Below are 63,050 nucleotides of genomic sequence, written 5' to 3'. Positions count from 1 at the left end.
GCCGATCCGTGCGACGACACATTGGGCGGGTTTCGTCAACAATCAGCCGTTCATTCTGACCACGACGACTGGAGCGGCTCGGTCCGGCGCCAGCGGTTCTGGGCCCACTACGCGTGTGCCAAGTACTCCACCCGAAGTGCTAGTCTCCAAGGACAACAAAATGGTATAATGTCGCTGTGGCACTGCGGCGTGCGCGCACGATCAAATGCGCTGGATGCAAGCAGCGGGGCGTCGATCGGTGCTTCTACGAGCGCTGCCAGCGGTCCTACCATGTGGCGTGTACCGACAAGCCACTGGAGCACTTTGAAAATGGCCGGCTGTTCTGGTGCCGCAAGCACGCCAATGGCGAGCGGGCTCGATACAACAAGACCGGACGACCATCCAAAGACCGCCGGTTCTGCATATTGTGAAGTGCGCGGGATGCACACGTGATCTGGCCAACGATCTGATGTGGATGACCTCCTCGAGTGTCCGTCGGAGCCCGAGGCCCAGTTCAACATGTCTGATCTGCTACGAATCCAAGGACGCCCTGGCCAACCACCCGCACAAGAAGCGGTGTTTCCGCGAGCACGTCGCTGCCCACGCTGCCGCCCAAAGCAAGGAGCGGCTGAGCAGCTCTACCTCGCGCATCTCCCGCTGCCACTACTGCCGTCGCACGCAGTCGCCGCGCTGGCGCAAGGGCTATGGCGGAGTGCTTATGTGTGAGCCCTGCTTCACCGCTGCCCACACTTGCGCAGTGTAGCCGACGGGAAGAGCTCCGGCATCCGGGCACTGGACGACGGCGATATCATTGACGACGAGAACGACGATGACCCAGGCGAACTGGAGCTGGTAGCACTGAACCCTTCGGCAGCAACAATCCGACCAGCGAGTCGCAGCACAGCGTCCTGGTCGAGGACTATACGCAGAGCATCTATTTCACGCGCGAGGCCTGTGTGTCGTCTAACCGGGTAGGTGCCTTGGCTGCCAGCCAGCAGCCGATGGGCTGGCTGAGCTCGTACGGGCCCACTGACAGCATGCTGTTTTACGCTGATTGTCGACTCCACGTACTTTGGACATTCCCAGGACGTGCGCCGCGCTGGGGCTCGCATTCCGGGCACAGACTACCACGGCACGTGGCTGCCGCAGACCGTCCGTCGGGCGCTGCTCCCGGTACACGACGCGCGGGGAGCGCGTGGCTGTCGAATTTCCTGGGCCGCGGGGACCCGGACGCCATTGAGTGTTTTTTGCCTGAATCCGCAAAGTGCATTGGTGTCGATTATCAATCCATCTGCCGTCGCGCTGTCGCAGCGCAACTGCTCGTTCCAAATCCCGCCTGACTCTGCCATGAGCGTCGAGTACCGGCCCAGTGATCATGCAGGGCGACGCACGGAACCTGTGTGCGGGCGATTGGCCCGGCGCCCAGTACTTTGCTGAGCCCCGAGAGCTACGACCACATTCTGTCGCACCCGCCGTACAAGGACTGTGGTTTTGTACAGCACAAACATCGACGGCGACCTGAGCCGCTTCCCGGGTCCTGACGAGTTCCAGCGCGAGATGGGTCGGGTGATTGAGGACAGCTGGCGGCTGCTAAAGATGAATAGGTGCGTGACCGTCGGCATTGGGGATAACCGCGCCGAGTGCTTCTACATCCACGTCAGCTACCAGCTCATCCGCAACTACATCAACTGCGGGCTTCGAGCTCGACGAGCTGCTGGTCAAGCGCCAGCGGTACTGCCAGGCATTCGGCCTGGGAACCTACCTGTGCGTCCAGTTTGATTTCCTAATGTTCACGCATGAGTTCATTGCTACGTTGCGGAAGGTTCCCAAGGACGCTGTCGATCGCATGTATCTCACGGCCGAGCAGTACCAGGAGGACCCGAGCCTCGGCTTCCATAACCCGCTGCCGCCCAGCATGCCCGTCCATGCATGGTTTCCGGTTTGTGCCCGCGTGTTGCGTGCCGTGCCTGTATCACCGATCGACAGGAAGAGCGTCGTGATGGGCAGCGTATGGACATTCGAGCCACACTCTCTGCACACCTTCCCACAGCTCTGCATGTCGCGCATGGTCGAGCGTTTTGGCCGCGACAACTCCAACTGGGAGCAGATCGACCTGGCGCTAGCGAATCCGCGTGGCACCATGCCCAGCGTGCAAAAAACGGCCAGCGATAGCCCGGCCAGCCCCAACTCCAGCGACTCTGAGGAGGAAGAGCCGTTCCTGTCAGTCGACAGCTACGAGAAGGAGCGCCAGCGCCAGATCGAGCGCAACCGCAACCAGCTGCTGCAGCTTTGGCCTCGTGTCGGAGCTCGGCGAGGAGTCCAATGACATCTCGCACTACCGCAAGATGGTCGCCCAGTCTGCACGTGAGCCGATCGCCGACACCCCGCTTGGCCTCATCGTCGTCCCGCATGTCCCCGAGTGCCAGTTCCTGCGCGCCCACATTGCCGACTACCGCCAGGCATTGGTGCAAATCACACATGATGCCAGCCACCGCCTGCCGCCCTCGGGCCTGCTTGTTGTGGGTGTGCAGGATGTGCGTGACGAGAACGGCAAGCTGTGGCCGATGGGCATGCTGGTGCTCGAGGATGTCCAGAGCGCCGTGGGCGAGATCCGCCTGAGGCTCAAGGAGTTCATTGTCGTTGTCGAGCAGGGCCATGCCCGCAAGCGTGACGATGTCATCAGCCGCGATAGCTTCGTCCAAGAGCAGTGCGTAGTGGGTCGGGACAATAGCGAGGACATACATTTGCCTATTGTGCATGCGTACTATTTAGTGTTTATGAAGCTGAAGTAGGCGAGACAATCCACAGAAATTATTTGCCAAGACAAACTGGCACCATATAAGCTTTACATAGCGGGTGGGATGTGACATCACTGCTAGAGCGTCTGGTTGTAATGGTCGGCGAACTGGTGGCGGATGCGCTTCAAGAAGCCGAAGAAGTCCCTGGTTGCGTTAAGCCAGTCGACATGGGTCTGCACATTGGCAATAGCCGGCTTGTACTCTGTGACCTTGTACTCGCGCTGTGACAAGTCGACTGTGATGGTGAACTCGCGCTGCGGGTCAGACATGGAGATCTGCGTGAAGACCGCCGTCAGCGTATCAACCTGGTCACTAATAATCCTGATGCCCATCGTGTTGGAGAAAAAGTCGAGCTCGGGCTTGTCGCGTGCCGCCTGGCCCTCGAGCACACTGCGTTTCTCGTCAATGGCGTCCTGACGGCGCCTGATCTCAGCCTCCAGCCTCTCCTTGCGCTTCGTCAGCTCGCCAACCCTGTCTCCTGCCTGCCGCTGCTTAATCTGCAGGCCACTGATGGCCTTGGACAGCTCGTTCTCAGCACCAATCTCGGTCTTCAACGCGGTCAGGATCTTGCTGTCCTCCTTTTCCAGCGCCTGCATGTCCGCCTGCATCCGGGCCTCGCGCTCTGCCGCGTCCACCTTCTGGCGCTCGTACTCGGCCTTTGCGCTCTCGTACCAGCCGCTTCAGCTCCTGCACCATTTCGTCTACGCGTCTGGTAAACTCGTCATTCTGCTTGCGGTCCTTGTCGCGCTGGAACCAGACCCGTGGCGCCTCGTACTCTTCGCTGGTTGTTGCCACCGCACTGGATACTGTCGCTGCCATGTCCTCCAGTACCGGGTTGGGCGTTCCGTACTCGAGTGGCCGTATGCTGCTTGCATGCGGGGTGGTGAGCATGCGCCCCGATTTGTACTGAAAGCCGGGCTGTTGAAGACGGGCAGCGGGTTGTCACGCCGGCCAGGCGTCACGGGCCGGCGTTTTGGGTGTGCAGAAGCCCTGGAAATTCGGTGTATTCATTTTGACCAGTGTTAACAAATGTGGAGCTGAAAGCGACTGTTCGCTCTACAGAGGCACCATAGTTCAAACAACAAACGATTAAATCACCATAAATCAGATTTGCGGATGGCTGGACTGGTTTTGTCAGCGAGTCCCTCTCCCCGATCACGCACAGGCATAATGGTTTACGCAAGCAGGAGATGCCCTGCATATGTGACAGACAAGTAATGCATTGCCCTCGTTTACTAGCTGCATGTCAGCTTGAGCTGATGGTGTGGAATTCGCCCACTCCCCGGTGCAGCAAACAAGTGCAAAGCATGTCGGCCCTCAGTGGTCGGCACATTTTGGCACTGGAGGGCTGCGGTGTTATACAAGGTAGCTTGGTAACCATGCCAGTAATGCTGAACAGATACTTGCTGTTTCTGTAGCTCGTTGGACTGCCGTGCTCAGTGGGATTGGCCATAGGCAGCAATTAATCTGCGGCGGCTTCGGTGCAGGCTGTGGAGCATCAGCCTGCTACTATTGCCGGCACGTTATACAAGAGCGGCCAGTCTGTGTCCGCCTTGTGGCACTGTGGGCCCGAGCAGTTGCAGGCCCAGAATTCCAGAATTACATGGCGAAAATTAATGAGTTTCAGCTGATGGACGCATTCGGCCCAAAAAACAAATTTCACGGGCTTGTTTGTTTGCTGGCAAGCTGCAAAAACATTTCAGCCAGTGTTCATTACCAATTGGGTAATATCTTCCGATCCAGCGAATGCCACAGTCATTTTTTGCTGCAATCGATACTGATTGATAGCTGATGGGGAGAGGTAGGCGAGAACGACAGCATGATTGATAGCATGATCTGAACCGACAGCCGGCTGATCCCTCAAGCGCAATAAAGGGAGGAAACGGTGGGCTCCATGGGGTTTCGGCGTGCCTGGCCTGCCGACCCAGCCATCCAGACAGCCGGCACATGCATGTGGTGAAATACAAGCAGCTGCTTGATTCATGCTGGGTATTTAGGCAGTAATGGCTGATAAAGGGCGAGCGAGCAAAAGCCATTATTAAAGAGGCGCATGCACAAGCCATGATACGGCAGCCAGGACATATATTTGAAGGAATATTCGGGGCCACAAAACAAAAACAGACTGCGTTTCTCGTGCAAAAAATAAACATACACACTGACCACTGCAGAGGTCACAATCGGTGCTCTCTGGCACAGGTCGAAGATTCCGGCGAGAACCCGGTTTTATATATACACGACATATCCAGGAAGCCATTGTGCGATCTAGCAGCACAATGGCGCTTGTCATTGTGACTTGTTTTGAGCAGTACAATCTGTGCCTTGGAGGAGGATGGTTGGTGATATGCTGCTGGAAGCCCATGTGTCTGTTGAGAAGGTTCTACAGTCAGCAATAGAATCATCCCTCCCTCATTTTCTAAAGACTATTCGCTACTTTTACCATGTACCAGACAAGGGAGCCCAAGCCACGAACGCGCAAAGAGAAGCAGGCAGTATGTAATTTCATGCACGCTGGAGATGATGGATTGGTGCTGGCCATATGATACGCCAGCGCGGGCTTTAGCTTTGAGGGACAGAGGGGGCAGGTCCACCCATCCATTTCTTTTTCTACATCGAGCTGCTGCCAATGCTTGGCCTGCGCTTGGCTGATTCACACCCAGCGCTTGGCCTGGGTGCGCCAAGGACCCGCAATATAGCCACCTAATGATCGGCCAGCTATGCAGCTTTGCCCCTGACGACAGCTATTCCCATGACCCAAGCAGTTCCGCCGTATACAAGAAATTGGTGCCGTAGCGACGGTCTGGTGGGGGACGAGCTCTGGTGCATTTGGTATATTGGCCAGCCAACAAAGGTTTTTGTTTGCGTTGCTGCCAGCACATCGCAGCCCGGGAGCGCATCGAGATTTGCCCCGCTGTTCACTAGCATAGTCCGTTTGCGCTCGCCACACTTGGATCTACGACGCTAGGCGTATGATATTATAATTGCCGAAACTGGGAATGAGTGATTGCCCATGTATTTTTCCCTTCATTCCGGAGCTAACTGCACGTCCCATTCGTCAGAAAAAGCAAGGGGCAAAATGATTCTGAAACAGTTTCAGATGTTGTCCCCCCTTGAATCCCCTATCAGCAACATTGGCCATCTGCGCTGCATGTGTTGTGTATCGTCTGTCCTGTATCTGCCGTTCCGAGCACCGCCGCCAGTACATCAATTGGGCACTGTGAACATGTCCAAGCGAGTGCCTTGTTTTACTGTGGACACAGATCTATGTGGCCACCAGTCGTGAAAGCAAAAGGATGTGTGGGCTTTTGGCGCCGATCGCGGAACCGGCTTGTGACTGCTATTGGCGGAGTCAGCATCGGCGGAACTCGCTCCTACTCATACTTTTTTTCAGAACCTCGCATGGCATATGTCCGGGATATGTGCAATTCTCCTATAGGGTAGCATAGCTTCCAAACTGGGTTTCCAAAACGACCAGGCGTGCGCGTGCCCTGCCCCCTGTTCGTCCCTCGTGAGCGTCTGTCCTGCAACTCCCTTGCCCCCAACAGAGACCTCCCATGTACACATATACTCGGAAGCGCTCATATTTATGCAATCAAGCGAGCCACCCCGCGGCCAGCTTACATGCTGTCCTGTGGGGTGTGCAGGTGAGGCAATTGTGCGCAGCACGGTGCGGCATACTGCATAGTGCGACTATACAGCCATTGGCGCGTTTGTAGAGTTCCGAGCGTTTGGGGAGAAAGGTTCTTCCAGAGCTCGTCCGTGGTGAGGCTGGTGGATGGCTCTTCACCCCAGACACAGTCGTGGCTATGGCACGGGTTGCATGGGGCTGCTTTCGCAGGCCAGCACGCCTTAGCGTGAGGCGAGCTGAGCAAACCATCGCCTGCTGGAGAAACATTGTGCCGCTGGACCCGGGAGCATCCAGACCTGAGGAAAAGTGGTACCAGATCAATACTCTGGCAGTCTTGGCTCCTCTTCCCTGGTCCCCCAACAGAATGGAGCTACGCATGAGCTGAACGCCGATGGCCATGGTCCGCAGGTCCCAGAGGGCAATAAGGCGAATGCTGTCTCCTCTTCACTGGCCAGCCGATGTCATTGTGTCACTTTGCAAAAAAATTCTGTGGTCTAGCCTGGGCATCACTGTTTTAGTTTTTTCTTTTGCTGGCGATGGGCACTGGCTGGAAAGCGCTGATGATTCACAACCGATTCGGTGTGGCCCAGCTGGAGCGCCTGGCTGTCAATGTCGTATTTTTCTTCTGGCATGAGTGGTTGATTGGGCGATGGTGGGCAGCGAATTGGCATGCTTGCTTATTGCCGGCACAGGCGGGCGGTGGGGGCACAGACGCTAGGTGTAGAAAATGCAGCAAACAATATCCTGCATATGTCATGCGGGCACCGCCAACCCATCCAAGCCACATCCAAAGGGCTGTCCCAACGACTTTGTCATGCTGGTTCGCCAGAACACGGATATCACCGATCAAACCTGGTCAGAGAATGGGCGGGATGCAAAAAAACAAAGGAGCGGATGCCGCTGCGCGTAGGGGGGAGGGCGTGCAGTGGATGTCCGCTTCCATCGTGCCGGTCTGGGGGTGGTGCGTCAAGGTAGAACAGGTACCCTTAGGCTGCGGGAGTCCGTTGGTGCCAACAAAATGGGTGCGGGCTGTTTGTTTTCTGTCCTAACAATTCACCGTCGGAGTGGATGAACCTATTATCCATTCATCTCGGAATTGCTAGAAACCAGAGAGCAGACGGGGGTATTGTCAGTGGGCAAGGGCAAGCGTGTCGCGGAGCGTGCTTAGTCAGTTTTGTGGTGCCTTTGGCAAGTGGTCGTCTGCACGGAATCGCAATATTTGGCTTGCTGGTGGCAATAGTGGAACCGCTTGAGCTGCGGATCGCCTTGCATTTGGTCTATACGACCACCTCCCTGGTCGCTGCTAATGTGCACTTTGTTGAGCGAGACCCAATGCTAGCATCAGCCATCGACACAAGGACAGCCATTGCGGCATCTGGAATCGACGCAAGAGGCGGGTTGTTGATGGGTCTTTGGTGGTTGGCTTGGTCTATTCGGAGCGCAGCATATCTGGGGTGCGCTGATCACGCCAACCGCCATGCCTGGGCCGGCCTGAGAGCCACTGGCCCTTATGATGAGGAATTTGGTGGAATATGCAGCCAGCTGCAGCGTATCCTCGGCGACTCTAAGCGTGGATTCCGGTACTCCAGCCGTCGCTGGGCAGGTAACAGGGGGACGGAACTATTGCCTTAAATCGTATGGGGCTGATCGTCTATTACCTTGTCTGCGACACGCTGGTTCTCGGACTTTGCAAAGGCAGCACGCAAACGGGCGGCAAAATGGTTTGTTTCAGAATACAAAATAAATTCGGTGTGTCGTGTCCGATCTTGTCACCGTCGGATGCGCCCATGGGCAGAAAGTGATAAAGTCCGTGCATATGCAATGGTGGACAGGAAATGCCGACGAGAAAGGAGGGGGTGGCGAATGGGCGGTCATGCGAATGTGCCCCGTCTCTGCCGGCAACGGCAAAAGCAGCAGCAGCAAAGCTGTCAGCAGCAGAATCTACAGCCCAGCGCATTGTTCCTGCGATTCCTCCTGGCACGCCTGCCTCCACATCACTTACGTAACCGCAGACATCATGGCCTGCCAGCTGGCTTTTTCTTTTCCACCGGCGCCATGCTATGCCAGCACTGCCGCCGCCGGCGCATCTCTTCTACAGCCAGGCGGGACGGTGACGAGCAGGAGGTAGCCTTCCCACACTGAGCAGCGCTCCCCAACCATCAACAGTGGATCTCGCACAGCAAAAGGACGAGCACAGGCAGGCGGTGGGCATGTCCAACGAAGGGGGAGACCGCTGTTTTGCGAAGCGAGTTTGGGGGTGGGTTCGTGACCCACGTTCCGTCGGGGCCAATGAACCCGCCAGTCCGTTTTTGGGGGGAGCAAGGGAGAGAAAAAAAAAGAGATTTTCTCATTCAGCATTTTTCCTTCCTGCCTGGCAGCAGCAGCGCAACCTACGGAAAGGAACCCGAAAGTAACAGGCTTGCGAAACACGGAGTCCGCGGCTTGATTGGTTCGGAGGGGTCGCAGCCCGCAATCCAAGCCCGAGAACGGACACCCCCCTGTCCCCCCCAAGATTGCACAGCCGTGTTGACGCTATGGAAAAAATTGGTCTGGGGCTGGCAAGAATCACACTGTCACTAGGAGCGAAACTGGCTATCAGCGAAAATGCAGAAAAGTTATTCGAAAATGGCTGCTCACACAGAGCACAATCAGTTCCACCCATCCCGCGCCTTTGTGCCCTCGAACCTCCCCTGCCCGTCCAGCCTCACCGGAATATAAAGCTGCTGGCACCCGCTCGCTTCTGGCGCTAGGCCTTTCATATCGCTAGAACTTTTTCTCCCCTCTCTAGGAAACAACCGTCAGTTTTTATTTCTTTCACGCCATCCTCTCTGTCCCAGAGTGCCTCAAGAGAAATAAGCCTTGATATGCGCGTGTATTAGAGACATTCAGTTGTTCAGGTTCCCGCTTCCGATATCTGCCATCACCTATATTTTCTACTTTTCTTATTCCATATAATCCTCCCTCACCCCTCTATATTCTGATACATAACTCCCCCTTTTCGCGTATCCCGTCCAAGCCCATCTAATGTCGTCCAAGGATGCCGAAAAGGCACCCGCTCCTGCGAGCGAGGTTGCGACGCTCAATGTCGACCCGAACACGCTGACGGTCTCTGATCTCTACGACAAGGAGAAGTTCGATCTCGAGACAATGGACAACAAGCTCGTGTTCCAGCTGCTGCAGTGCGGTCCCGGGGGTCTGACTCAGTCCGAGGCCGAGGCCCGTGTGGCAAAGTTCGGCGAGAACAAGCTGCCCGAGAAGAAGGTCAACCCGCTGCTCATGTTCCTGTCTTTCATGTGGAACCCGCTGTCGTGGGTCATGGAGGCTGCCGCCCTTGTGGCCATTGCGCTGTCCAACGGCCAAGGCATGCCGCCTGACTGGCAGGATTTCGTCGGTATCGTTCTGCTGCTTCTTGGCAACTCGTGCATTGGCTACTACGAGGAGCGCGGCGCCGGCAAGGCCGTCGAGGCCCTGATGGCAGCCCTGGCTCCCCAGTGCAAGGTCAAGCGCGACGGTGAGTGGAAGATCATGGAGGCCAAGTGCCTGGTGCCCGGCGATATCATTGCCATCGGCATTGGAGATGTCGTGCCCGCCGATTCGCGCATGGTCGTGTCCAACAACGTCAAGATCGACCAGGCTGCCCTTACTGGTGAGTCGCTGCCCGTCGGCAAGGAGCCCGGAGATGAGATCTTCTCTGGCTCGACTGTCAAGCAGGGCGAGGCTGAGGCTGTTGTCATTGGTACTGGTCTGAACACGTTCTTCGGCCGCGCTGCCTCGCTCGTCGCTGGCGCCAACGAGGGCACCGGGCATCTGCAGCAGGTGCTGGCCAAGATTGGTAACTTCTGCATCATCTCCATTGCGATTTTCCTGGTTGCCGAGATCTTTGTCATGTACCCGGGCTTCAAGTTCCGCTACCGCCGCGGTATGAACAACCTGCTTGTGCTGCTCATCGGTGGTATCCCCATTGCCATGCCCACTGTGCTGTCGGTGACCCTCGCCATTGGTGCCAAGCAGCTTGCCGAGCACAAGGCTATTGTGACCCGCATCTCTGCCATTGAGGAGCTGGCTGGTGTCACCATCCTGTGCTCTGACAAGACTGGTACCCTGACTTTGAACGAGCTGACCATCAAGACTGAGGCTGTCAAGCACTACACTACCGATCTGACCACTGACGATATTCTCAAGCTGTCTGCCTACGCCTCGCGTATCGAGAACCAGGATGCCATCGACAAGTCGATTGTCGAGTCCCTGTCCGACACCAAGCTTGCTCGCGAGGGCATCGAGGTCCTCAACTTCCTCCCGTTCAACCCGGTCGACAAGCGTACCGAGGTCACCTACCGCCGCCTGTCGGACAACACCCTGCACCGTGTGTCCAAGGGCATGACCCAGATGATCCTTGAGCTCGCCACCCGCGACAAGACCGACGAGGTTGTCCAGCAGCTGCACGCCGACGTCGACGAGTTTGCCACCCGTGGCCTGCGTGCGCTGGCTGTTGCCGAGGAGGATGTTCCGGGCGACGACCCCGAGGGTGCCGGTACCGGCTTCCGTCTGATCGCTCTGCTGCCCATCTTCGACCCGCCCCGCCACGACACCAAGGAGACCATCGACCGTGCCATCGAGCTCGGCGTCCACGTCAAGATGATCACCGGTGACCAGCTGGCCATTGCCAAGGAGACCGGCCGTGAGCTCGGTATGGGCGACACCATGTACAACGCTTCGATCCTGAACAAGCCCGAGGAGCTCCACGGCATTGCCAACTCTGTTGACGAGCTTGTCCTGCGCTGCCGACGGTTTCGCCGGTGTGTACCCCGAGCACAAGTACGATATTGTCGACCGTCTGCAGAACCTGGGCCACATGGTTGCCATGACTGGTGATGGTGTCAACGATGCCCCCGCTCTCGCCAAGGCCAACGTCGGTGTTGCTGTCGCCGATGCCTCCGATGCTGCCCGCTCTGCTTCCGACTATTGTCCTGACTGAGGCTGGTCTGTCGACCATCATTGAGGCGTTCATCCACTCGCGCATCATCTTCCAGCGCATGCGCAACTACGCCATCTACACCTGCTCGGTCACCATCCGTGTTGTCACGACGTTCTCGATCCTGGTCTTTGCCTTCAAGTTTGACTTCCCTCCGTTCCTGGTCCTTATCCTCGCCATCATTAATGACGGCACCATGATGACCATCTCGACCGACAACGTCAAGCCGTCGAAGCACCCGAACGCCTGGAACCTGAAGGAGATTTTCTCGTACGCCATTGTCTACGGCTGCTACCTGACCCTGTCGACCCTGGTCTTCTTCGCCGTCATCGACAAGACCAACTTCTTCCAGCGCCACGGCTGCAAGGCGTTCTCCAACCGCAACGACTTCTCGCTGCACTCGGTCATCTACCTGCAGGTCTCGATTCTGTCGCAGGCCCTCATCTTCGTGACCCGCTCGCAGGGCTTCTTCTTCGCCGAGCGCCCGTCGACCTTCCTGTGCTGCGCCTTCGTTGTCGCCCAGCTGGTGGCCACCATGATCACTGTCTACGCCAACTGGGGATTCACCGAGATCCGCGGTGCCGGCTGGGCACTGGGCTGGAGCCGTCTGGATCTGGGACATTGTCTGGTTCCTTCCCCTCGACTTCATCAAGTTCGGCATGGCCTCCGTCCTCGACCGCTTCGCTGCCTCCACTGCTCCCCCGACTCCTGGAGAGCCCGTGTCCACCGAGCAGGTTGAGCTTGCCCGCCAGCGCACCCGCGCCTCGATCGATGCTGCCCAGTCCGTCAACCGCATCTCGACCATCCCGTCGCGCGGTGCCTCGTACTATGCCACCAACATCAACGACCGTCCCGAGGCCAACCGCCAGAACTTTGGCAAGCGCATCATCTCAGGGCCAGCTCTTCACCAAGTCGGGCAAGAGCCTGAAGATGGACAGCACCGAGCTGCGCCGGCTGCAGAGCGCCCAGGCCGAGCACGCCTCGCGCATCCTGACCAACCCGGGCAACAACTAAGCTTCTGTCCCCTGCGCTTTGTCGCCTTTCTCTAGATGCACTATGCAACCCCCTGTCACTTCTATTGGGCACTTTTGTACCCTACTCCCCTTCTCTTCATACATAGTTTCGTTTTCTATATTCTAAAATTGACACTTTTTTCTTTACTACCACCCCGGCCTCGAGGAAGCCATCATTAACATGCAGCTGCAGCTGCCGCAGCCCTGGGCCATAACGGGCAGCAGCCATGTGCATGTGGCCAAATAGCACGGAGAAATAGCCCGGCCACGGCGTCGACAATGTCCTTTGACGATTGATAACCCCTACTGTCATTTCTATTGTTCCGGATGGCGTCGCTTGAATCGCTTACAAAACTGTCCGAGCCCTCGCTCCAAGGAACGCGCGTTGCAGAAGACGTCCTCGCACAGGCATGTGCCTGTCTGGAGACGGCCCGGCGGGACTTTGCCCTCATTTGCCGAGTCCATCCAAAGCTAGCCTTTCTGATGGCTGACAACCCGGCCCAATTACAGGTACACGTGCAATGGCTTGCTCACCTTTCACGGGTTCTGTTTGCTGCCCGGCGATCAGCCAGACCCATCCTGTTGGCTTGCTCTCCCCACCCCAAACAAACAGTCCAACCACCACTGCTATGAGTCGGAAGAACGCCTTCTAGACTCACTTCGTGACGGTGGTGCGAGCTGTCCTGTGCCATTCGTCATTGGGCCACTGCTCGGCATGGACCCAGCCCGGCAAGGCTCCCTTTTATCTGTGAGAATGGCCCGGCGGAGACTTTTCTCTCACCACACTGGCAGATGGGCTTTTATGCAGGCAGCAGCAAAGCGCACGACGAGCATGGTGGGAATTTCTGTGTCGTGCAGCTGGGAAGCTTCCGTTTGCCCTGATCTCGCCTTCGCTGTGTATTTGGGCTGGAATGCCTGGCTACGTGGGACGGGGGGAATTGCAGATGAAATTGCGTGATAACCGGGCCAGTGTTTGTTATTCTTGAAACTGGGAAGATCAAACAAGTTTGGGGTGTACTTGCCTTGACCATTGCCATCTCGGGAGGCGCTGCTGATTGTGCGGGTGTTTTGAAACCAGCTCACGGAATGGGATCCAAGCTCAAATGCTCTCTCCCAGTTGTAGGCGTGCAGATCGCTCGAGGCCGACCTGAAGCAGCACCTCGGCGACTTGGAGACAACCGTTCAGGTACGTTTCTCAGAACCCCTTTTAGCAAATTGGATCTTCATTGGTGCTCTGCATTTGCGCCCATGGATCTCGGACCGCTAGCCGAGCTATTATTGATGGCCAGTGTGCAAAATTTCCTTACGCGGCCATTTGGGATTGCCCCGTTGGCCGTGACAGTCCCAAGTGTGCGACCTGCCCAGTGGGTCTGCCATTCCTTCCCCTACCTCGCAGTGCCAGATTTAGCATGCCGGCTGTGGCTCCACAGACAAGCAAAACAAAGCTGAGGCGAAAGCAAAGCAAAACAAAGCAGCGACTGGCTGCCCGCCTCGACAGACGAACGGGACGATTCAGCACCGCTCGTTGCTGTTGGCCAGTGGCTTCACGGAGCATGGCCATTTGCAGAAGGCCAGGCTGCATCGGGCACGCAGTGTGGTAAAAAAGACACCACGCTTGCCGGAACACGTGGGCATGTGGCGAGACTCACTGGTGCAGCCCAAAAGGCATTCCATGGGATAGATAACGACCCACCTTCCATATGTAGAATAAGCGGCAGCAGTTTGAGGATCTGCGGTCCGACATGTCGGCGGTGCTGGAGCTGCTCCGCAACAGAGAGGTGGTGGGAAAGGAATTCCGTAGCCCGTTCGACAGCGCGCCAGGCGGCACGCGCAAGCACACTCTGCACGATCACATTGACCAGGCGGCGGTGGATGCGCTGCAAGGCAAGACTGAGGAGTGCCTCAACCATCTGGCGGTACGTTGCAGGGGGGACTGCAGAGATCGCAGGCAGTGCTGGTGTTGGTATGCGGCTAATCGTGAGTGTCGGTGTGTAGGAGATCGCCGCGGTTGATGTTGCGCTTGCGCGGGCTGTGCTTGACGAGGTCCAGGCAATCGAGGTGCCGGTGCCTGACGACATCAGCGTGACATGGGGCGGGCTGCGCGAGGCTGCAGCGCTGCTGGCCGAGACACTTGGATCAGTCGCAGACATCAGGCAGGACACCGAGATGATCAGCCACCACTGCGCGCAGCTGCAGGACTCCGTGAAAGACCTGGAGAGCGAAGGAGGCGTGCTCAGCCTGGACGACTACAAAGGCAAGTGGCTGTGTCGGGGAGGGGGCGGCAGCGCATGCTCCCACCAACCATGTACCGGTGTTGTTGCATCTGTAAATGTCGTCTATGCAACCTAAATGGCCGAGCTCGGGCTCCTCTTTTGTAGTGCTGCTGAGGGACACCGACGAGATCCCTCTAATTATCGCCGAGCTGCAGGATGCGCTGGTGGGCATCCGGCGCCGTGCTGACGAGACAAATGTGCGCAGCCTCCAGTGCGCAGCGTTCTTTGCCGACTATGTCGAGCAATCGCAGGCCATCGGCAGGATCTCGCGGGCCATCGGCGGGTTCCTCTCGCGCTCCGAGTCCTCGCAGGGCGAGTTCCAGCGGCTGCTGACCGAGGTCGAGGTGTTCCAGGACGAGATGTGGAACCTGATCACATGGTACCGCAACTTCCACGGCGCATACGACGCGCTGGTCGGCGAGGTCCACCGGCGGCGGCAGGCGCAGGCACAGCAGCACGCGGCCGTCGAGGATGTGCGGGCGCGCCTTGACGCGATGCATCTGGAGGAGGTCGACAGGCGGAGCGAGTTTGTCGACAAGTTTGGCCCGTTCCTGCCCAGCGACCTGTGCCCGTTTATACAGGACCCACCGCCCAGGTTTATCGTGGACGAGATCGGCGATGTCGAGCGGCTGGCGTCGGTGCAGTCATATGACACGCAGTAGAGCGAGATCGGGGGTCTGAGCCCTGGCCAAGAACAAAATCTGTTGTCAGCTGACTTGCGTCGGCGCTCCACTTCTCATCAGAGTGGGGAGCGAGAGGCGGATTTTTGCACATTTTTCCACTAGACCCGTTTCTTGCTGAGCATTACCAGTAATTGGAGCATTCCTTCTTCTTCTCTCATAATACTGTAATTTAGGCTTGTGCCCCTCCCTTATCTCCCTCCACTACACACAACACACGCACACAAGGGGCATACTACAATGACGGCAAAAGGCGTCCTTCGGACGATGTAAGTTTGCAGGGAATCTGCGAATGCGGGCAGGCGCTCCTGCTCGCGGAGGGTGACGTATGAGTATGCGAAAAAGGCACACAGTTCCTAAACCCCCTTTCCGAAACCCTTTTTCCACAATGAATTTAGGAAGAACTACACCAAGGGGTACTCGGATATACAAATGAGGGTCCGGGATGCCACCTCGAATGATGTTGGCGGCCCGTCGACGGCGCTGATGAGCCAAATTGCCCAGGCGACGTATAACCAGTAAGTACCGTTGCTGGCAGTGGGGGCTTGGCCTGGCCATGCAGCAGTGGGGGAGTACTCGGCATGGCACCGCTTTGCCCAAAAAAGAGAGACAGGAACACTGAAACTCTGGGGGGACGGGGACATTCTCTGTAGGCACGAGTTCCTGGAGGTCATGGAGATGCTGGACAAGCGCCTGAACGACAAGGGCAAGAACTGGCGACATGTCTTCAAGGTAAGCGACTCGCGGGCATTCTCTCCCCTTCTCTCCCACTTCTTGCTAGCATCAGCATAAAGCAGTAGGCAAGGCTGGCGATGTAACACCACCGAGTATATATTGCCTAATGTGACAGAGCATTGTGCGCCGCGTGAACTCTCCACTGTACATTTGCTAATGCTTGTGCTGATTGGTAGGCGCTGACGGTGCTGGACTACTGTCTGCACTGCGGGTCGGAGCAGGTGCTGCAGTACTCGGTAGACAACATCTATGTGGTCAAGACGCTGCGCGAGTTCCAGCACATTGACGACAGCGGGCGCGACCAGGGCGCCAATGTGCGACAGAAGGCCAAGGAGGTCACGATGCTGCTGTTGGAGCCCTCGAAGCTGCGCGAGGAGCGCAAGAACAAGAACTGGATGAACGACCGGATGGGCTTCAACGATCCCGGCGGCGATATGTATGGGTCGCAGTACGGCAGCCAGGGCCCGTCGCAGCGGCCGTACAATCCAGCGCGTAACATGAGCCGGACAGGTGGGCGCGGTGGGCACGGGCGCCAGAACAGCCTGTCAAATCCGGACTACCGGTATGGAGACGAAGACAGAGATATGCGCGACGCCATTGCGGCCAGCAGGCGCGAGGCAGAGCAAAAGAATGTGCCCCGCGGATACGACGAGGATGCTGAGCTGCGGCGGGCTATTGAGGAGAGCGCACGGGAAGCAAAGGACAACGAGAAGAAGGAAAAGAATGCAAAGGCGAAAGCCAATGGCGAAGTTGACTTGATCGGCGGACTGGATGATGCGTTCAGTCCGCAGCCCGCACAGTCTGTCAGCCCAACCAACTTTAACCAGCAACAGCAGTTTATGAACCAGCAGCAGTTTGGCCAGCAGCAGTTTATCGACCAGCAGCAATTTGGCCAGCAGCAATTTGGTCAGCAGCAGTTTGGTCAGCAGCCGGTGTCGTCGGCCGCCAACGATCTGATGGGCGCCTTTGGCGGTGGTGGCATGATGGACAACAGCCAGTTCAACAACAACATGAACGCCAGCTCTGGTGGTGCATTCGATCCGTTCGGGCTCAATAACAACACCAACCAGATGGGCGGCATGAACCAGATGGGCGGCAACATGGGCGGCATGAGCCAGATGGGCAACACCAACCCGTACGGCAACAACATCAACCAGTTCGTCTCCCAGCCCAACTTGGCCACCAATCTCCTTGACTCGTCCGCCGGCATGGGCACCGCGAACCCGTTCGGCCAGAGCACTGCTGCCCTAGGCATGCCCAGCACCAGCAGTCCCTTTGGCAGCATGGCCCAGCAAGCCCAGAGTACCAACAACGTCAACCTCCTGGGTAGCAACACCTTCGACGGCGCATCCGGTGCCTTCGGCAACGCATTCGACGGCGGCAATGCAGCTAAGCCGCTGCCCTTTGGTGTCAATCCGAGGGACGCCAACTCGCGGCTGGCTGAAATCGCGCGCAACAGCGACAAGATCGATCCGTTTGCCAGCCTCGCGCTCAGCTCAAGCAGCAGCGCACAGGCCAATCCGTTTGGATCGGCTACCAACACAACAGCAACGCCGTTCGCCGGCATGACCGGCGGGGCATCCTTGGTGGATCTAAGCCCGGCGGCTCTGACTACGTCGTCGAGCACGCAGCAGTTTGGCCAGGTTAGCCGCAATCCGTTTGCGACCGGCGGAAGCAGTGCCGCCATGACGCCAACCGGAAGGCAGCCGAGCATGAACCAGCTGATGGGTGCTGGCAACCAGCAGAGCGCGATGATGGCACAGCAGCAGCAGCAAAACATGGGCATGGGTATGGGCATGGGCAACATGAACGCCATGAACAACATGAACAACATGAACAACATGAGCAGCATGAACATGATGGGCGGCGGCGGATTCAATGCCCAGCAGCAGCAGCCACAGCAGCAGCAGTTCAATCCGTTTGCGCAGCAGCAGTCACAGGCCAGCCAGAATAACATGTTTGGTCTCTAGCAAACTCGGGTTGCTTTATGATCCCAAGGCTACCTCTGTGCCAGCTTGCTGCAGCCAGCCTTCTTTCAGCTTTTTAACCTTCCGTTTTTACTCTATCCTTTTTGAAATTCTACTACCAATTGTTTTCTACAGCCAGCAATCATCCTATGAAGCCGCTGCCAGCTCCTTGACTCGCTCCTCCAGCTCCCTCAGATATGGATCCAGTGCATCATCCCTGCGCTCACGCAGTGCGTTGCACAGCCTGAACAGATACTCTCTGTTGGTGCCTGACGGGCCCTCGGCTTTGGCAATAATCGCGGCCGTCTCCTCCATCGACGATGCGCCGGCAAACGATGGGTTATCGCTTACGCCAACATACACCATGACATTGCCCAGCACCGGCGGCATGCCCTCCTCCTCAAACACATCGACAAAATCGATGGTGTATCCGTCCTTCTCCCGGTAATCCAGGTGCTTCTTGACCTCGGCCTCCTTGCCGCTCTGCACCTTGTACGCGACGCCCCAGCACACGGAGCTGTGCGGGTCCACCGACTGCCTGAACATCCGGTTCCACTCGGCCACGGGAATTAGCGTGCAGACACGGCCGGGGTTCTCCTCGGTGCCGCGGTGGTCGTGCGAGTCCTGCAGGAACGCGCGCTTGCGGCCGCGGATGAACCCAAAGACGCTGGCCTCTACCGGAAAGTCGACCTTGTGGATGATGGAGCCGTAGCCAAACACCCACAGCGGCTTGTTGTTCTCCCAGGGCGTGCCCAGCGCCATCGTGGGCTTGGAAGTGGCAATAGCAGCCACGGCAGCGGCCGCGTCTCCGGTCAGCTGCTTGGCGACGAGTGGAACTGTCATTATGCTAATTTGTCAGGTAATTTAATGTGAAAAGGAAAAAGAGGGTTTGTGAGAGAGTGAAAGAGCAAAAAGTCTGAACCCGCGGAAGGGGGTTTCCGATACTAGCTCAGTCTGACTAATATCCAAAACTACCCTCAATGTCGTCATTCCGCTTCCGGATTGCATGCCTTTTCCGGAATCGCGAAGCAGGTCAGAATTCGCTGACGACAGAGCACATCTGGCACCACTCTTTGTCGCTGCGCAGTGCCTCCATCGCCGGCTTCTCCAGCGTGACATACAGATGCAGCGAGTCATACGCCATTGGCATCGCCGCATACCGTGCCGTCATGGCTGGCGGGCCCGGAAACACAATGATGTAGTTGGGGCGTGGGTTGAACGACCTAGCCATGACCGGTCTGCCAGCCCGAAATCCACATCATAGATTGGAATCCTGTTCATGCACGAGACACCGACGGCAGTGCGATTCGTGTTCAGTGCCGTGAACCAGAAATGGCGCCATGGCTCGCTAACAGTCTTGGCAAGGCAGGCGTATGACGAGTTCATCCAGTCCATGGCCTCCTGGCAGTACGTCTTGTCGTACTTGTTCACGCACTGGCGGATGGTGCGCGTGATCTCGGGCAGCTGTGCGGGCTCGTATATGGCCGCCAGCGGCACGCTGCATTCGGCCAGAATGAGCGGCGACCCGAGTCCGCCGGTTGGCAGGCCCAGGGGGTGGCGCATATCCAGAGACTGGAAGAACGTCCAGTCCTGGGCTTCATATACCTGGGCGTCGGTGTTGGCGCGCGCCACACACTGGCACACGAATGCGGCGACGGCATTATTGCTCGACACCCACTCGTCGTTGTCCAGCACGCCGCTCTGCTCGGTCTGCTTCTTCAGCCTCTGGACATTGGCCAGGCTAATGCTGAACACGCACGCCTGCAGCTCGCTGACGCTCTTGGTGTTGGCTAACATGAGTTGCTGCGGCGTCCGCGTTGCGTCCACCGAAATCTCCTGCGGGCCGCACTCTGGGTCGCTGTCCGTGTGGGCCACCAGGGAGACTGCATACGGCTCGAGCTCTGCCGGCCTGGCCACCGTGGTGTGCGTGCCGATGGCGCGGCAGCATTTCGCCCAGTGCGCCAGGAAGTGGAACATGGCGCTGCCATCAAAGGCCACGTGGTTGGTCATTGAGAACATGGCAATGCCGCCGTCGGACATGTACGTTACCTTTGCCATCAGCATGGGGGTGTCCATGCTGCGCTTGATGGTGCCGTCGGGGATCGGCATGTCCAGCTTGTGCGTTTGCGCAAACGCATATGCAAAGTTGTTGCTGCGTACCTCGCGGAATGTCAGCCGGGAGTGTGCAAACTCCAGCGTCGGCAGGTTTGGGTTCGCCGGAGAGTAGTCGAGGGTTACCGAAAGGTCCGGCTGTACAACGAACCGCGAGAACAGCAGCGGACAGGTTTGCAGGGCAACTTTGAGCGACTGGCGGAGACGTGGCTCGTTCATGGTCGATATCAATGAGGACGGCTCAAAGTAGTGGATGCAGGGCTTGTAGAACTGGAACATAAACTGCGTGTCGCCGGTGATACGCTGACTGATAGCCTCCTTGGGCAGCATGTCGCCCATGTCGAGCCTGGCCATCTTTGCTACTGATGAGGGTTGGCTCAAAAACTACAAAGATATGAAAGCGGGTGCAGAGAAGCAAGGCTGAAAGAGCGGAGGCAAGGGCAAGCTCCCTTCCTCTATTCACAGGGCCTGTGGCCATAGGCGGGGCTTGTGTAACCAAGCCCTAGCGACAAGCAAGCAGCGCTTGTTTTCTCCGACATCAGTTGGACACACAATCGCCACCATATATCCACCCACATCCGCGCCTCACCGACGAACAAACACCGCAACCCTCCGAATCATTCAATTATTATTAATTACTTCGAAACGCCGCTCGTCAGCCTAGTCCATGGCCGCGGGACAAGCCTGGTCGACACATAGATGTACCCTGGTCCAGTGACCCGATACAGGTCCGGCACGCCTGCCACGGTCTTGATGGTCTTGGCTGCTGCCCAGGTGCTAACTCTGACTGCGTCTGCTGATACATATACTGCGCTCTTGAACCCACCCTTGACTGCCTGCCATGCCGGCTGCAGGAACTGCAGCGACAGGATCTTTGCCGCCCACTCATTCTTGCCCTGGGTCGTTAGGCGCATCTTCTGTGTGGTTTCTGCTGGTGACTTGCTCAGCGGCGCGACCTTGTTGTCCACCGACGGGCTGTTGCCCATCAGCGGCGCAACCCGCGGCTTCTCTGCCTCGACTATCGGCTTGGTGGCCTCTGTAGCAGGTCTGGCAGTCTCACTCGCTGCGACTTCTGCAGCCTTGAGCGACTTTGGCCGGCCCGACTGTGGCTCAATGCTCAGCGATGACGTCCACGCCACGACATACCGCGGATCAACCATGAACTCCTCGCCCTCTTTCAATACCAGCCGATGCATACCGCCGAACGTATTGATAACTGCTGTGCCGCGCCCGCCGACCCGGTCAAACGCCAGTGCGTTGAATCCAGCGCCCAGCCCGCTCCACGTCGACACATTTAGAAATTTTGTCTGCGCCAGCAGGCATCCGCTGCGCACAAAGTAGTCCACTGACCCATCGAGCTCGACCACCGACACATCGCCGGTGAGCTTGGGCGCCACCAACACGTCCGCCGGGGTCTCCTCGGTCGAGATTTCCTGCACAAACGCTCGGCGGCCCAACAGCGGCCTCAATGCTGCCACTGCCACAGCGCCCTTTGTGGTGGCCCGCGACGTGACGTGCGGTGACTGGCCAAGCGTCTGTCCGACCTGTGCGTAGAACTGCGAGTACGCAGGCATCTTGGCGAGGACCAAGGAACCGTAGCCAGAATCAACCACCTCGAAGCGCGGGTCAACAGGCGCCGGCTGCTGCTTGCTCTGGAAAATGCTGCTCAGGTTGCGTGATACCTTGGTGACACGCGAACTGTCCTCGTCTGGCGTGACTGGGACTGCAGGGGACTGCGATTTGTTGCGCTCATTCAGAAGCACGGCTGACCGTACGCCGAGCCACTAGCGGACTGCGCAGTGTTATTGCTGCCGGTTCAGCACCCGATTCATACTGTGTAATTGAAGAAAATGTGTTTGTCAAAACCCTGCAACGGAGAGTAGAGAGGCGAAAGGCGACAGGCTTATCTGGCGGGCGCTCAAAGTGCCATGCTGGTGACTGAAAAACGCATGACAAAAATGCTCATAAATGTTAATCGCTTGATAAATCTCTGATGATTCTCGCTTGGCTGAGGAATGCCTGTGCGGAACGAGCACATTACAAAACTCCTGAGGCACTCTTCTTAGCGAGACAAATACTGAGATACCCCATTCCAGCATTGACAATGAGGAAATCATAGGTAGTCCAGTTTATTGAGATCTATGATTCTGCAATTGCAGAAGCGCTGCTGTATTTGTTTAAATGGGACTAGTCTAGTTGCATATATGCCGTGATATGCGTACTTCACTTGTATGTGTGATATAAAGAGATGCTCGCTAGCAACCATTCACTAGAACATGTACCGAGTACTGAATACGATGCCTAAAATTGGCTCTCATGAAAATATAATGAGTACAGATAAAGCATGCTACTCACAACTGCAACCTCACTGCAGCTGCAAAAGCTATTGCATTATTTAATTCGTGCTGCCTTGATTGCGATGAGTAATGAATAGCCATAAAGCTATCTATATGATCTGCCAATTGACCACAATCCTATGTATTCCTAGGTAAGACATTAAAGTGCTGCTTGTAAGCGGGAATTCAGGACGACGTATGGTATGTTGAAGTGAGTACATGGCACAAATGAGGGCTTCGAGTCTGCGCTACGTACTCTCAATAACTTGCATCGGTACCAAATGGCAATATTCTCTTCTATCCTTCCAATATATTTTAAAGAACCTACTGGTGTGTTCCGTTAGCAAGGTGAAACATATAGCCACTGCAACTGCTGCCGTCACATATATTCAACTACTAATTTTGTATCTCTTGTATATCGGGGTTAAGTCGCTTTTTCTATTCATTTGTATATGTATGATGTGTCGACAAGAAGAACCATCTGATAGTATAAAAGTAATGGAGGTGACTATTCTAGTTCATTCAATGTATCTAAGAAGCAGACATGTGGTTCCAAATCCTCATGATTTCAGGAACCCATGGATCAAAACCTCTCGGGCACAATGGCGACCCATACTACTCCAGTCGACTAACATCACTACTTGGACAGGCACCCGTCCCCTTCACCTGGCGATTCCTCCTTTCTTCTTTCATATAGCATGTTTCATACATCCAATATACGTGGTTGAAAGGTGCCTAGAGAGAAGACGTTCACCAGACAGTTGCAAATGGTTATCTATCCAAGTGTATCGTAGCTGAGACACAACATTACCCAAGGGCCAGCAGCGATATTACATAATTCAGTTTGTCTTAGTAAGCAAATCAAGGCTTACATGTGCTCGGAAGAAGTAAGGAAACAGCGAGTATACATCAGCCGGGCTGACAAAATCGATTTAGGCCAGTGATGTCTGATCATTGATTTTTGAGCTGTAGTTCACACACACGCGTCTGCAGTCTACTGCAGATCTATTTTTGCTTTAGCCTTCAGATTCAAGCAGGCATGCCCTTGAAATGCCGGATAGAAGGTGCGGAAATTGTCTTCCCTGAGGTTCCCAGCAATTGATGAGAAAATGCATGTACATCAGTATCAAAGACAGAAAGGGCGGAACAGCCAGAGACGCAATTATTATAAGCATTGGTGCAATGTCAAAATTTCCGCATCATAGGAGGTGTGTGAATATCCACCAACAACGAATCCCGCACTGCATGTGTCATCTACATTCACAATAGTACTGACTAAATTGTTTGTTTATTTGCAGGCAGCTTATGACAACGAATGGCTTAAAAGGGCATGGTGTGCCCGGCAGTATCCAAACCGTCAGCTCTCCTCTTTAGTATCCACCTAATAACAATAGAAACCCGCAACCATGGCTACTACCTCAAGCAACAGCATCGCTATCGTCACTGGTGCTTCACGCGGAATTGGGAAGGCCATCACACTCCATCTGTTATCCAAGAACGTCTCCGTTGTCGGCCTTGCCCGCAGTACCAGTGCTCTTGAAATTGTGTCAGAGGAGGCAGGCAAGCTTCAGACATCAGCAAAGTTCATTCCTGTGGCTGGTGATGTCACCGATGAATCTGTGCAGCAGCAGGCTGTCGATCTTGCTACCCAAAATGGCACCTTGACTGCACTGGTAAACAACGCGGCTATCATTGAGCCGTTTGCGCCTATTGCTGATGTTGCTGTGGACGACTGGAAGAAGCAATTCGATATCAATGTCTTTGCACCCCTGGGCCTAATCAAGAAGTCTCTGCCGCAGCTGCGCCAGTCAAGGGGCAGGGTCATCAACCTGACCTCTGCAGTCTTCAAGACTCCTGTTAAGAACCAGGCTGGCTATAGCGGTTCCAAGGCAGCTATCAGCTACATGACCCAAACCTTGGCACTGGAGGAGCCCGACATCACTGCCATTGCAGTCCACCCAGGTATTGTCGACACCGACATGCTGACGACCTTCTTCACCAACGCAAGGGACGCTGAGCCTGAGCGTGGTGAATTTATTGACTATGTTGTTTCTACTAAGATCACGCCAGAAATTTCCGGGCGTATTATTGGGAACCTTGCGCTCTTTGCTGAACATGAGCTAACTGGAGCCTATGTTGAGTATGACGAGCCCAAGCTTTCCAAGTATGCTGAATAAATATCTCATGGCTGTCGTGGTGTAGACACCGTTTTCTGCAAATTGACAGAGAGATATATATATATATATATTAGTGTTTTGCAGGTGCAGCATATAGCAAGGGTCTAGATAGTGCAATGGGATACATTCCTCTTGTGTGACCCACGTCTTCGATGGCTGGTTCATGTGCACTGATATCCAGCAATGTTGAGACAAACCGCTGGGACCATTGCACGTGATAGGATATTGCTGGTGTGGCCAATTGCTGAGGCGCAGCTCTTGATCTAGATACAGGCGGTAGATTTTTCCCGCCTCAGCGAGGAGGTGATTACTGTAAAAAAAAAAGTCCATTACTAAGCTGGGTGCGTCTATTTAATCGTAGCAGCGGGATCGAGCTTGTCGACAGAATCCTGGCAACCTTCTTTATCCTCGCTTCAGTTAATTTGCGGTCAATTCGAATCTTCAGTGATACCCCCATTGTAAAATAAAATGTCGACGAGCTTGGACAACACCACAACCACGCTGGACAGCGTTGATCTGGGTGCCCGCGAGGAGCCGCAGCAGCAGCAGGAGCAGCAGCAGGAGCAAGAGCAGGCCAAGGAGGAGAAGGAGTCTAAGCAGCAGGACGACTCGCCTTCGCAGGCGTTCGATCCAGAGACCGGCGAGATCAACTGGGACTGCCCGTGTCTCGGCGGCATGGCGCACGGAACATGCGGTGAGGAGTTCAAGTCGGCGTTCTCGTGCTTTGTGTACTCGGAGGAAGAGCCCAAGGGTATGGACTGCATTGACAAGTTCAAGGCCATGCAGGATTGCTTCCGCGCCCACCCCGAGGAGTACGGCGACGAGCTGCTGGACGACGATGAGGATGAGCAGGAGCCCAAGGAGGAGTTGGAAAACGACACTGATGTCGAAGACAACAGCGATGATGAGGAGGCGATCAAGGCGTGAGGCAGTATATATTTGTAACACGGCCATCTCTCTCGCAGCGAACATCCCTTTCATCCTTTTCTTTTAAAATAGACTACATCCACATGCCGACAGTGTGTGGCTGCACGCGCTAGTTCGCGATCTGGCCGAGCGAGATGAGGCAGTAGTTGCGCAGATCGTGCCAGAGAAATTACATATCTAAAAGCCTATTCTCGCACCAGATTTAATACTTTCCGGTCCTGAGGTGTCCGACCGGCTGGCAGCGCGTCTGTTTGGCTGAAGGGAATCATACTCCTCTGGTCTTGAGACGAAGATGCGTGACCCGCTCTGCAGGCACACAGCGAGTTGTATCTGGGTCTAAATGTCTCTGGTCGCAGCTTTTTGGCACTGGCAGAGGGCATCTGGAGTGGCATATACAGCCATAGGATCTGCTCTCAGAGTTTTTCTCTTTATGCACACGAGTCTGCTAAGTATCTGCCCTTGTTGACCTCCTCCCCTCGCACTGCAGAGCAGTCTACACTAGCATCACTTTCTAGCTTTTCTTCTGTAGGTTCAAGACCCTATCCAAAGAGGCAGCCACATCCGGCGGAAGCCAGTAACTTGCGAGAGACAGGTATGGTTACGCCACAGTCTTACGCTATAGCCTCTGTTGCCTGGGCGGGGGTTGGCTTCTCTCCCGACTGCGCGATGGGCTCCGCTGGTGGACTCGGTGGTCTAATGGCTGGCCATGCCTTTAGATCCCAAATTGGGGAATTGCTTAGAAAACTGGAAGAGCAATCCTGATTCGAGGGGCGGCATTCTCAACAAAAACGGCGACACCTTTGCGATGCGCAAGGTGTGGGAAAACAGCTGCAACACCGTTTGGTCTGGCGGGCAATCGCGCCGTCTCTACAAGAACAGGATGGCGCACAGATTGCCCAAGATTTGGGAGTATAAGAATAGTGGCGATTCGCTCGGCTTGTTGCGGCGGCTCCTCAAGCTTGGTTTCCTCCTCTCAATTCGCATTATCTGCTTTTTTCACTCTTTGCGATGTCTGCCCCCGATTCTCCTACCAAAGTCCTGCTAGTCGGCGCCGGTGCGCTGGGCAGCGTCTACGCTTGGCGCCTGGACGTCAGCAGCAAGATCCAGGTCACGACTGTGTGCCGGTCAAACTACGAGACCGTCAAGGAAAACGGCTTCCACATCATCTCGCATGCATTTGGTGACGAGGTCTACCGCCCGCACAGGGTTGTGCGCACTATCGACGAGGCTGTTGCCGACGGAGACGTTTACGACTTTGTCATTGTGTGCACCAAGGCGCTGCCGAACCTAGGCGATACCTCGTCCATCATTGCACCGGCGGTTCGGGACCCGCGCACGATCATCATGCTGATTCAGAACGGCATTGGGATTGAGGATCCGTATGCTGCGCGGTACCCGAACAACCCCATCGTCAGCACCATCGCCTACATCGATGCCAGCCAGCCCACCGATGGCACGATCGACCATGGCAACTTTGCTGTGCTGGACATGGGTCTGTTCAGCCCCACGACAGCCAACTTACGACGTGGATTCGGCAATGGCTCGTGTCAAGGACCTGTGCCAGGTGTGGGGCGACCACGGGGTCGTGTACAAGTTCTCGGAGGATATCCAGAAAGCGCGCTGGGCGAAGCTGGTCTGGAACGCATCGTTCAACACGGCCTCAGGTGGTCTCGGGTGGCAACGATACACAGCAGATGTTGGCGAATCCTGAATGCAAGGCACTGATCCGTAGTATGATGGTCGAGGTGTACAAGGCTGGCGAGGCAGTGACGGGGGGCAAGCTGCCTGCGCTCAATGGTCGGTCTGGTCCTGATCAGGTCATCGAGGACACAGAGACACGTGCTGTGACCGTCATCCCGTCGATGCTAATGGACTTCCGCGGGAAGCGGCCGATGGAGCACGCGGTGATCCTGCGTAATCCGATCGAGCTGGCCAAGAAGCACGGCGTCGAGGTTCCGCACCTTGAGACCGTGTACGCTCTGCTGACCATGGTCGAGAAGGGGTATCTGCAATGACTCACAACAAGGTTAAAATAAACCCAGATCGCCAATATGTTCTCACGATATGACAGAGGCGCGTGCTGGCCCAGGTCCGCTGCTGGAAATTGGCAGATGGCCTGTATAGATCATGCTGCACTGCGCGTGCCTCTCCACAAAAAACGGAAAATCGTTTCTCCCAAGCTGGAAATAATGTGAGTAATATAAATGTCCAGTTGCTGCTGCCACTCTGCACATGACTTCTCTCGTTCTCATTCTCGTTCTCCTACACACGCGCCATTCATACTACCTCGTGCTCCTGTGGCAATCGATGGACTACGTCCGATTCTCTCATCAAGGTCCTGCTGGTCGGTGCGGGCGCGCTTGGAAGCGTCTATGCCTGGCGTCTGGATGTCAGCGGCAAGGCGCAGGTTACAGTCGTGTGTAGGTCCAATTACGAGACCGGTCAAGAGGGATGGATTCTGTATAAACTCTCAGATATTTGGCAATAGCGTCTATCACCCCCACAGGGTTGTGCGCACTGTCAATGAGGCTGTCGCTGACGGACAGGTCTACGATTTTGTGATTGTGTGCACCAAGGCGCTGCCGAATCGGGGCGATACATCGCATATCATTGCTCCGGCAGTTCAGGACCCACATACAGCCGTTATGCTGATTCCAGAATGGCATCGGTATTGAGGACCCGTATGCTGTGCGGTATCCAAACAACCCCATTGTCAGTACTATCTCGTATATTGATGCCAATCAACCGAAGCAGCGGTACCGTCAGACATGGGACCCTCACGCTTCTGGACATGGGCTTGTTCAACCCGACGGCTGCCAACTACGACGTCAAGTCGGTCCAATCCCGTGTCAAGGAAATCTGCCAGGCGTGGACCACTAGTGGCGTGGAAACTAGAATATCCGACAACATCCAGGTATCGCGCTGGTCCAAGCTTGTTTGGAATGCCTCGTTCAACACTGTCTCGGTGGTCTCTGGTGGCAACGACACCAGGCAGATGCTGGGTAGTCCGGAGTGCACAGAGCTGATCCGCAAGATGATGGTTGAGGTGTTCAAGGCAGGGAAGGCAGTGACTGGAAGTGAGCTGACCTCGCTTAATAACCAGACAACGCCCGAGGGTGTCATTGAAGTCACAGATGGGCTCCCGACATCAACTATTCCGTCGATGTTGATGGACTTCCGCGCCAAGAGACCATTGGAGTATGCGGTTATTCTGCGCAATCCGATAGAGCTGGCAAAAAAGCATGGCGTCGAGGTGCCTCATCTCGAGACTGTTTACGCGCTGCTGCCTATGATTGAGAAAGGTTATCTGAAGTGATCCCTAATCGTGTGCAATAAATGATGGTGCCTATATAGCAGATGGGCTTGGTGCATAAAAGCATGATGGCAAGCGGCTGGGAATGTTCTCGTGGGTGGATTTCTGTGGCAAAAAGCGGACAATCGCTTCTCTCACGGAGCCCGGGCCACTCCGTGGAAATAAGATGCTTTGCCAGAGAAGGGTCCTGCTGTCGCTGCTTGCTTGCTCTTCTGCATCTTCCATCCACCCACTACACTTTTTTCACACCTGAAGCTCACTTTCTAAGCAATGGCTGCTGTCAATTCCCCTATCAAAGTCCTGCTGGTTGGCACTGGCGCGCTTGGAAGTATCTATGCCTGGCGTCTGGATGTCAGTGGCAAAGCGCATGTCACGACTGTGTGCCGGTCGAACTACGAAGCTGTCAAGAAGGACGGGTTCCGCATCAACTCGCTGGCATTTGGCGATGAGGTGTACCGCCCGCATAATGTTGTGCGCACTGTCGCCGAGGCTGTTGCCGACGGGGAAATCTATGACTTTGTCATTGTGTGCACCAAGGCGCTGCCGAACCTGGTGGATAGCTCTGACATCATTGCACCGGCGGTTCGGGACCCGCGCACGATCATCATGCTGATTCAGAACGGCATTGGGATCGAGGGCCCGTATGCTGCGCGGTACCCAAACAACCCCATCGTCAGTACTGTTGCCTATCTCGACTCAAGCCAGCCCTCCAGCGGCACCATCAATCACGGGGTGGTTACTCTGCTGGACATGGGTCTGTTCAGCCCCACAACAGCCAACTACAATGTCGGCTCGGTGGCTGCTCGCGTGGAGGAGCTGGGCGAGATGTGGAGAGACAATGGTGTTCATGTTCTGATATCCGAGGATATCCAAAAGTCTCGCTGGGCGAAGCTTGTTTGGAACGCATCGTTCAACACGGTCTCTGTTGTTTCTGGTGGCAACGACACCAGACAAATGCTCGACAGCGCCGAGTGCAAGGCGCTAATTCGCAGTCTGATGGTCGAGATTATCAAGGCGGGCGAGACGGTCACAGGCAGCAAGCTGGTTTATCTTGGCGGGTTCGAGAAGCCTGACGATATCATCAACAACACGGATATGCTGCCGAAGCCAGTGACGCCGTCGATGCTAATGGACTTCCGCGCGAAGCGGCCGATGGAGCACGCGGTGATTCTGCGCAACCCGATCGAGCTGGCCAAGAAGCACGGGGTCGAGGTGCCCCACCTCGAGACGGTTTATGCGCTGCTGACCATGGTCGAAAACAGATACTTGACACAGTCCAAGCTGTAGCATTCGCAGCTTCTGTTCAGCCCGGCAGTCCGGGGTTAGGGTGGGAACATTGGGCGCCCAAGCTTCTAGGCAATTTGGCGGTAGTAATAATTGACCGGCTGGGCTTCAAACCTTTCGGTAAACCTCTTTTCTACTTTTGCAGGCGTCAATTAAACCACCATTTTCTTTCTACTCTCACACATTTATCCCATCTCAAGGTGAGGACGGCACAGTGCGTTTGGCGGGGGCCCCGAATTGGCTGTGGCAGCAGTCATCTCGCTAACTACACCCCTTTACACTTGTAGTTATTGGTAGCGCACGGCCATGTATTCGTTTGTTCGACCTAGCAAGTACCGGCACGTGTACGGCACAGCATCGAAGCGCGAGGGGTGCTACGAAAGCCTGCGCATCTCTCTGGGCGCGTGGGACACCAACTTTGTCACGGCCAACCCCAAATACGTCGCGGCCAACTGGGATGCTGGAGGCGGCGGTGCCTTCTGCGTGGTGCCACTCTCGCAGGTGGGAAAGCTGCGCGGCGACTTCCCGCTGTTCAGCGCGCACGCAGGAGCAGTGCTTGACACGGCATTCTCGCCATTCGACGATGACATTATTGCGTCGGTAGCCGAGGACCACACGGCGATGATCTGGCGGGTGCCCGACGACCTGCTGGAGCGCGAGGAGAACGTAACCACGCCGCTGTTGAAGCTGTCAGGGCATGGGCGCAAGGTCGGACACGTGGCGTGGAACCCAGTGGCCGAGAACGTGCTGGCGGTGTCGAGCTCGGACTACACGGTGAAGATCTGGGATGTGGCCAGCGGGCAGGCCAGGCAGACGCTGCAGGGCTTTAAGGACAACATCCTTTCGATGGACTGGAGCCACGACGGAGTGTTGATTGCAGCGACGTGCCGCGACAAGAAGCTGCGGGTGTTTGATGCACGCTCGGGCGAGCTCGTGCAGGAGGGCGTGTCGCACCAGGGCGTCAAGGGGTCGCGCGTCACCTGGCTCGGCCGTGAGCCGCGCCTGGTCACCACTGGGTTTGCTCGGTCCAGCGACCGCGAGGTGTATCTGTGGGACGCGACGAATCTGGAGAAGCCGCTGCTGAAGCAGGACATTGATCTCTCGTCGGGCATGCTTATGCCGTTCTACGACGCCAGCACAAACATGCTGTATGTGGCAGGCAAGGGCGACGGAAACATCCGGTACTACGAGTACGACAGCGACAAGCTGCACTTTTTGTCAGAGTACCAGTCGCCGGAGCCACAGCGCGGACTGGGCGTGATGCCCAAGCGTGGTGTGGACGTGAAGACCTGCGAGGTGATGCGGTTCTACAAGGTCGCGTCAAACTCGTTGATCGAGCCGATCTCGTTCCGCGTGCCGCGCAAGTCAGAGGCGTTCCAGAGCGACATCTACCCGCCAGCACACGCAGGCAGGGCGGCGATGACGGCCGATGAGTATTTCGCGGGCCAGACCGCCGAGCCTGTCACAGTCGATATGGAGACCATTTTCAACAATGGCCCGCTGATTGCTGGCGGCAGTGCGCCACAGATTGCGACCTCGGCGGCACCGGCGCCGGCTGTGGCTGCTCCCTCGCCATTGGCCCAGTCGACACCGAGCAGGTCGCCGGCTCCGTCAGCATCGCCTGCCCCGCCGCCTGCCCCAGTGGCAGCAGCAGCACCAGCAGCAGCGCCCGTAGCGACTTCCCGCAGCCAGCTAACCCCTGGCACCCGGTCGCCGTCGCCGGCTGTTGCAGCTTCGTCATCGGCCGAGCTCGACCGCCTGCGTGCCGAGAACGAGCAGCTGCAGAAGCAGCTCGCAGATGCGGCCAGCCAGCACTCTGCGTCGTCCAAGGCGACCGCGGAGCAGGCATCGGCGCTCAGTGCGCAGCTAGACGAGGTCCAGGGCGAGCTCACGCAGACGCAGAGTGCAGTGGCAGCGCTGCAGAAGCGCGAGGAGGACGTTCTGGCGCGGCTGGCGCAGGCCGAGCAACTGGCCGCTGAGAGCCAGCGCGCGGCCAGCGATTTGCAGGACCGCCTCGACAAGGCAATCACTGTGGACCAGCTGACCGCGGTCGAAGAGAAGCTGCAGGCTGCCGAGCAACAGGCCGAGAGTCTGCGCGGGGAAGTGGCCGCGGCCAATAAGCAGGCAGAGGAGATTAGGGCCAAGTGTGAGCTGGCTGAGAAGGAGCTGGCTGAGACTGTGAAGGCTGCCAGCTCGCTGGCCATGGCCGCAGAGCAGGCTGCGGAGGCATTCAACTGAATAAAACGTTTCCTTTAGTCTCGAGCAATGTGGAGGTTTGAGGGCGCGACAGGACACAGGTTGTGTCAGCTGCTTGCGGACCCCTCATGGCGAAAAAGAAAGCAGCCATTTTACTCCCCCCAATGACTATTAAAAGCTGATCATCACGCATGGGCGTGCATCGCTCCTACTTTTCAACCTCGCGGAAACGGGATGGGAAAATCGTCAGGCTGGCATTTTTTTTTTCTGAAGGGGTCATTAGATTTTCGTTCTTGGCCTCCCTGTTTTCCTCCTCTCCTCTATTTTTCCTGCGTGCAAAGCACATTATATCTTTCCTCTTTCCTCCTGCCTCCTATCTGTCTCATACCGCTATTATCTCTATACACACGCTTTTTAAATGGCTGGAGCAACGCAAAAACCCAAGCGGACGACAAAAGCGCCTACAGCCATCAAGCAGGCGTCAACGCTAGCCCTAGGTGGAAATTCAATTGACGATACATTTATTGCCAAGGGCGGCGATGAGTCTGGACTGGCAATGAGCGACGCCGATTTGCAAGAGTACTCGCAGCAGCTCAGCGACGTGCTCAGTGGGCTTAGTGCAGGGGCTGGTGGGTTCACTTTTGATTCGCCTGTGGGTGGCGGCGGTTCGTCGCCGGCATGGTCCATGAGCTCAGGCAGCAACCACGGTTCCTTCAGTGCGGCGGATCCGCTGGCGACATCAAGCACAGGCTGGGGGCCCCAGGAGCCAATGTTTCCGAGCACAGTGGATAATTCAGTGGCGGGCACAACTACCGCCGCAGATGCAATGCTTGACGGGTGGCTGCAGCAGTTTGTCAACACGGAGGCCATGGATGGCAATAGCAAGTCGCGCGCGGTGAGTGTTGATGCCATTATGCCGTCGCTCTCAAGTGCAGCGTTTGGTAGCAGTCCACTAGTGATGATGCCAGTGCAGAATGGCGGATCGCCACTGCCGCTGTCGCTGGTTCCGGCGGCCAGTGCGGCCACAAACCCGCTGTCGTTTTCACCGGCAGAGCCGAGCATGGATATCCTGGATCAGTCGACGGTTGCGGCTATTGCCAATGCGTCGCCGGACATGCTGGTGTCAATGCTGTCGTCGGCAGCAGCCCTATGTGGCGCCAGCTCCGGCAGCCCGGTGGGCGAAACGTCGGTCCCAGCTATGAGCACAATCACAACAAGCGGCGTGGGCGCAGAGGTGCCGATTCTGGCGTCGCTGCCGTTCACTAGCCTGATAACGCCAATGGCGAATATTGCCCCACAAAAGACATTGTCTGTGTCTGAATCTCCCTCTACTATTGCCACTCCGCCGCCAGCCAAGAAGCAGCGGCGACCCACTGCGCCGCCAAAGGTAGCCGGTATTACAGAAGCAGCACAGGCAGTAAGGGGCTCCACACCAGCTACCGCCGTGGCCTCATCGGGCAGTAATGCTTCGTCGCCACGTCGTGCGTCTGAGAATGTGCGGCCGCGGCCATTGGCACCGTCCCCGCCACGTTCAGCAGCGCCGGCTACGGTTCCTACAGCTCGCAGCGTTAGCGGCGGCAGTAACGGTAGCAACAGCAGCAACAGCAGCAACGCTTCGCAGCGCCTCATTGCACCTCTGGCTCCCCGGCAGCAGCCGCAGGTGCAGTCAGCCAGTGGGCAGCCGCGCTCGGGCTCAAATACACCGCCTGGGCTGAGCGTGTTGGCAAAGATGGCACAGAAGCAGGCGCCCATGCAGGTGGCCGACCCCGACCATGGGCTGCGTCCGATTGCACAGGCACACGCCCCTCAGGCACGCAAGCCGTCGATTGCCCCCATGGCAGCGGCGCCAGCAAAGCAGGCAGGCGGCAGCGCCGACCCAGCCGCGCAGAAGCGGCAGGAGAGACTGATCAAGAACCGTGCGGCAGCGCTGCTGAGCCGCAAGCGCAAGCGCGAGTACTTGACCAAGCTCGAGTCCGAGGTCGAGGAGCTGCGCGAGTCTAACACGTCGCTGGTGAAGCGGCTCGAGGAAATGGAACAGCGGCTCAATGCTATGGCAGCGGAGCGCGACCAGCTCAGACGCACCACTGCTGCCACAACCACCGCCTCGCCATCGGAGCCTTCGTCCACTGCTGCTTCCACCAGCGGCGAGCAGCAAAAGAAGAGCGCCGGGCAAGTGGCGGGCCAGCGCAGTGACAGCCAGGCCGCCGCATCGAAGCCCTCGGATGCCATGCAGGTCGACGAGGAGTTTGTCGGCGGCTCGCTGCTGAGCTCCATTGCGCCTGTGCTGCCGGCTTCCCTGAAGCCTGGAGCTCCTTCGGCCCAGAACTCACTGCGCCAGGCGGCGGCAGCCAAGGCGGCGGCCAATGCTGTGCCGCGGACCATCCGGCCGCGCGTGTCCCTGCCGGTCAACGCACCCAAGACCCAACAGCAGCAGCAGCAGCAGCAGCAGCAGCAAGCTGGCAGTACTGAGCTGTCGGTGCAGCCGGCAGTGGCCAAGCCGCGTGCAATGGGAGCGGTTCTGATGGCAATGCTGTTTTCGTTCTCGCTCTTCACCCTGCCGTCGCTCTACACGTCGGACAACTCGCTGACGGCAGGAGGCTCGCAGAGTGCGGGCATTCTGCCAGCGGCCGAGTCCCGGCTGCTTATCTCTGGCGCGAAGCAGCGCAACGAGAGCGAGGCGTCGGGTGAGCCGCCGCTGATTGAGCGCGTGAGGCGGTCGATTTCGGCCATGACGCAGCAGGTGGATGGCGGCAGCTCCTCGGCTAACAACAGCTCTGCGAGCGAACCGGCTGGCAGTGTAAGCGCGGATGAAATGCGCAGCAACAAGATGCGCCCGATGACGATGGAGGAGAGTGCGGGGCTGCATGCGTGGATCAAGCGTGGGCTGGCCAGCGGTGTTGCAGCAGATAGCTTGCACGACGATATGGTGATGCACCAGCCGGCGTCGTCCTTGTCGGTTGTGTCGCAGCAGCGCCCGGCCGAGTCCGCGAAGCCGCTTGACTACGCGATGATGTTCTGCCAGAATGTCCAGCACGTGTTGTTTGCAGGTGACGCGGATCCATCGGCTATGCGCGGATTCGAGTCGCAGCAGCAGTACCGGCCTGCGTCCGCACGGGTCCTGCGCGCAACATACCCAGCAGCTACTCAGGAGGTCTCTGAGCAGGGCATTGTGCGGCACTATGGCGACCGCTCGCTGGAAGAGGACAGCAATGTGGTGGGACTGGCGGGATCCGGCAAGGAGCTGGTTCCCACTTTGGCTGCGGCGGGAGCGCAGAAGCGTCCGCGCATGTCGTTCTACTCGCCTGTGGTTGCTGGCGACGCAGTGGAGGACGACCACCACTCGGCGATCCTGCCGCCATGGGAGGAGTACGCGAAGATGGCTACCCCTATGGATGGCGCCAAGCAAAAGTACCTGCGTATTGACGTCGAGGTCGTGGGCAGCCGCTGGGTCACTGCGGACAAGTTTGCCAACGGCCTGTTTTGATATAAAGAGGTCTACAAGATTAGGCAGTGAATATATTGAAAACAAAACAAAACAAAACAAAAGTAGTTTTACTTCGAGTACCCGGCCTCAATCATCGACAGCAGCGCATACATGGCCTTCATATTTGGCACATCGACGTTGTGCTTTTCGGCCAGCAAAATCGGATTCTTCAGGATGACGTCCAGCTCCATGGGCCGCTTGCACTGCGAGTCGACCAGCATTGACGTGTAGACGGGCACCGGAATTGACTTGATGTAGTCCGTCGCCGACTGCGGATCCACGATGCCATCGACCCCCGGGAACGCCTTGCCCGTGACCGCTTTGCCGAGCACAAAAATCTCCGCCATCAGCTCCTGCAGCAGCTTGCAGCAATGGTCATTCCTGACCATCTCCTGGCAGCTCGACCCGCCGCAGACCACCGACACCGGGTTAGTCGAGCCATTAAGAATGTGCTTCTGCCAGCGGTACGGCTGGACATCGTGCTCGTACAGGCAGTTCACCTGGTTGTGCTCCAGGATCCTGAGCAGCTGCTGCAGCTTCCTGATATTCGGGCGCGTCCGGAATCCGTCGTGCATGCCGGCTGCCAGCATGGCAAATGCGCCGTGCTTCAGATGGCCTGGGGATGTCTGCTTGACCGACACAAAACACGCGGTGCTGGCCAGCGGCGCCTCGGGGAAGCGCTCGACAAACGATGCCTCAATGCCAATGCCGTTTTGCATCAGAACTATCATTGTGTTGGCACTGATGACCGGCGCGATTAACGACGGGCAGTCGTAAATGTTCGGCAGCGCCTTCAATGCCACCACCACGTAGTCATAGGGCCCTGCGGACTGCGCCTGCTCAACACTGGCAAACACTATACAAAGCGCGATATTGAATGGAATGTTCTGAATTGCATGCATGGCGTAGATTACGTAGAATAAAAAAGCCACGACATGCTCGTGTTTCTCACGATAAAAAGGTCATCTTACCTGACTCTGGCATGTACGTGCCTTCGCCGTAGAGCGCCGAAGAGATGCGGTAGCCGTGTCGCGAAATTGCATCGTAGTTGGACCGGCAGACTACCGACACTGAGAGATTGTGGTTGATGCTAAGGCGCCAGGCAACCAGCCCACCGATAGCTCCGCCACCGACTACAAACGAGGAAAATAAGAATGAAAAACTGGTTTTAGCTTTAATTTTTCTCCTAGGAAAATATTGAACATATCGGCATATGATGCGACTTGCCTACAAGTATTTTGGCGCGCAGTTCCATTTCCTTGAAAGAGTTTGTGGTCGTATTTGTAGGAGAAAAAAATGAAAAGTATCCTTTATAATGTGGAGGAAAAGAGCGGGAATGAGGCGAATTTGAGGTTTCACACTCTCCTTTCCTTCCCTGCCACGGCGCGGCCAGTATTTATGCTGCCCACAAACGCCGCACCTTTTTTCTTGGGCGCCTCTCTGTTGCCCAGCGCAAGGTTTTTGTTTCCATCCTAGCGATGTCACAAATAAAACCACTGCCCCTACTTTGGCGGCAAAAGGGGAGGGGCCACGAAGCGTGGCTAGCGTGTGGGTGTGTCGTGACAAAAACCACAGAGCAAATGTAGTGTGGGCAGGACAAGGCGAGCAAGAATAGCTAACAATCGAAAGCGCACCTTGTTCGCCACCAACTGCAATGGCCAACATGCGAATGGGTTGTGTTCTTGATTTTTTTCCCTGCCTAGAGCTCCGACCTTAGCACTCTTGCAATTTACAAAACCCCGCAGCCAATTCTCGGCATACCGCACACAATTCTGCTTGTCAAATAAGCGGCTACTACCCTCGTATGATTTTTCTTGTCAGTACCCGGGGCTTTGCTTGGGGAATGGTTGTAGCCTCAGCCTCCTGTTTGTGCAACGCTATATCTGCTGCCGAATAAAACAGCGCCGTGGGATCGCTCTTTACACCTCGCATTCATGCGTATCCTGGCTCTGAACCACAAGCGTGGCTCTATGGAGTGGCTGTCTGTTTTTCCTACGCGCTGAGGGCGACATAAATATGCATATGGAGGTGTATATGATACTGAATGTGCGCAGCAGTACGCGATTCGCTTTTGATACTGAGGGCTTCCGCGAAGGAGCTAAGGAGCTAAAATAAAAAAAACAATAGTATCTAGGCATGGCCGGTCTCATGTGACTGGAAATCATAACACGCTGCCCCAATGAAAGAATAGCTACTTGGCTCGCTTTTTTCTTTTTTTTTTTTTTTTTGCTAGAAACCTGTTCTCCTTTGCATCTTTCAGACTAGTTCGCAAACACATTCACGATTTCAAGGAGATACCTGGATTATTTACACACAGCATGGGGGACGCTGACGGCAGGCAGCGATGGATATTTGTGTACATGCGCAACGTCGACATCAGCCGGCTGGCACCTTGCGCATTGGAGGAGATCTGGGGCACTCTCGGCATTGACGCCTCGCAGGTGGCGGCCTCCAGCAGCATTGGGTCGTTTCTGGCGGAGTTTATCGTCCGCGAGCACTATGCAAATGAGTTCATCAGGCGGTTAACAGCACAGGCGGGCAGCCAGACAATGCCCAGCGCACTGCAAATCAACCACGACGCCGAGTACTCACCGCTGACCCCGTACTCGCACATTCTGCCCCGTGCATGTCGCATGCCGCAAGCAGCCAGGGAGGCACTGAGGCGGTATGCGCGCTCAGCACTTTCCCGCCGGTGGAGCACCCTATACCATGCAGCGAATGACCAGGGTGTGCGAGAGTTCCTCCGCATGTCACTCAAGCAGCATGGGCTGGTGGTGACCCCAATACACATGCCAGCAAGGGAGAAAAAGCCGCAGCACCATTTGGCGCTGAGTGGCAGCGGCCTGGTGCACCAGCGGGCGCCGAACCACTCGATTTTGTCGGTGGACCATCTGGCGGAGCTGATTCCAAAGCCCGACGATCGGCGGCTGATCGCCTACGCCGACGGCGCATATCTGCCGGACCGCGGGTCGGCCGGCATCGGCGTGTACTTTGAGAATGCCGGTCTGGCGCCGATTGCAAAGCGGCTGCGCGGCCACCAGTCGAATGCCAGGGCAGAGATCTATGCACTGGTTACGGCGCTAGAGCAGATGGCGCTGGCGGTGCAGGATTCCGAGGGCGTCGAGATCTGGGTGTGCTCGGACAGCAGGTATGCTGTGGACGGCATCAACGTTCATGCGGAGGCCTGGCGGCAGGCGCAGTGGAAGACGGCCAAGGGCAGGCCGGTGGCGAACCGCACCGCATTCGTGCTGCTGCACCAGAGCATGGTGCGCCTGGGGAACCGCGGCCACACTGTGTTTGTGCACCATTTGCCGGCTCATGCGGGGATCCGCGGCAACGAAATCGCTGATATGCTGGCCAAGGCCGGGGCATTGCTGGAGAGATGAAAATACTTTTTATTTGCGACTGAGTCTAGCAACCTCATGCTCTAGTTCCCGCACACGCTCCCGCAGCCACGCCATTTCAGCTGTCTGCTCGTTCTCGGCCTGCTCCGTTACGCTGCGCTCCACGTCGTGCTCGCTGCTAGACTCGCTGGTGGTTGCAGATTCCGCCCGGGCTCCGGCCAGCTTTGCCTCGCCGCTGGCTGACGCGGGCTCCTCTGCGGGCATCTTGGCCGGCGTCAGCCAGTACACGGGGAACACGCGGCACAGGTTGTTCAGAATCACCGACACCACAACCATGATCAGTGCCACCGGCAGCACCGGATACAGCGGATACCACCACCCAACCCGCTTCACCTCTGGCGACGCCATGCCGGCCAGGAACGCCGTGGCACCGGCCGGCGGATGGTAGCAGTTCACCAGCCCCATGAGCCCGATCGCTATGCCCACGGCCAGCGCACCGGGCAGCCACATCAAGCTGTCGTCGACATGCTTGAAGATTTCATGCACGAAAATCCCCACCAATGCCGACAGGACGTGGCCGACCAGCACATTGCGCGGCTGGGCCAGCGGTGCGGCCGGCACACCAAACACAAGCACAGCGGTGGCCCCAAATGGCGCAATGGCGAACGGCAGATCGTGGTTTTTGATTGCGGCGCCGTATTTCTGGATCATGGCGATTGTGGCCATGCCCAGGAACGAGGTTACGCCGGAGAAAACCGACCAGGTCAGCACTGGCGGTGGTGGGGCTATGTCGCCGCTGTAGCGCTGCATCCCGGCCATGCGCTTTATGTAATTGCTAGGTGTCTTTGGGAGCCAGAGCCCACGGTGCCCAGGCTTGCCGGGCAGTGCACGTATCCATTGCTTGAGCCGGTGCCGAACAACGTCCATTATTAAAATAAAAAAGAAAGAAAGAAAAAAGTGTATCAGGAAAAACAAGAGCCGAATAAAGTTTATACAGTGGAGAAAAGATGCAGCCGTGGTTCTACTTGGGTGCGCTGGAAAATTAAGGAACTCCGGCGGTGGCCAGCTCCTTTGTTTATAAAATCTGGGCTTCTGGCATTTGATGCTATTGTGTGTTTGGGGAGAGGATAAATGGATATGCTGCTGGGTGGTACTACCTGTGTGGATCAGCCATTTGCTTACAAATGCGCACATACGGTCTAATCCGTATCTCAGGTCTTTTTCTGCCAGCCCACCGTCTTCCTTGTTATCATTGGTAGCAGTGTCCACAGAAATGAGCTCAAAACCGCCTCCTACATGTCTATTGCACCATCACTTCTATCAGAAGCCAGTAGCATACATGGGCCTGCATAACCGCCATTTCTCTAGAAGGCTGATTGACGACCGCCATTGCATGACAAGTCTTGCCATGTACACATGCTATATCCTCCTTTTTTTGCACCCTTCGTTTTCTTCACTATATTTCTAACCCTTCTAGATACTACCGATTGAACGAGTGCCGGCAATGAAGCTATCAGTCGCCTTCACCTCTACCCTGCTCGCCTCCGCGTACGCGCACTACTCGTGCACTGTTGACGAGGCCCTCGACAGACTGATCAACAACAACACTACCGACATCATGGCTGCCCAGTTCCTAAAGTCGCTGGAGACGGGCGCCGCCAAATGGCAGGTGGACGTGGCTAAGGTGCCTGCCGAGGCGGTTGCTGCGGATATCATCTCTAGGTACAGGCTGCTCAGGACGACGCTGCCGTGGTTCCTTGCTTCCCAACTTCCACCAATCTAACTTCCTGTGCTAGTCAATTCTTTGGCTTGTCATAAATATATGAGCTACATGGCTTGGACATGGCAATCATATGGCAGCAGTCGTCAATAAGAGTGCCACCATATGCCGACCGCGATTGCACACACCAGTATGTATCTGCGCCGTGCATTTGCAAAAGCAGACTTCAGTCTATTGACTAGAGCTTGCGAGCACCAGCTGAACCCTCCTCCCAATTCCATGTCCTGTGCCTCCATTTCTACTCAAACTATGAAGCTTATCAGGTATATATCGATTCTGGTTGCTGCCAGCTCCACCGCCAGCGCACATCAGGGGTGCTCAACAGACGCTGCTCTGGACACGCTATTCAACGAAGCCAGCGTCCAGCATATTGCCAATGCCCTTTTGCATGTCGTCGAGCGGGACATTGATATTGCTATCAAGGACCTCAACGACACAACGCCCGAGCAGTTTGCAAAGGTCGTTGTCAGCCGCTACAATGTGATTCAGTCGATCATGGCATTTGTTGGTGTGAATCTGCCAGCACTCCAAAAGTAACGTCTTTTTGTTAGGAGTATCAATAAACCTGGGGCAGTATATGCAAGCATGTATCTACTGTATCTTGAACCTGGTTGCTGATAGGCAGGCTGTTGGCCAGTAGTGTGGTACAGCCGATACTGCGGTTCCACCTTACAAACAACACCCATGAACCACAGCGGCTGCGGAGAGCCGTAGTCTCAGTCTACACAGGTATCGTAGCCGAGGGAGCGAATAGTGACGGTAATCGCACATGGACGTAGAAAATATGTCAGCTGGCATTGCCAGCCCAGCAAATGTATAGAGCATCGCTGACACACCGCCTGTAGGCCGCTTTTGCATAAGATGTGCGGAGCCGACCAGTGGTCAGGCGAGTACAATGGAGCACTCCGGGCGGAGAAACCGACCGCAGCGGCGAGTGTAGGAGGAGATGTGGGAGCGGCAGTTTAAGCGATTTGCATCATCTGGTGTGAAAAAATACCTCAGTGCAGGCAAGAGTGAGCTTGGGCCACCTTTTGCAACCAGTTCCGCCTTTTCCCGACAGAAATTCTCCCAATCGTTTTTCCGGCCTTTGCGATAGCGCCAGAGTACCTTGCACAGCGGCCGGCGATCAATGGTGTAGAGTATGCGTGTTGCGGTGTCTCTTCTGCTACCACCGAGAGCCGGGATAGCCGCGCCGGTTGCCTCGACCACGCGCCCGCTTTCTCTGCCGGCTTGGCCAGGTCCTAGCAACTCTTGCGCACACAAGCGAAAAAAAAAGCAGTCATGGCCAAGCAGGCGGCATCCAGGAATATGGCTTCAGCGATTGGCCAGATGATGGCCGGGGGTCATGCAGAATGTCAGCGGTGCCCATTAGCTAAGAAAATGACGGTAAGCTGGAGGGGCCATGCTCACGGCAACCACCCCACTTGACCAGCACGACATGGGGTATGTAAGGAGCATGATCGGATGGACCAGGTAGTGGAAACAAGTCGGCGGGTGGCGGCGAGAGGAGAAGCCTCAGGGGAAGGGAAAAGGCGGGTTTAAAGATCTCTACAAAAAGTGACTCGTTCCTCTCCCCACCCCCAAAAATTTTTTCCCTGCAACTGTCACAGTTCAAGCTCAACAGCGCCTGAAGTAGACTTCTTTTCCTTCTCTTCCCGATCACTCTTGGACACTATTTTGTTCTCTTTGCTATCACCTGTATTTCCAGAGCAACCTCTATTGTAAACAATTTATTCCCTGCGCGCCTGTGTGATCGCCGGCTACCAAAGGTAAGCGATACAGATCTAGGCTACGGATCGGGCGGCTCTCCGAGAGGGATTCTGCGGGCCCGCGGTTCCTGCCGATATCCACCATTTACATCCTGTGTTCCCCCCACGCATTGTCACAGCCAATCCTCTCCCCCACCTCGCTTCTCCCCCACAGAAATGGGTATGCAGCAGCAAAAAGGAAGTCACTCAGACCGCTCCCCTGCCGCGCTGCCGCTTAGCCTGCCGGAAGCCACCCGGAGCCAAGCAATGTCTCGATTTGGACAAAAGAGGAGGGGACGCCCAGGGATATAGTGTGCGGTTGACCGCGCATACGTTCAACGCGTCCCACCTGTGTATGCGCCTGGCGCTCAGTAGATCTGATGGGCCGGTCTCACTCTGATAAACAGTGGGCCAACCTGGCATATATCGGGACCGATTGGCTGCGCAAAAAAACTGCAGACCAGGATCTGGCTGGGTGGGCAGTCTGGCGACAAGGTCTCTTGGTTCCCGCCCTTGCATGTACCACAGACGGGGGTTATCTTGATCTCATCAGGGAGAGCGCAATGATAGCATCAATTAAACGCGCTGCACTTTGCCTGCCCATGTGAACCACTTGATGTTCGGAACACAGGTCACCTCTGCTTCATGCACTGCGATTTTATCTCATCGCTGGCCTCCAATTTCTTTTTTGAAGTCAGTCGCAGTACTGCAGGTTTTTTTTGGATCACTCTTTCCTTTGGCTCAGAGAGGCAGGTTTAACTTGACGCCATTTCGCTTTCTCGCTTCCTCCCTCTCCCCTTCCCCCATTTTTTACTATCTGTTCTTTTTTAATTCTTGTCACTCTGTCTCTCCTCTTTCCGCCTTCTTATTTACATTATCTGTTTCCTTTTTCCGTGTCGCGCGTGTAGACCAGAAAGGAACAAAGGAGCGCGTATAGACAAAGACTTCGGCAGCACAGAACCAACCCACAACGAAGGCCCAAAGGACATGATCTCGCCGTCTGAGCTACGGGCGGTAATAGAGGACATAAAGCGGGTTGCACTGGCAGCCTCGTCAACAACATCAGCACTGTCGTCGTCGTCAGATGAGGATCAGACGGAGAACACCTTTGCGCCGCGCGATTACGATATCGATCGGTTACATGCAGACGATGCGCGGGATAAGGTGTTTGTGGCCATTCTCAAGGCGCTGGTGGCACGCAACAACAAGCCCAGCTCGCCAAAGGAACTGGCTACATGTATCATGAAACACGAGTTCACGCTGCTAGGGTAGAGTATCTAGTGCGGCCGGTTTTTTCGTGCTGCTCCAGGTGCTTACTGAAATTATTCAGTGCATGAAATTGTGTGCCTGCAGGTTTTTTGTCAATGTTCCGTGATTGCCACACCCCCTGCCCCTTCTCAAAAATGCCTTGCCTTGACCGACGACCGCGTTGGACACCCGCGGCGAGGAGGGAAAATTTTTTCTGGGTTTCCACAGGCCAATTGCTAATATCATATCGCCTATTTGTAGTGGAGCAACCCCCTACGCGACGGTCTCATCGCGGATATCGCAGCACTTTAAGAGGATTCTGGAACACGTTCCGCCACGACCTCCAATTCTGGGCCGGGTGGCTCACGAAAAGCACACACGCAAATACTTTTACTATGTGGCATCGGGCACCGAGCAGGACGAATTCCTGCGGCATGTCCAGGAGGGCATCATTCCGACGCAGGCCACGCCGAGCGCATCGCGGCGATCCAAATCAGCAAAGAAGACCCGGTGCATGGTCCCTGCCGTAGCCGTCGAGCCAGCGCTTGCGGCTGCGGCCGCTGCCAAGCGGCGGAATCGCAGGGCCGTCAGCGCCGATGACACGTCGGCCATGCGCGTGGCAGACACCAACAATCCGCCAAAGCAGTCGTGTCCGGAGCCAGCCCCGCGGTTAACCATAAGCCGGTCCAGCACAGGGCGGCCCCGGCGAACATCATACAGCGGCGACGGCGGCGACAGCACCAGCGATAGCGGCGACGATGCAGACAGCAGTAGTAACCCCTATGCACGCAAGCGCTACAAATCGGTCCGCTCTGCAGTTTCACAGGCATACCCACGCCGCAGATCACGCCTGGCAGACGAGCGGCCAATCGTAAGCGGACTTCGTGCCAGGCGATCTGCGAGCCATGATGTAGGACGAGGTGCAAAGGCTGACCATAGCGGCATGCCGCGCGTTGGAGCGGGCAAGTGGCGGCCCACATATACATCGGGCGAGGAGGACGAGGGGGGCAACGCCAGCGATGCATACTCGCAGAGCGACCGGGAAATGAGTGCCAGCCACGACGACGACGATGAGGATTCAGACTCGGATACTTCAGGCAGATCGCCTCCTCTCTCCCCGCATGCGTTGGCCATGCAGGGCACCGGTAGTGGGCAGAGTTCTAGGCTGCTGGGCCTTGGAAACTCCACACTGATGCCGCCTGTCCCACACACCACGCCGCGCGCCTCGGCGTCGCCCGATCTGACGCCGCTCCGCCTGCCACATCCCCCTCGCACCGCCCGCGTCACGACAGCACGCTGGGCGATGATCCCAGCGACATGCACCAGTTCGGCCACTCGCCCAGCCGATCTGGGTCCGGGGCTGGCGAGCTGCAGTCGGCATCTCCATTACTGCTGCCGCGTGGCCTGATGTCTCCCCCGCTCGACAGCATCTTTGGCGTGTCGCCGATCGTGGGCAAGGACAGCGTTGCTGCTGATATGCTGACGCCAGTGATCTCGACAGCAGCGACGATGCTGGACAGCAGCGACTCGGCCACCACCTCCACCATCAAAAGCGAGTGTCCAGGCCAAATCGACAGCGACGAATATGCCCGACTTTCAGGTAAGACATGGGTCATTAAAAGCTGAAGGGCTGAGGAATTGGGCGGCGGCTGTTTACATCCTTGCAGGCTTCGCCGCCCTTTGTCGTCCACAAAGCGATGTGTAGCTGAGCTGTGTGCATTGACTGAGTAACTTCATTGGATCCTTCGTCACGCACTCGCGCTCCACGTATACGCTCCAGAGAGCGAGGGGCACTGCTTGGGTCTGCGCATACTTGGAGGATGTGGGTACACCGACAAGCCTGCAGCCTTTTTTCGCGCCCCTTTCCCTCTGCACTCGCAAAATACCATCCAAACTGTTTGACTTTTTCTACATCGCCCGCGCCTCCCCAAACTTTTTTTATTCCCGTGTGCGAAATCCTCCTATTTGTTTACTTGCTGTGTGCACGCCCTTCTTTGCAGAGGCAAGAAACAAGCAATAGCCTCCGATTCTTTTTTGCCTGCCTGTTCTCTTTTTTTTTTTTTCTTGCTCTATTTGCTACTGCCCTTTGCGCTCTATTCTCGACTGTCGGGTTTTCATACTCACCTTTTCTACTCACTCGCCTTTGTGCATCCTATGCTTGACGTCGTGTCCCAACAACACCGACTCTTTCACGATCTGTGCCGGGAACACGCAATAGACACAGCGACGCTCGAAGCACACTCCACAACAACAGTAAAGGTCGAGCCCCACAGCTCAGCCTCAGACGACGTTTCCGCAACAGTTGTCATCAAGGCCGAGCCTTTGCATGACGCAGCAGGTCTGTCGCACCAGCATTCCGCACCCAACCACGACGACGATACCGACGACTTTGACTTTAACAGCTTCCACGATCTTATGGACGCAGAGCTTCATGTCGGTCAATGAGCTCGACAAGCTCTGGACAAACTCTAACCCCACACAATCAGACAGCAGCAGCAAAATCGACAGCGCCAGCCGTGCCCTCTCTGTGGCCGGTGGTTTTGACGCAGATGCCTCTGGCACACACACCGGGGCCCAGCAATGGCGTGGAGCAGATTCTGCCGACGGCACCAATGGCACACTCGACGATGAGCTGTCCTCAAAGCTGACACAGAAGCTGCTGGCACTGTCTACGGGCTCCGTGGCCAATGGAGGGCCAGCCGCTGGAGAGGCGAGGGAGCAGGATTCGCGGGCAGTCACAGCAGATGGCGAAAAATGCAGCGACGGCCAGCAGGCCGTCCCGGCTGCGGCTGCGGCTGTGGCAGCAGCAGCCCCCGAGCTTCCCACTGATATTAAAAAGGACAACAATAGCGTGCAGCAACAACCAGCCGCTGCTACTGCAACCACGGTTGATTTCCAGCCAGACGACGCGGAGCTGCTTTCGGTAAGCAAATCGATGATTGATACCGAGGCGGCACTGAGCCTGGATGCTGCCGAGGGCGGTAAGGGCAGCGGGGACGATTCGGCGTCTGGAACCGGGTCGTCGAGCAAGGTCATCTTGCCCGACCCGTTTGCCGATATCTCGCCCACAGCCATGGTCGCAACCAAGGTTCCTGTGTCGCCGCGTATAGTGCTGACGATTGTCGAGACAGTGCCTGTATATATGACCGTGCTCACCACAACGGAGCCAGCCGCCGACTGCCAGGGCAAATGGATTGTGCGGCGACACCGGCTACTGCGGCTGGTAGAGAACGGCTATGTGAATGCATCGTCGCTGCTGCTGGCCGGCGGAGTGGCATCTGAACAAGAGCGCAGTATTGTGCTCAGCCTTGAAGTCGGGCGGTTCAAGTGGCGGCGACCGCAGAGCAAGTTGTATGGAACATGGATTCCACTGCCCCGGGCGCGCGCACTGGCTGCCACATGCTCGCTGAATCACAGGCTCGGGCCGTTCCTGAATGACAACCTTGAAGCCTACTTCCCAGCACCCTTGCCAACGTCGTTCATCCGCCATCTGATCATGCCCTTCTTCAACGACCCCGCCAGTGTACTGCTGGCATCGCAGCAGCCTGGCGGTGCCCAGTCTGGCTCAGGGTCGGCGGCAACGCCGTCAATACGCGCGCCCACCAGCGCCGAGATCGCCGAGAGCGGGCTTGGCATTGAGTTCCAGACCATGGTTAATTCGGCGATTGCAGGCAACTCGGCGTCACAACAGAGCATTTCGCGCACCAGCACCTTTGGAGCCACCGCGCGAGGCACGCCATCCCCGTCGATCATTCAGTCGTTGGCCACGCGGCCGGGCGCTTTCAGTTTTGCTGGTGCTGCCAAGGCGATTTTTGGTTCGGACGACCGACATCTGCAGTCGTTTTTGCAGCTGCTCAGTGCTGAAAGCCCTATGCTCGGCACATCGCTGGTGGCTGAGCAGCAGAACCGGCTCCAGCAGCAGCTCTTGCATCAACAGCAGCAGCAACAGCAGCAACAGCAGAAGCAGTCGGCCAAATCGGGCTCGCAATCTCCAGACGAGCACGCAGCCATGGCCGCTGATGATGACGACGACAATGAAGGTGATGGTGACGGCAATGGTGATGACGAGACAACTGCGGGCACAGGGTCGGTTTTGATGACAAAGGTGGGCAACACCCCCGAAAAATCGCCGCAGTCTGCCACCAAGACCACTGCTGCAAGCAGTGCTACTGTGTCTTCTGTAGTGGACCAAGGCAAGTCCTCGGCTGCCCCAGCGACCACCGGTCAGAGTATAGCAGCCGTACGTGTCACCCGCTCGACCAGCGCGGTGGTTGCAGCTGCCGCAGCAGCACTGGCCGCGTCTGTGGAGCAGTCGGCAGACTCTAAGAGTCGTCGCCCGCCCTGATTAGCAGCGTCAGCAGCAGCACTACTAGCGTGGTAGACTCGACAGCAACGCCGCTGACCAGCAAACCACTGTCGCCGTCGATGGACGCTCATTTCCCGGATGACCTAGATCTGGATATAAGCATGGTGATTCCTGGAGAGGACAGCGACGTCGACATGATTTGCTGCTCGACACCGCCTTCGCCACCGCCGCCGCCCAGCTCGCCGCCAGCGCTTCGTAAATTGTCGACCACGCCGCTCAAGCTCTCTAGCAACGAGGTCGAGTCTGACGGAGCCACTAGCAGCGGCTCGCGCGGTGCTATGCGCAAAAATGGGCAGCAGCCAACAAGCAGCCTGAATGCCCGGCTAGCTCAGACTATGGAGGCATTCGGCTTCACGGGAACAGCCAAGGCCAATCTGCTGTTGCGTCTGCGTGCGGCAGCAGCAGCAAAGAGCACTGGTAAACAGCAAGCTGTGGCACCGTATCTGCTGTACCGAAACAACTCGAAGCGTGCCAAGGCCGATAACGACGACGACTCTGCTAACGCTGGTGTTCGCAAGCGTGCGCGTGTTATCCGCATCCCCCGCGGCAAGCCCACACCCAAGAAGCAGCAGGCAGCGGTTGCCAAGACCAAAAACCCTCGGTCGTCGGTCCCTGATGCCGCGGTGGTATTGAGGCTTGCTAGTGCCATCTATAACCACACGCTGAACATGGCAGCGATGGCACAGAACCAGCAGCAGCAGAAGCAGCAGCAGCAGCAGCAGCAACAGCAGGCTAGCCATACGAAGGCCAGCAATGTTGCAAGCTCGCCTAGAACAGCAGGCAGCAGTAGAAACTCACCTACGGGTGTTTCACAGAGACAACCGCAGCCCCCGCAGCAAAATCGTCCGCCTCCACGCCCTGTGCAGACCCAGCAGCGGCCTTCTATACAGCAGCAGCCACAGCACCAGCAGCAGCACGCTTCACGACCTACATCGAACGGTGCTCACCGCCCACTACCCATGCAGCAGCGGTCCATGGCACCTGGCCAACAGCAACAGCAGCAATACCGGCCAGGCATGGTTCATCAACCTAGACCTATGTCCCCTGGTTCAGCCAGCCAGCGCCCGCTGCCCAATGCACGGCCCCCGATGCCTGCTCCTCGTCCCCAGCACCAGATGGCGGGTACACCTGTCAGACGCCCGATCATGCGACCGGTTGCCAACGGATCGCCGCCGATTCAAGGCCAGCGCCCAATGCAGCGGCCCATGCCTACTGGAGCCAATAATGGCACACGGCCCCAGCCCGTGCGCCCATGCCACAGCGCCCAGGGAATGGCTACCCGCAGCAGCAGCAGCAGCAGCGACCGCAGGTTATCCGCCGGCCTCCTGGTCAGCAACCGCAGCAGCAGACCGGCAATGTCCACTATCGCCCCCCGATGCCCAATGGTGCGCCGGCAAATCGTCCACAGCACCGACCTATGGTGTCTGCGGTAAACGGCCATTACCCTTCTCAGCAGCATCAGCAGGTGCGCCGGCCAGCTCCTGCTAGTAGCCCCCAGCAGTACAGTCGTTCAACAGTGGCAGCCACTAATGGGCCATCGCCACCGCCATCACGAGCCAGCCATGGCCCAACCACCGCCCCCAGCGCACGGCCACACATGCCGCCACGTGTCGCATCGCCTGCTCAGCAACACTCGCAGCAGACACCGCAACGCACAGCGTGTGTGACCCCCAGACCACATTACCCGCAGCAGAGCCGAGCACCCGTGCAGGTTCCACTGCCTCGGGCCTCAACCAGCAGGCAGCACCCCTGCCAGTACAGGCGAGCCGTTGCCCCAGAGGCTACCAGCGGCTGTCAATGGTGGCGGTGCTGGTGTATCACGGGCACAGCCGATGCCCACGACACCCTCTGCTGCGCATATTGTGCGCCCGCATGTAAAGGCGCCTGTGGCTCCCGCCCACAACCCTCCCTCTACCGCCAATGTACTACCACTCACTTCTCATCATCCCCATCATACGCATAAGCCACAGATGCCGCCGCCCAAGGCGTGAGCTACTCGCCCCTGATATCTGTGGAACCTGCGCCGCTTTGCCTGGCCCGTGGCTCCTCTCTGGGCCAGCATGGCTCTTTGCGTTGAATTCGAAATATTCTAGCGAACACCTTTCTCGCCATATCATTTGTCTTTCTTGTGGATAATATTTTAGTAAATTTATACATTTTTCGCTTGTCAATTTCTATCCTAACGCAGCTCAACATGCGTGCAAATATACGAGATGAATGTGGGCTTGTCTTTATCGTCTGCATCAAAAGGGCAATGCGCCAGAGCCGAACTCCATAGCTTATGTAGCTTGTGACAGGAAATCACTATGATAGTCGTCCTGTTCAGCAGGGAATGCTCCAGTATATCTTTTACGCCTGGCTAGCTTTTTTAATCGTACAGTGTCAAACAAAAACGAGTGGCAAATAGGCACATCGTCTAAACACAGAAATGGAACCAGAGCATGCTAGTTCACCTAAAACATAATGTTGCTGTTGCCGAGAGTTGGTAATGAGCCGATAGCGGAAACAAACGCTAAACTGTCGAATAGCCGAGAGCAAGCTAGTGATAACCAAACATTTCTAGTGCATTGATCTAGTGGCCGCACTTGGGGAGCAGGATAGTCATGGTTGGCACCACAGGGGTGGCGATCGGGCTGTCTCCAAGCGTAGAGACAGTGGAGGCAGGGCCGACACCAAAGTCAGGCCAGGTCAGAGCCTTCGAGGAGGTGAAAATTGAGTTGACAGGGGTAGCGATAGGATCGATGGTCAGTATAGGAGCGACAGCAGAGCAGTGGCAATAGCGGGATCAGCAGCGAACTTCATGGGTTATGTGATTTAGGAGCAAAAAATGTGTAATATACGTGGGTTTGAAATATAGGGGGTTATTAGGCTGGGTTTGGCACAGGCGAGAGGGCTTGGAATTAAAAGAAAGAACTGAAATGTTAGTCGGAGGAAATCTAACCAGCAGCCTGGGCAGGTATGGCTTTTATACAGACATCCCAACTACTGACAGCAGGCGGCTGATAATTTGCAGATGGCACTTAACCACAGTCACCGCTCTCCAGGGCTTGGGCCAAAGGTTTTTGCCTGAAAATGTACTACCACCCGACCGAAATCCACCTGGTGGTTGCACCGCTTTCTGGCCCTTTTCCCAAAGCATTGGAGGAAAGCCTGCATCGTGAGCCAGCCGGTCTATCTGGTGTGAATACTGCATCCACTCAAACACCCGGTCCTCTTTGCTCTGCGCAGCGGGTGACTAGTGCGCATGAGTGCACGAGCGGTATTGCGAGCCCACAGGTACTTTTTGGCCTGTCTAATAATAGACGTGGGTCATAAAGCCAAAGTGCAGTGTATAGCCGCTCACTTCTGCCATAGATAGCTGCTGCTGCATAGGTGGCAGGGGAAGGGATAGGTTTGAGCGACTAGTAGCAGCATCAACAATCTGCTGTGTGCAACAGCGAGTGGGCTTGGAATACACTCTGCGTTTGCATTCAGCGGCTCTATGCTTAATTCTTTATCAGAAAGAGGCGGTGTTGCGGCACCAAGGCAGCGGCGCGTGTGTGGGCTGCCCCAATCCCTGGTCCCTCGAAGATGCTCAAAGAAACACCATGACCTGAGAGAAGCGCGATCTACCACCATCTTGTCGGCCCCGAAGACAACATTCCACGACATAGGGGTCGTCTTTCGGGCTCGCATGCGAAATCGTACGACACTGCACCCCAATTCACCAAATCAATTTCAGGATGTTTCGTTGGTTGGAAAAGGGGTTGAGGCCGGCGTTGCTGCCCGCGTCGCCTGGAGACGGACACAGTCGATCGTCCCCCATCTGGACCGCAGTGGCGAGATCAGTTGAATGCTTGAATTTTGTCACATCACATAGTCTGCCCCTGCCTCTCAGCACAGAGCAGCAGAGAACAGCACAGCCATATATTCTGGAATTCAGACTGGCTCTTTCACGACAGGCGCTTTTCATTGAATTATATCATCACCTGGGATCATTGGTTATAAATAGAACCTAGGCATATTTTTGTCTGCTCAAGCTGGCGCCAGGCAACAAGGGCACCCTCAGCATTGCACATGGATCCACTGCGTAGGTGGTGAATCTCGTAGTGTCCTTGGAGCCCCTAGGTTGGTGCAGACGCCGAGGGGAGTAGCTGTTGTTGTGTGGTTGTGCCAGTGTCGCACCATGCCCTTTCCAGCTCCATATACATCAGCCAGCTTAAATCCGGGCCTGAGCGAATGTCCCCTGGTCTGCACATGAATGTGTTGTTTTGCATGAAGCAAGATGGCGTGATACAGTGTATACTTGCGGAAGAGATGCTGGTGTTAATATTCTATTTAGCTTACTTTGCCAGCTCGTTGGCCCATACGCTGCCTTCGGCCGGGTGCAGACCCTCCTGTGAAGGCATGTCTGCCACCAGACTGTCAAACAGTGCCCGGGCACAGCTCTCGATGACCTGGGCGCTGCGCTGAGGGCTGATGAACGAGTTGCCGGTACGGTCAGCGAACACCATCAGGGCGCAGGCAGCACGGATCGACTTGGGCTGATCATTGTTAGCGCCAGTCGAGACCTCGGCCAGGTGGAACAGCATGTGGCTCTCCATCTCGAGCGCTGTAGCTCCCGGATACACCTCGTGGATGTACCTCAGCAGATGCTCGTTACCGTCGTAGAAATCAGTGCCCGTGCGGCCTTGCGATCCATAGAAGCTGTCAGCGTTACCGACGTCACCCTCAAACACATGCTCGCTTCCGACACTCTTGCCCATCTCGCTCTTGACGCACTCAGTCAGCTGCGAGTCTGCCGGCGATGCGCGCCACAGAATGTACGGCTTGTCGCTAATGTGCGTGTCAGAGGGGGTCCGGAAGTAGTCAAAGTTGCGCGAGATACCAAACGCAGACCGAGCCACAATCACATCGCCGGTCTTGGCTTCCCCGATGGAACCACACGAGCCAAACCGCACAATCGACAGCGGACCGTCAACCACCATGCGTGTCTCGCGCACAAAAAAGTCCATCATCGACAGGCCCATGCCGATGGCCACGATCGAGACCGGCAGCCCGCGGTAGATCCCGGTAATCGTCAGGAACCCACGGTGCGAGGACGCTCAAACAGGACCTTGTCGAGGAACTTTGACATCATGCGAGCGCGCTGCGGGTCGCCGACAGTGATGATGCGGTTAGCAACTACCATTGTAAAAATTTTTTGAGCAGGGATCAGTAGAAAATCCCTCAATGCTCTCCACGCACACGCCACACATACTTCATGCGTGGCGCAACTGAATCGCTTGTGCGGCTGCCACACTCTGGCACACTTCAATTGTTCTCCCAAACGGCAACAGGAAGCACGGGTGGCAAAAGAGAAGTAGACTGCACTCACACCGGTCTGCGTGTGGGCCACACTGTCTTACCTTCACCATACTTGGTCTCGACGTGGTATGTCCGGCCCTCGGCGCTGAGGGGCTTGTTGGCGCTGCTCATTTGTTCGGTCGGCATGGCTGGGAGGAGGCTGTCGCTGTTGGGCTGTAGGCAAGACAAAAAGAGGACAAGAAAAGGCTCGATTGTTATGTATAGTAGAGGAGAAAAAGATGCACGGAAGCCGCGCCTTACACTATCGATGAATTGAGTAGAAAAACATACGTTCTGCGCTTTTGTTCCCACACCACCGCCGCCCTGTTCCGCTCGGGCCACAGCTCGCAAATAGGAACTGGCGTGCGAGTCCATGTGATTCGTGCCTGTCAGAACCTGGCGTGATAGTCCGTGGCTCGGCTCGGACAATGGATCAGCCAGTCGTCTCACGACCAACTCCTCATTAGCGAAACAGCGCTCGGCAAGGATCGCTGCGACACGAAGGGGAGGGGAATGATGCACAAGCCTGCTGCTGCCTGGCGCTGGCGATTTCTGCGTAGATCCAGACGCGAATATCCCAAGCGCTAATCAGCAGGGGCTCTGCCTATAGGCCCAGAACTGCCCAGGAACCGGCCTGCATGGATCGCGTATGCAGCGGGCAATAAGCTCATTGCTACGGAAGTTGCATTACGACAAAAATAGATATACCAGAAGCCGTGCAGCGCGGGCGATTCCGGGTGGGGCTTGTTCTCGGCCGACGAGCAGAAGAGCTCTTCTCTGGGGAATAGAACCTTTTGCATGGCGGCTGAATCACTCCTGAGGCACGAAGGAAAAAACACGGATCATGTGGATCCATTATGTGACGAAGAAACGGAGAGAGTGCAGTCACGCTCAGCGGTCATCAATGCTGTGGCGACATGTGGATAATGAACTGCCTGGATGCCTGACTGGGTTGTCCGTTTCTAGCAACGGTCCTGATTTCTTGCCTGCGCCTCGCGTTTGCCACGGCTGCGCGCGTACTTGCAGTTTTCACTCACTACTGGTGATTGGGGAGGTGGGGTGTGGGTTGCTAAAAGGACAGCAGGCAGGAACAACGCGGTGGATGCACATAATTGCTAGCATTCTGGGAAAAGGCGCATTGTTTCCAGGGCAGCTGGCTGTGCATGCTCACAAATGCACAATACATAGGCGGGCGAATAGGACGCCCGACCGCATGCTGCAACGCTTGTCCTGGTGCTGGACTTCCCACTATTCTTCACACCATGCCCACCTTGAGCTGCCGCCGACAAGGCAACGACAAATCACCTTGTCTGCAGCATCCATTCATGGCTAGAAGGAAATCAAGCGGTATGCATCCAAACAACAGGACACTGCATATTGTTTTTCTCTGGGACACCCGTTGCCGGGAAAGAGTGCATACAATTGGCCGGCTGTGCAAACAGGAGAGAAGACGAGGCTGCATGGCTGGATGGGATGGCCCCACTAGGAATGACACGGGTCGGCTGCACAGCGCCTTGAAACGTGCTAGCAGCAGGAACCAGGGGCAGAAATATAGCAAGATATGATGGTTGTATTGAGCATTTCAGATCTAATGATACGTGTGATATGGTGGATACATGGGAAGAAACGCGCAGGATGTAACTCAGGGTTTATCCGCGGTGTATACTAAAGTTACCAGCTCGCTTGGTATATTGGTAGAGTTTGTGTCTGATCCCTGGTCATGTCGACTTTCCGGCTTGCACTCGGGGATGCAGGCTATGCTGGAGACAGATCTCGGTGCGGCGCCGGCGTTGCGGAAGGGGTGTGGGAGAGATGGGATGCAGGCAGGCAGCGGTGGATATTGTTAAGGTTAATGATATTATACAGGCGGAGGAAAGATAAATGATGAAGTGAATGGTTTTGTGGTGGTTTGAGTGCCTGTCTTGGCTGGCGTCGAATGGATTCGGAGTTCCCGATGGACAAGGAGCCACCCCCAGAGAAATGCAAGGAGTGCAATTGCCAAAAGACAAGCTATAGCGCATCATCAGATGTCCTGAGGGCCATTTTTCAATGTCCAGTAGACAAAGGCCAAGGCTGCGATTCACAGCGACAATACGCGCAAAGCTCTGGGAGGAGGAGAGCAACGGCGCTGAAGGCACCCTTGCCAAAGGGCGGCATAATCGCAGGGGAGGTGAGGTCCGCCGCACGCCCCCCGAGGGTGGTAAACTGATGCGGCAGGATAATGCACGCTCATTGAAAAATGAGCCCAACCGCAGCGAACCCAACCCGACAAACCTCCCCCAAGCAATTTCATCGACAGCCGAGCGCTGGTAGAAACGCCAATAAATTGCTGCATCTGCAGTTGTTTTTAGCACTGCAGTGCCGAGGCCGCGGTTCCCTGGGCCCAGGTCAGCGGCGAGCTGTTGCGCAAAGCGCCGCTGGGGCCAAACACCTGGTGGTTGATGGGGCTGCCAGTGCGCATGGGTGTGGCAAGTGGCGAGCCCGAGCGGGCCGCCAGCTGCTGGGCAACAGGCGACGACAGGCGCGCAATGTTGGCAGGTGATAGGGAAGATGGCGACGCGGCTGCGCTCGGCTGACGGTAATAGTAGGCCGGGGGTGCATAGTCGAAGGAGGTAAAGTCGGTCCCGCACCACGCAACATCCTGGTACATCGGCAGCCCCGGCTGCAGCGGCGAGAACGCCTGCTGCGTGTACATGGGCGGCTGCTGAGTGAAGGCATCAATAGACGGGCTATTGCTGCCGGCAGACGCCCGCTGGGAGGGGGAAGCAAATAGCGCCTCGGACCTGGCCATGTACCGGCGAGTGTCGGCCGGGGTTGGGTTGGAGTACGAGGCCATGGCAGTAGGTACCCACGGAGCGGAGGCAGTCTCGTTGAACGTGAGGCGGCGAGGCGCGCTGAGCTCCTGCGAGTAGCCGGCGCTGCACCTCATGGCAATCATGGGGTGGTCGGCATCATCATCGGCGATGGCTGGCAGGGCAGGGTGCGATACCTTAACCATGTAGTTGGAGCCCTTGTTGTTGTCCCAGTACTCGGCGCCGCCAACATCGTAGCGCACGCACAGCGCAACGACAGCAGGCAGATGAGCCATGGCTGAGGCCGGCAGTGGCAGCGAGAATGTGAAGCGGTCGACGCCGGGGCGCGGGCCTGAGGGCTCAGCCAGTGTGCGCTGGTACTTGGCACAGACCTCCTGGGTGGTCTTCCACTCGTCGAGCGAGTAGCGCGCCACGATGTTCTTTTCGTACGCCAGATTGTGGACCTTGATGGTGCCCGAGATGACGGCCGATGAGGCCTTGTTGTCAGCCAGGTCCATGCGCTCCAGCACAACCGGGCTCTCCTCAAACACAATGAACGAGGGTGTCGGGCGCCGGATGGATGTGAGCCGCACCATGACAGGGCGGGCAGCAGCTGTGTGTGCTGCATCCACGGGTGTCGATGCGCGTGAGAGCTCGTCGTCAAGCGAGGCATCTGCCTGGACACTCTCGGGACTCTGGGCCTTCAGGAACCACCGCACGCGCTCCAAGTCCGCTCCAAAGTGGACAAACTTGGACGGCTGCTGCATCGAGCTGAGGTTGGGCTCGGAGGTAGCACGCTTGCGGAGGCAGGAGCGCACAATCTCCCCAGAGTTCTTGCGCACCACAGCCGGAGGAGTGTATGTGGGCCGTGCCTGGGCGCGCTTGGCGGCTGACGATGTGTGGCTCTGTAGAATAAGTGAGAGCGGTGCCCCACCCTCATGCTTTCCCACCGTAGTGGTTGCAGCTGTGCTGTTGCTACGGTTCAGCATCACGCTGCGTCCGCTGCACATAAAAGACGACTTTGATGCCGGAATATACATGGTGTGTAGAATATGTGTAGATGTGAAGCCGTGTGGGTATTTGAAATGAGGAGGAGAAACAGACGTGGATCAATCAAGAAAGAGCTGATATAGGCTTGAAATACGAGGGGGTATATTGAGATCCGGCAGAGGGGAGGGGACAAGTAAACAGAACAACTTTTTTCTTATAATATTGGAAAGGGATAGAAATCGTGGTGTTGGTACAAGTGTGTAGGGGAAATGGGTACAGAAGGGAAGCTGTTTTAATAAAATCGTTGGCCTACTCAAAAGAAAAAACGAGGGCTAGAGAGGAAGGCCTCGCGTTGTTTATATAGCCACTGAAACTGCTCCTGTTCTTTGTCGTCGAGCGAGGCCAATCTACTACAAGGGGTGGAGGATCACCCCGTCAGCCGCCCCCGGGGGTACTATCGATTTTAGAGTGCAGGCTGACTGGGTGGTAGCAAACACCCCCCACTCTCCCGTCCTGCAATGCCTTGGAACAAGCAGGCATTATTGGTCGTTCTATGCCGTTGGCCGCTCCCTATTTCTCCCTTCTCTCTCGTGCGCGCCGGCATATATCCAGCGCATGTACATCCTTTGCGCTCTCTTCTTTCTCCTGTGCTTTGGCTCGCACCGCTGGGCTGTGCGCGGGGAAACCGCCTTGGTCCAGGTTTTTCTCTTTCCTGTCTACTTCGTGTCCCCGTTCACTATCCCTTTGCAAATGGTGTCGTATCCTTTGGCCAGCGTTCCACTTTGCAGGGCAATCGATTTCGATTCTGGCACATAATTCACGCTCCCTCTTTTTGAAAGGGGACTTGAGCAGTATGTCAGTTGCTTGAGGATACAGACTAGAGCTGCCCAGCAGTGGTTCTATGAACACACTTTTTTACATTGCTGAGTATGCGATGATGATGATGATGATGCTCGGGCCAGTAAAAATGCGCATTATTCATGGTCGCGTTCGACAAATCAGTTGCATTGGTTGCTTTTTTGTTGCTCAGTGGCGGGCCAAGCAGGTAACGATGACAGACGACCCTGACCACGTTCCATGTCCAAAAACGTATATGGCGGAGAGGGCCCAACGCTTTATGCTGCACTCTCTCGCCATCGATTCAGATCTAGGCTGGCCTGATCGTTCACCGATAGCGCCCAAACGCAGAAATTGGCCGAAGCGCTACTGGTAGATTGCAGGCTGTTCAGGGCGAGGTGGTCTCTGAAATTGCTGACGATCTAAGAGACCCATCGCCCTCGGTCACTCGCCCAAGCTTGATAATACCATGTATGGATGTATTGCCGAAGGGCTGACATGAAAGAAATTTCTGAGACTGCACAGAACAGCGGCCCTGTGTACTGCGATCAGTCTGCAGCTTGAAAGAATGGTGGGGATGCCAGACCGCAACAATATTGCCACCTCACTCGCCTCCCCCACCACAGCATGTCTCCTCAGGCAGCCATGGGGGACAGCCCAGTCTGCATCACTGGGTCTTGTACTTGCGGAGTAGCGCGAGCCAAGACTGGGTTGGAAACCTCCACAGTCTCGTGGATTTCCCGCCTCACCCCATGCCGAGCTGGCCACCCATGGCGTTTCCGGTATCCCCTTTTCCACCCACATATCTCATCCATCCAGAGTGATTCAGAGAAGAGTGTAGGTTCGTGTGTCTGCCCAGTAGTGGTATCGTCGTCCTCACTGCTGAGAGCTTCCAACCAACATAATGGCTGGTGGGTGTCATCGCGGCTGTTTTTCTCCTTTGCTCAGCCGCGGTTCTGCGCACGCGATGTTCAGCCTCGGACCCACAGAAGGCAAGGCACACGTCCATAGCCGATTGTTTGCATGTTTGCCTCAGACCGGTCCGAATCTGAAAGCTGTTCAAAAAATAAATCGCTCGTGCTTGCTTGGGTAAAAATGGCAAAATAGCCAAAGGCGAATAGGGAAATTTCACTTGCTCCCCGTGCCGACAAGACCCGAGTCGAGACCTCAATCGCGCCATCCTCCTTGAATGCACGTTTGCTCCTTCGTCCATGGCAAGAGGAGCGGAGAAAGCCCAGGAACAGCATAAACCTTGCCTCAATAACACGGAATCCTTGGTCTGTATTGCATCAGCTGGTTGCAAATATTGCCTCTTGTGCAACCACCTTCCAGCCACTCTGGCGGTCAATTATCTTCACCTGCACTGCGCTGACTGCGCTGGCCGCGCTAGCTAGTTCATAGCTAAACATAGCGGTGGCCGTTGGTTTGTCCAAACAAACACATCTTTAGCCCATACCCATACGAGCAATTGCAGCTTGAGCAGAGGTACATATCCAGGACATGGCCATGCTCCTGCCAGCACGGACAATAGGAGCCGCACATTGTTGGTTTGGAGCCGCATATTGCGGGATGTGCGCCCAATGTCTGATCTCCCGCTGTCGCATGACAGAGGAGTGGGCATTTATCAACCCACGGTAGATATGCGAGACAAGAGCCAGCTACGCTTTACAGACAGGCCAGAGGATATCCACAAACCTAAAAGAGCTTATTTTCCCTTGCCAAGCCCCGCGTTACATTGGCCGAGGGATGATCGACCAGAGTCGTAAATGGTCGCTGCTGTCCACGCGGCCGCGCTGCACGGCCTAAACTGTACTCTTCTTGCACCCGTGCCAGATCAGCTGCGCAAGGGGCAAAACCGGCGCTGGGCAGCGCAGATTTGGCAGAGATGTTCAGGATAGCGAAGGCTATGCTTTCTTGTGCCACCATGATAAACAAGGCTTTTGCTGGGCTTCCTTTCGGTGCTGCCGCCATCGCTACCCACACCCCTCCCCGTGCCCTCGCCCTTTTGCTGTTATCAGGGCCAATCGAATTGAAATCGAACAAGCAACCAGCGTGCAGTACATGTGCATGATGTGGTTTTTTTCCTTTCTCGTTTTTTATAATACCGGCAAGCACCATGCATGCGACATGACAATCCCCGCGCACACCCTCCTTGGCTCTCATTTGTTCAGAAATAAAAAGAACACGACCAAAGGAATTCAGCCCAAACGAGGGAAAAGATTCAGCGATGTGCACCTTGCCTGCTTGTTTGCTCGTTATCATGGCAAAAATCACGTACAATTCATAGGCTGATGACGCTCTGATAAAAGCCGGGTCGAGGGAGAGCTCAGGGGCAACGCAGTAAAGCTCGGGCGTTGTTGGGCTCGCCCATTTATCAGCACCACAATCCTGTGCTGCGTATATAGCTTTTGTTCCCACATCCTCTCAGGGATGGCCGCCCCCCGCACTAGGCCATTGAGCAATACGTCCAGTATATTACCACTCGCCGGCTGTGCCTGCCGGCATTGCCTCTGCCGCCGGTGATAGTGTGCGATTGGCACTCTACTTACAGTTGCGGCATGCCGCGGCTATCCTTGATTGTTCAAGTACGCAATCCTGCTCGAGCTTCATCGATGAGCTTGCATCGAGGTGGGTAAAAATAAGTTGCAGCAGACACACACATCTTTTGAGGTGCCTCTGCGCCAACAACGCATTGCTAATTTCTTATTTTCCGGGCCAGCCGCACACTTTTCCGACCGCACATCTCCTCCAAGATACCGCTGAAGCGGAAATGAGGACACCTGTGCGCGTATCATCTCAGCATCAGTTGGGCTGCTGCATAGGGTTCCACCACAAAAGGTGAAATCTACTGGTCACGCTTGCGAACGCCAGCCGCACGTTTTCCCCTTGCTCACTGTTCACTTGCCTTTTTCTGGGAAGAGTGCTGGTACATTCTGCGTTGGCCCACCGAGCCATCGCATCGATCGCATCATACATGGCGCAGCTTGCGGCTTGGTGTTTGTGCTGTGCACTTTTTTCTTTCCAAGGGGCATCGTCCCTGTCGTCCGCTCCGAAGCAGCCGATGTATTTTGAAGGCTGGGCGCCTGCACGGCAGCTGCGCGATATCGCAGCATTATTGCTCGCCTCCCCTCCAACCAATTTAGGCCTGCATGAACCAAGCACGCGCTAGCCTTGTTTCTCCGCCGCCAAAAAGTGCGTGCCGGCTGAGAGAAATGATGAACTGCTTCTTGCAACAACAGGTTTAGTGACTGTAAGCGAGCTGCATCCACCGTGCCAGAAAATCCACACCTTGCCAAGCGTGGCTATTTTTGTTGAGCAGGAGGGTGCCCAGTGCGCACTTGCAGTAGCAGCAGCACCAGCTCAAAGTACCAGAGGATTTGTTGACAAGGGACGAAGCGAACAATCGATGGATGGCCCAAGGTCGCCTATTCCGGATATGTCGTTTTCCGCTCTACCGAGCACGGAGCCATCGTTCAAAGACCCTCCTCGTTACATCCAGTACCTGGCCAGGCTTCTTCTCCGTGCACCCGCACGCAACAGACCGCGCAAAAGACAGGTTCTGCTGGCCTGCAGCCTGTATGCAAGGCATAGGCCAGCGATAATGTAGGAAACAAGCACATTCGTAGGATAGCCGTCTGTAGAAAGGAAGGGGCTGGTCACTAGGTGCACAGAAAAGCAGCACCAGAGCGGGCAGGCACCAGGCCTCATCCAGCCCACGCATGTCCCTAAAATTCCACAAGACAGAAGGGCAGAGATCCGCAAAAAGAGGCAGCGAAATGAACAAGGAGAGCGCAAAGAGCGGGTAATTGGTGGCAAGGGGGTGGGTTGGTAGAAAAATAGAAAACGATGCAAACCGCAGAATAAGAGAACGCGGACAACTGCTTCGGGACAGGTATATGCATGTACGTGCCCATCACCGACCCAGAGAACAATGTGATGGTCAGCTCAGGTTGCATATGCAAGACGTGTCGTGCAATTGTGCTCACCTCAAAACATTAGGCACTACTCAGCTGGTGGCCGCATGATCACAAAAAAGCGCGTCCATTTTTCATTGCACCCCCTTGCTATTCCAGCACATACCCCCGCTTCTTCAGGCGTGGTAGCTCCATGCTGGCTGCACCACATGTCATCCGGGTTGATGGACATGTCCAAGTACCACAACTGCACACATGACCTACCTTGGGTCGTTGCAATCTACACCATCCATTGGCTGCGTGAGGTCCACGCCCTATTTGTAGAAACACACCACGGGTTCGTGTTCCCTACTACACCCTCCCTACTTTTATTGCTGGTATTTTTTGGCGCTCAGCCATGTTAGGGATTAGAAGGCACACAGTTTCAGCCACGTTTCTTCTCGTCTATTTTCGCCTGGAGTAGAGTTTGCCACATGTATATTATTAGACACAGGCGTCATTAGCGAGTATAGTTTCGATACAAAAAACGCTTACAAAAGTGAGACTGCGGTAATAAGTCTGACGAGGAACTGGCCTGTCTGTTCATGCTCCCTTTTCATCAAGCCTTCCCCAGATGATGAAGCGCCAACCGCAGCAGGCAGCTTCACATTGCAGCCTGCAAACCTGGGTCCAGGCCACGGAAGGCACTGGCAGCCTAATACATAGACGGGCATGTAGCTGCAGGCATGTACATGCATGACTGCCTGCCTGCCCGCCCTTCCTGCGAGCAAAAAGCAGGGATATTCCTGTCCCCCACATCAAGGCGCAGAAATCTGCAACATTGTTTGCTCTGCCA

General features: G+C 56.2%; 3 protein-coding genes across 3 annotated transcripts; all 3 read left to right on the top strand.

Annotated features, from left to right (window-relative positions):
- The first annotated feature begins 22,868 nt into the window (after positions 1–22,868).
- Positions 22,869–23,518, top strand: DL89DRAFT_132954 (uncharacterized protein). The gene is made up of 2 exons (XM_040883334.1): positions 22,869–23,377; positions 23,463–23,518. The coding sequence occupies exon 1, from the start codon at positions 22,947–22,949 to the stop codon at positions 23,286–23,288; it is 342 nt and encodes a 113-aa protein (XP_040739471.1). The 5' UTR covers positions 22,869–22,946; the 3' UTR covers positions 23,289–23,377; positions 23,463–23,518.
- A 3,084-nt stretch (positions 23,519–26,602) lies between these two features.
- On the top strand, positions 26,603–27,609 carry DL89DRAFT_276271 (ApbA-domain-containing protein; the record flags this gene model as incomplete). The annotated part of the gene is made up of 3 exons (XM_040889391.1): positions 26,603–27,073; positions 27,108–27,227; positions 27,289–27,609. The coding sequence occupies 3 exons, from the start codon at positions 26,603–26,605 to the stop codon at positions 27,607–27,609; spliced, it is 912 nt and encodes a 303-aa protein (XP_040739470.1).
- A 1,507-nt stretch (positions 27,610–29,116) lies between these two features.
- On the top strand, positions 29,117–30,345 carry DL89DRAFT_132854 (2-dehydropantoate 2-reductase). Its single transcript, XM_040883333.1, has one exon. It carries the CDS (start codon positions 29,178–29,180, stop codon positions 30,192–30,194), a length of 1,017 nt encoding a protein of 338 aa, XP_040739469.1. The 5' UTR covers positions 29,117–29,177; the 3' UTR covers positions 30,195–30,345.
- The last annotated feature ends 32,705 nt before the right edge of the window (positions 30,346–63,050 follow it).

Source organism: Linderina pennispora (genome assembly GCF_002104995.1).
Source record: "Linderina pennispora strain ATCC 12442 chromosome Unknown DL89scaffold_46, whole genome shotgun sequence".
Classification (NCBI taxonomy): domain Eukaryota; kingdom Fungi; phylum Kickxellomycota; class Kickxellomycetes; order Kickxellales; family Kickxellaceae; genus Linderina; species Linderina pennispora.
Note: the sequence above shows the minus strand (reverse complement) of the source record. Positions and strands in the feature narration are given on the sequence as shown.

Bases quoted from the DNA above. Each gene is read 5' to 3' on its own strand.
- DL89DRAFT_132954 (XM_040883334.1), top strand. From the start codon at position 22,947: ATGATGTGTCGACAAGAAGAACCATCTGATAGTATAAAAGTAATGGAG.
- DL89DRAFT_132854 (XM_040883333.1), top strand. From the start codon at position 29,178: ATGGCTGCTGTCAATTCCCCTATCAAAGTCCTGCTGGTTGGCACTGGC.